Below are 72,089 nucleotides of genomic sequence, written 5' to 3'. Positions count from 1 at the left end.
AACATCACATTTTTCAATAAAAATGAAACAGTTTCTCTGGAATTCCAAGAAACTCTGGGAACAAAATCATTTCAGCTCTTTAAGAGTGCCATCTTTTTGTTTCAATGTGCTGCTAATCTGATGATTTTAAATTCCAGCAAAATAGGGATGATGTATTCTTTGTGGACACAAAGATTTCTAGGAAATTCCAGAAAAATCAGTATCTACAAATTTCTTCGTAAAAACATTCTTTCTAATATGACTATCACATATGAATTCTTCTATTTACTGGGACAGATGAGTAACTTAACTATGAGCGTTAGGTATGGTTGGGGATGTCTGTAGATACTGGTTCATGTAGTAAAATGGCTTTTTTATTATGACATCAAAAGTTTAAAACATGGCAAAGTTAGTGAGATAGAGGCGTTGTGAGTTTTCCTTCAATATCTAGAAACCAAAGTAGGAATACTGCATACAAAGTCCTTAATATATGGTATTATTTGCTTGCACATGTCTTTCCTACTGACTTCAATGTACTGTGATTTCCTCAGTGTCTTGTACTGAAAACAAGGGAACGTAAATGATGGAGTGTGTTTTGGGTTGCTGAGCTATTTAGGGTTACTCATTTCACTACGCTGGCCTCCGCAAGTGCCAATTTTATGATGATAGAGTTATACTCCACTTTATGCATCAGTAGTAGACTCCAAAATTGCATGTAAATCAAAACTCGATTTAAAAGTAGTCTGTTTTTAATAGACCTTATGATGAATACTTCATCCTATTATCATTTATGTTTACAAATTTTAATGTTGTCACTTGGATTTTTAAAAGACATGGTAAACCTTTTAATTAAAAATACATCCAGTGGTTTTCTAAGATGGAAGAAAAATCTGAAGAAGAGAGGGAAGGGTGAAGAGAAATACTGGTAGAAAGCTTGAAGTAAGGAATAAAATAAGCTGAAGGAATAAAACATACTTAGGCACACCCAACATACCCCAGTCTTTTTAATGCCTCCTTCTCTTCCTTTGCACATTCCTATTCTATTTCCAAGAGAATGCAATTTAAATCTTACTTCAATTAGTCCTTTTAATTTCAGATTTTAGTTCTTGTAAAGGAACAAAATCTTTTTGAAGATAGCATGTCCAGAAGTCAATGCTAACCTATAACTAGAAACAATTGCCTTTTTATGGTCCATATAAATGTGTACCAATGATTAAAGAAAGAGATATGTTAGAAATATTGTTTATAAAAAATGAGTTCAAATGATACAATCACATGGAACAGATTGTAGGGGTGGGTCATTACCACTGTGAAAACTCCCCACCATGCTATATTTACATATCATGTATTTTATTTGTCATAAACTCTATGGGGATAATTCCCATTTTAGAGAGAGGTACTTGCTAATCGTCACTTAGCAATTTTTTTTTAAACAACAAACAACATTTAATTACTTAAATTAAAACAAAGATACAATTTATGTTAGAATGGGATATAATAGCAAGTTCACTGAAGTCAGATTTGCATGAAATCAAAACATTCTTCTTCATTCCTGGCTCTCTGCCTCCCTGGCCAGCCTGTCTTCCCTCAAAGCCACAGCCAGTCTCTCTCTTGCTTTCCTCACTCTGAGATTCTGTCTCTGGATGTCTCCACGGGTGACCAGTTGCCTGCACAGAAGCTGTGGGTCCCAGAGACCTGCTCCTGGGATCATCTCTACCTCATGTAACAATTGTGCTGCGCTGGGCTGGGGACTGGTGTGTAAAGACTCAGGACCAGCACGGCCCAGAGTTTCACGCCCTCTTCCTGGTGCAGTTGTTCTCATCACATTTGTCACCTCCAAAGTATTTAGAAGTTCCCCTTCACTGCTGCAGGCCTGGAGCCCCTGCAGTCTCCTGTAGGCACTCATCTGCTGGGGCTTCTCCAAGGTCTCCTCCTGTTGCCTGCGCCTGACCACATTGTCAGAATGGGCGGTCACCTTGGTGACTGCACTTTTAAAAATGCAGCTGGTCAGCCTCATTGGATGTTCAGTCCGTTCCCGACGTCTCCGCTTGCTCATGGCTGAAACCAGTTGTCTCTTCTTCGCTAAAGTCTCTGGCATCATGTTTCTCTGAAGCTTTCCCAGAGAAGGCTGGTTTGTCTTCATGATTGATCCAGGCTCCCCCATGGCTGCTGAGCTGTGTTGCTGGCCCACTCCTGACACGCGCACAGCCTGTGGCTTGCTCAAAACTGCCCAGGTTCTATGTTTTACTGTCTTGTTACATCTGTATTTATACCAGTTAATTTTAATCCTGTCAATCTCTATTCCAAAGGTTAGGGCGTTTCTTATCTCCATTCCAGGGAGTAAAGATTATGTGGCTTAAGCATGTTTGTTCGTAGTTAAAGTGATTAATTACCTGCCTGGCACTTAGTTAAGGGGTTTTATTCCCTCCCTAACTTCAGGGAAAAATCCCTACCTGGGGAAACAATCTTTCTCAGAGAGGTGATCTTGGTTAAAACATATAGCGCCAGGAAGGGGAGCAAACTTATTAAGAACAGTATGCCATATATGCCAGGTCCCTTGAAACATATGCTGTGCAGATGTTTCTTTCCTGACTTAGCAATTTGAATTAATTGAGGTATGGAGTATATGCCAAAACATTTCTTTGTAAAAACATTCTTTCTAATATGACTATCACATATGAATAACCAATTCATCTATTTACTGGGACAGATGAGTAACTTAACTATGAGCGTTAGGTATGGTTGGGGATATATATGTATATGCTTGTTCATGTAGTAAAATAGCTTTTTTATTATGAAATCAGAAATTTAAAAGCATGGCAAAGTTAGTGAGATAGAGGAGTTGTGAGTTTTCCTTTAATTAATTTGAAAGGCAGCTGCACTGTTTCTCTCATCTGAGCAGGACATGTTTAGTCTACTGAGGTTAAGTAAGGGCCAATCATTTTGAAGGTTGTGAATTTTTCCAAATCCTTCATGATTTAGGTTAAGTCCATTTGTGCCATCTGCAAGTGTGCAAATTACTACATAAAATACCAGTAACAATAATAATTTGTATAGCATTTCATACTTTAAAAGTCTTTGTTCTGAAATACTGAACTGGATGGGACAAGGGCCAAGCCCAAGCTTACAAACAGTGCAGCTGGAATGAAGTATCTTTATTTCACAGAAATTATGATACCTTCATTGGAGACATCTATAATAATAAAAGCATAATATGCTAATTAGACCGGACAGGCAAATGACTTTTTGGATGAAGCCGGGACTGTAAGGGGTGAGCACCTTGCATGAATTTCGTGTATCGGGCCTCTGGTAGTATTAATAAAAATAAACAATATCTAAGAATAAGTCAGCCTCCTTTCCAGTTTAATGAAAGGGATGTTTGATTTTAATGCTTCATTGAATTTACTTTGTCCTAACCAAACATGCAATCATAATTAAATTAACTGTAGGCAATGTTGCAGATTCCAAATCCTTTCCTTCCCACGCTTTAGAAATGAATGCAGTACAGAACATTCTTATTTGTGTGCAAATATATAGGGCAAAACAATCATTTTTTTCATCAAAAAGTGATACATGATTAAAAATTACCATAGCAAAAAATTAAAATTGGAATTTCTTGTGAGAATAATTGCTTATACAACATAAAATGAGTTATATTAATTTTTTCATATCAAGCCAAGTCTGGTATATGAAACAGGACACCTGTTCTTTTAAGCTAATATGAGAGCAGTGATTTCATCAGAAGACATTTTTACTAATTAATTTTATTCGTGGTCCATTTCAGATCATGCAAGCAAGGTCATTTTTAAGGGCACTAAAAGGATTCTTTGTCTAGTGTGGTTCCTGTATACGGCTGAAAAACATACGGGAGAGTGCGTGGGAAGGAAGCTCAGACTCCAGAGCCCATCCTGGAACCACTGAAAGGGAATTTCCGGGAGGTGTGGCTGGGGGCTGGCTGGCAGACAGGTGGGGACAGATTCTGAATATTTGAAGACTCCTTCCTAGGATTTTCTGAAGATGTTCCAGACTTGGAGAGTTTCCTCTAATTTATTTCACTAACAACCTGCTCCCCATGGATATTTATTTTGCATGACATGGAGCTCTCTAGATATTAAGCAACCTTATCTTCAAATGGATAACATTGACTTAATATCCACCTCATATAGAATGACCAACTTATTCTAAGGAATTAAGAATTCGAGTGTACTGAAAGAAAAGTAAAGGGTGTTTTAAAAAACATTTTGTAAGTCAAAAAAAAAAAAAAAAAAAAAGGAGAGGTGTGTGTGTGTGTGTTTTTACTCTTTATCTTGGGTTCCTAGAACACTGCCTAGTGCCTGCCTTGCAGAGAAGGTGTTCAATAAATACTTTTAAATCTTAAATGAAAATCTGTAGATATGGCACAAATGTTATCTCAGAAAATAAAGGTAAGGAATGCGTTCACAATATAACCAACTATTTTAGGCTCCTCCTGAGCAATGACATAGCGATGCACCCATCCAAGTCTTCTTATGCTTTACCTTGAATTACATTAATTTGCGATCACATGTCTGTGTTAACCAGATTGTAAATTCCTTGAGAGTAGGGGAAGTCATGTCTAGAATTTAATTTTTTTTTTTTTAGAATTTAAATTTTAACTAAGTTTAAAGAAATGTAGTGTTTTGCCCAAAGTCTCAGCAGTACTCAGACAGGGGACTCATCATGTCTGTCCACTCTGCTTTTATACTTTTGACTCAAGCGATTTCCCCCAGTTCTTCACATCATCCCTCCAGCACCTGGTACAATCCTTTACACATGGTGGAAAAATACATGAATCATTTGTTTATTTATTGTTTCCTATGTAATCCTTTGGTTCAGAGAAACATATAACTTCCTTAGTTCTGCATTGAGTTGTTTGAGTAAAACAGCCAAAATCAATGTGTGTACACACAGTATCTGAAGACACTCAAGAAGAGTGAATCATTTTCCCTGCTGTGGCTGCCACCATGAGATTTTCACATGGCTTTCGCCTATTCTGACTACAAGAGACAGTGCTAGAGAGAGAGAAAAGGCTTCCAGGGCTTTACTTCTCTGCTACACACCCAGAAGGACACGAAGCATAAAAGAAGACACTAAAGAGAGAAACAATTGGGTTTGAATCTAATTTCCAAGAAATGCTGACATTAATCTAACACCAAAGTCATTTCATGCAGGATTATTTGGGTCACAATGTTGTAAAAATATACCATATGTTAGAAATATGGCCATTATTGACAAGTTATGTCATTATAAATTATTTTATTAAATACTTTTTAGCAGTTTAAAGATAGAATATTAACTGTACCTGGTCATAACTAGAAATATTCATGTTAAAAAGGAAATTTTCCTTTCTTCCCTCATATTCACCAATGGTGAGTAGGTATTTTGGAACAGGTTCATTAGCTTATGAAAAACTTTTAAATATAATGGAGAAAACTGTGAAACTTAATTTGTAATATGAAATTGTCTTATATATGGCTGCCGGGGTCCAACCCCAGCAGGTCCACGGGTTCCCAAAGGCGTAGACGGAGTCGGTGAAGAAGGAAGGACACGGAGACAGTGTTCAGTTGATCAGCAGCCTAGCCAGGATCTCTAGCCAGGATCTCCAGCCAAGTTCTGGTCTGGATCTCCAGAGAGGTTCTGCTTCGGATCTCCAGCGAGGTTCTGTAGCCATGTTCCCTCGCTAGGTTCTCCAGCCAGGTTCTGTCCAGGCTCTCCAGTCAGGTTCAGTGTCCAGGTTCCAGTCAGGTTCTCCTGCCAATCTCTGTAGTCAGGTTCAGTCCAGGATCCCTTGCCATGTTCTCCCGCTAGGCTCTGTCTCTAGGCTCCGAGGCCAGTCTCTCGCCAGGATCCTCCGGCATGCTCTCTCCAGCAAAGTTCTGTCTCTAGGCTCCGTGTAGGTTCTGTCTTCTTGATTCTGTTCTAAGTTCTGTGTTCTGAGTTCTCTCTCTGTCTCTAGATTCTGAGTTCTGTGTTCTAAGTTCTGAGTGTTTCTGTCTTGTTACAACTGTATTTATACCAGTTGATTCAATCCTATCAATCTCTATTACAAAGGTTAGGGCGTTTCTTATCTCCATTCCAGGGAGAAAAGATTATGTAGTTTAAGCATGATTGTTTGTAGTTAAAGGGATTAATTACCCGCCTGGCACTTAGTTGAGGGGTTTTATTCCCTCCCTAACTTCAGGGGAAAATCCCTACCTGGGGATTCAACCTTTCTCGGAGAGGTGACCTTGGTTAAAACACAGCACCAAGAAGGTGAGCAAACATATTAAGAACCGTATGCCATATATGCCAGGTCCCTTGAAACAGCAAGGATGGACCAGCTCCCAGCATATGGCCATATGTACATGCATACATATGATCACACATGCATGCATACATAGTAATTTGAGAGAACTAATTATTTGTTTTGCTAATGGAACATCTTTATTAACTTTGTAGTGTTTTGATATCTGTAGGTGAATTTTCAGCTTTCACAACCTTATCAAATGTGGAAAAGAGAGTAAATTCACTGTGGCAAGGAATTGATGTTCATATTAAGAAGAAATAAATGGCAAGTATGAGGACCTAAAGTATTTTAGTATCACTTTGATTTTTAGGTCTCTAATTAATATCTACTTTTAGTAATGCTAGTTTTGAGATCACACTTTACTATAACAGGGTAGCAATCTATAAGACATTTTCCTCTTGATCATTTACATATACAAGTTAATAAAATAAAGTTACAGATTTTTATAGAAGGAAATACAAACACTTTAAAATCATCATCTGAAATCATTTGAATACATATTGCATAGCAGTGATGAAACTCAATTAATGGAACACCCCCAAAATGATAATCAGTTGGGTTCTGGGAAGAAAACACTGGTAGGAGAAAGACTAGCAAGTCTAATAATAATAAATGAAACCAAAAGTGATTAATTTGCACAAAATAATACTCCTTTGGTAAAGCAAATATTCTAAATGTCAACATTTTTCAATTTTAGTGCCTCCATTTAATTTCTAAGGTTTCCAAAGATGAGTCAATGGGTAAACTATACATTTGCCCCTGCAAATAACTTCCTTGACAAAAAAAGACCCAACATCAATCCTTATTGTCCTTGTCTACATGATGAGTTTAATATAAATGTAAAAAGAGAATGGAACTGTGGAATAGTTTTGGAAGTCAAATAAACATCATATCAGTATTAGAATTGTATATTTCCAATTTATGAAATGTCTATCTGGGATTGCTTTTAAGGTTTGTCACTTGATAGGGGCTTTATTCTTTCTCTGACTCACTCAGGGATAAACTAGATCTCCAATGGCAGTCTAGGGAGAGAAAGGTGATATTTTCTTCTTGTTTATTGTTTGGTCTTTAAGTATAAAACATCAGCTTTTTAAAGAAAAAAAATCTTAAAAGCCCAATTACATAATTTCACTTGCTCAAAATGTGGCTTATTGTTAATGTAATCACAGAAAAATGTTCCCACAGTTTATGAAATTCAGAGTCAAGTAAATAAGGCAAATTGCTATTGAAGGGGAAGTATTGATTCTCTTATCACAATAGGTGCACTTCAGTTTTGATATATGGGATTTTCTTTCTATTGCAGCAATAATTTATATTTAAGTCTTGAGTTTTGAGTCACCTTCCATGGCCTCTGTTGTTTTAAATCAGATGTTGCAACTGTGTCTAAAATTCCCAGTCTTTTGTTCTCTTTTGAAAATACTAAGGGCTACATGCTATCAAATCTGGTCTTGAGAAATTATAGAGTTACCAGTAACTTGCTTGACGAACTTCTGCAAAAACCTTCATTTATTGTATTCTCATATTTCTTGTCTGAACATGTAGAAGACTGAACAAATGGATATGTAATTCCCTCTTAGTCCTAATGTCTCTGAAGGTATGAAGTTATTATTTTTTTAACTCTCTATAGAATAACCATGGGTGCATATTGAAATCTATAGATGCCTTTTACATCAAATGCTATGACCAAGGACTGAAATTATTTCCCAACTAGTTTAGTTGATTTACTATCACAAAAGTATTAAACAAAAAATGCTAAGCAAGTCAGAATCAATCTTCCTTTTTCTGTGCTAACACAGTACACCATGCTTCTGTTAAAAGTGTTTCTTTGGCGGGAGTGGGGTGCAGGGGGTGAGTGGGGGAAAGAGGGGGCATCTGTAATACTTTCAACAATAAAGATAAATTCAAAATTATTTTTAAAAGTGTTTGTGTATTATAGCTGGATTTGTGGTGCATCATTCTATCTCACAAGATTGGAAAATTTATGATGAGCACAGAATTAAGGAGTCCTTTTTTTATTGCTGTTGTATCTAGCTCCAACTCAGATTTAAATAATACCATCTTGCATTTCTTGAGTATTGCTCTTTGTATGTAATATCTTGACTCCCCCCAAAAAGAATGCACAAAGTAGATCTTATTATCTTATTTTGTGGTTGAGAAGGCAGGCTCAGAGATATTTGTTCACTTGCCAAAAAGGACACAGCTGGCAAGGGGTGGGGCTGGGCTGTTACTTAGATCTGTCTGATGCTAGAGATCAAGCCCCTTCTATGATAGGCTTTGAATTTTCAAGACAGATGCATAACACCTGTTGAATCAAATGCATTTTTTTTTCCTTCTAGAAACACTGCATACCTAAAAACTTTCCCAAATGTGATGATTTGATCTGAGAACTATAAAAAGAAATAAGCAAGAGCAATTAAATTACCCACTCTAAGCCTCAGCTTTATCTCCCAAATGGGGATCTCACATTGAGATGTGGTGAGAATTCATTAAGTGCAAGTATGTGATGTGAGATCACTATGAGTCCGGCACAGAGAAGCTCCCAATGACTTAGATAAAAGCATCATCATCATCTTCATCATCATCATCCTTCTTCAGTACTATCCTATCTAATAAAAGAGAAAAATGGTAATTGGCGTACGATGATACCCTTTTCATTGGCTAATCAGGGCTATATGCAAATTAACTGCCAACTAAGATTGGCAGTTAACTGCCAACAAGATGGCGGCTAATTTGCATATGTAGGCACAATGCAGGGAGGTGAAAGGGAAAGCAGGAAGAAGCCCCCTGCCACTGACAGTGATCAGAAACCCAGGGGGGAGCTAAGAGCTGGGGGGCAGGGCAAAGGCGGCCCTGGGGCCACCTTTGCCCTGCCCCCCAGCCATGATCGGAGAATCAGGTGCCTTTTCCACCCTGGCCAGTGATAGCAGGAAGTAGGGGTGGAGCCAGCGATGGGAGCTGGGCACGGTCGAAGCTGGCAGTCCCGGGGACTAGGGGTCCCTTGCCTGGGCCTAAAGCGAAGCTCACGATCACGGGGCCGCTGCAGCTGTGGGTCCCCGCTGCCCGGGCCGGACGCCTAGGCCAGAGGCGTTAGGCCTGGGCAGGGGTGGAGCCTGCAACCGCGGGAAGCTGGGGGTCACCTGCCCAGGCCTGACACCTCTGCCAGAGGCCTCAGGCCTGGTCAAGGGGCCGATCCGGTGATTGGTGATCGGAGGGTGATGAGGGTCAACTCCTCTGGCCGAGGCATCAGGCCTGGGCGGGGGGCTGAGCCGGGGACTGGGGGGATATGATGGTCCCCTTGCCCAGGCCTGAAGCCTGGGTCAGAGGCGTCAGGCTTGGGCGGGGGGTGGAGCAAGCAATCAGAGGGAGATGGGGGTCCCCTGCCCAGGCATGATTCCTGGGCCAGAGGCCTCAGGCCTGGGCGGGGGCCAGAGCCAGTGATCAGGGGGAGATGGGGGTCCCCTGTCCAAGCCTGACACCTCTGGCGGAGGCATCAGGCCTGGGCAAGGGGCCGATCCTGTGATTGGAGGATGATGGGGGTCAACGCCTGAGGGCTCCCAGTATGTGAGAGGGGGCAGGCTGGGCTGAGGGACACTCCCCCCGACACACACACACCCAGTGCACGAATTTCGTGCACCGGGCCCCTAGTTTGTACATAAAACTCAGACATATGATGCAGAGGCAGTTCTTAATTTTAAATTGGCTCTTCCAGAAATTGATAAAAATCAGAAAATACTTCTTTGTAAGTTGTTTTAAAAGTGACTTGTGACAGTTTCCTGTATCTTTTACTTTTTAAAAATTGTTTAAAGTGTTACAAATAGTAGTACATGTGTCTCTTTTCCTCCCCCCCATTGACCTTCCCCTGTCTCCCCCACTACCCCCCCCGCACATGCCCTCACCCCCCGCCCCACCCCCAGTGTCTTGCGTTCATTGGTTATGCTTATATTCATGCATATCTTTTACTTTTAATAAATGCTGTTTTTTTAAAAAAATTATAGTGAATTCATTGTGCTAGCAGTGGTTCTTAACCTTCTGGCCCTTTAAGTATAGTTCCTCATGTTGTGGCCCAACCATAAAATTATTTCCGTTGCTACTTCATAACTGTAATGTTGCTACTGTTATGAATCGTAATGTAAATATCTGATATGCAGGATGGTCTTAGGTGACCCCTGTGAAAGGGTCGTTCGACCACCAAAGGGGTCGCGACCCACAGATTGAGAACCGCTGAAGGGAAGATGATATCTTCATTTGTGTGGGAGGGAAAGGTTAAGATCCAAAGCTTTAAAGATATATTTCTAAGCTTCCTTTTTACAAGCTTTGTATCATGAGTTATCACTGAGTTTATGCTACATATTTTAATATAGAACTAGAATTTTAACATAGACCTATATAAACAGATCTAACTTTTAATGAGCATTATTAAATATTTGCTGGGGAAAAATGAGGCTCTTTCATGTTTAATGCTACCAATCTAGGCTGAAGTTACTTCTAGTTCTCATATATTCAATATCATATTTGGTTATTAGAGCTAGAGGAGGGATTCTATAAGAGCAAAATACAGTAATGACATTTAGCTTTATTAAGTAATCTTTACTAAGTTAGTTGTTGAACATATAGCCAGTGATATGAACCAGAAGAGGCACCCACGGATCTCAAATCCAAATTTGGTGCTCCTCTATTTTACAAGAGTATGCTGGCAGACTATGAGTTTTTGGTGAATTATCCTAAATTTAGGGGTATGCATATGTGATAATCCAGATGAATTCCTATAAAAAGAATATAAAATAATATAAAACAATGAAAAGGATGAATTTGTAGCATCCTATTACTGTCATTGTCTTACGATTCTTTATTTGTTAAAGAAATGGTGGGGATACCTGATAGAATTGTATGCATATCTCCTGCTTTTCTTATGAAGAGGATAAATTTTTTTAAAAGAAAAGATTTATTACACTCATGAGAACCAAAATCAATGAACAGTTTGTAATATTGAAGAACATGTCTCGACTATTAGTAAAACCAAGAAGTTTTTTAATAGGAGTTCAGTCACTGCGTAATAATATCTTTGGAAAAAAGGCCTCTTTTTCAGTTTCACAAAATGTAACTTAATGCATTGTTGTATCCTGATAGATAACACCTCATCTTATTTTCTCTTGTGTTGTTAAATGCTCAGTACAAGTGTACACAGCACACGTTCATACCCCCACTACGAACCTATAGAGCATGTCATTGCAGTTGTTATCCAAACTTTGCTGTTGTTTGCACTACTGAGCTTTTGAATCTAGAAGATGCTCAGATATGTTTCAAAGGTTGAGTATGTCATTCTTCAATACTTCTCTGATTCTGTTACCCAGAAGATATGCCCCTCTCTCCCTCTACTTTTCTCTCTCCCCTCCCTCTTCTCTTCCTCACTCCTTTCTCTTCCCCTCCTTTCAGGTAAAGTCTATGAGATCCCCAGGCAGGGCAGAATCTAGGTTCCTGAATGACTTCATGTAACAGAGCACCACTGAAACTTGCCCTGGCCGTAACTGGTTTGGCTCAGTGGATACAGCGTTGACCTGTGGACTGAAAGGTCCCAGGTTCGATTCTGGTCAAGGGCATGTACCTTGGTTGCGGGCATATCCCCAGTGGGAAGTGTGCAGGAGGCAGCTGATCGATGTTTCTCTCTCATCGATGTTTCTAACTCTCTATCCCTCTCTCTTCCTCTCTGTAAAAAATCAATAAAAAAATATATATATTTTTTTAAAAAAGAAACTTGCCCTGGACTATAACATGTGTAATGTTAATCCAATAAATTTGGGGCTCATTTGTTACACAGTTAGCTTCCTCTGATTTGCTTTAGAATTTAAGTAACCTCTTTTATGCATAACCTCATCAGCACTGGAAATAATGAGCAACAAAGCTAGTTTATTATTTTTCTACTGTATTAAGATGTGATTCCACATTTTGGATAAAATTCAATACACTCTGTGTTTTCACTTAGTCACTGTGTTTAGTGGTTTAGGGACCAAATCTCTTCCTACTTTGACAATATGGAGAAGTGCACACAATCAAGAGTGAAGAAGCACTTTATAATGTGTGTGTGTGTGTGTGTGTGTGTGTGTGTGTGTATGTTATATACTATAGCTTAGTATATGTGGTTTTGGGGAAAGTATAATTATTTAGCCTGAAATACCTGCATCTGGTTGAAGGTGGACCATGGGTGTCATGACAGTTGATGATTCACAGCTGCTCTTCTCATGTCTTTCTCCTAGGGAGCAATGCTAGTTTCCTTGGTAATGCCTGCAAAGCATGTGGTTTGATTGCTGCACATACACATCCATACTTATAGTGATCATCAGTGGCAGCTCTATTAGGAAAGTAAAATGGGGTGATGAGACTGAGTGATTCAATGTTCCAGCTTCTTCACTGTGCATGTGGGGACCACCTGCAGATCCACAGAACAAGTGTGGGCTTTGGACAGGTGCTATCTGAACGCAGGCTCATTACAGTTTAAATAACACAACAGCAAAGCTCAAGGAGCCCTCGAAGAGCAGCACAGCAGGTGTCCTGGCGCCACCTCCAGAGAACTCTGATATCCCCATCCTTAGGGACTCAAAGTCAGGACTGATAGCATGACTGGCCTACGGGACAAGACAGCTGGGTCAATGGGCAATGAGTTATAATTTCTTTAGTTATGAATTTCAAAGTTTCATTCTTAAAAATAGGTTTTCTTTATAACTCCTTGAACTTGGTACCCTTACTGAAGCTATGATGGGTATATGGTTGTCATCAGCGACTTCAAAATGCATATACTCTTCTTGCTATGAAATCAGGGTTTTAAATGTTTGCCTAAGTTAGCGGGGACGTTTCTGCACTGGTAGTCTCTTAACTGACCATGGCGCTTTAACATTTTCTAGTAATGTCCACTGAACATTTAGCTAGTAAGCTTAACCAAAGATGCTTTAGCTTCTATAGACTGCTTGATATCATAAGGAACTGCAAAATTTCTCTGAAGTTTCACAGCAGCAGACAAACAAGAGGATTCAGAATTTCTGACTTCTGTGATTGAACTCTATTTCTCTGGTGGTTAAAATTTTCAAAGTCTTTTTGCATATCATACTTGTCCTACATGTATTTGCTCCTTTAAGTTTACCCCTTCCCTTCTGCACCCTGCTCTCACCCTGGGAGAATGTCTGAGAAGGGCCATACTGTTGGGCTTTCTGGCCTCTGTCCTCCTGTTTAGTTCAGCCATTGGAGAGCTCTGGCCGAAGCAAAGAAAGGGGTGCTCGCTAGGGAAAGTTTGAGCACCTTGCAATTTGCTCTCTCCACTTGGCTCTTTTTGTCTCTGGGCTCCAGCACCCACTTCCTCCCCTCACACCTGCAGGTGGTCACACTTCACTACCCCTTGGTCCCTAACCCTCTCAACTTTACAAATAGTCCCTTTATCAAATCCCCCTAAAATCCTAATTGGATCCTGCCATTTGCCTCTGTGATGCTGCCCGATCAACCATCTCAGTTGATGTTTATGTCAATTTTATAAAATATCTGCCCCATTTTCTAATAGAATATTTTGATTCATAGAAAAAGAAAATGATTTGCCCAAGGTCACAAAGCTAGTCAGTAGTTGGAATTCAGCAATTTTGACTCTTATTACAATGTTTCTTCTACGCCCTACACTGCCTCCATTAACTGTAATTATTTAATCATGCTAACCACATCATACTGAATAAATGTTGAACTAGTTATCACCGTCTATTATATTTTCCAAGTAAAGATCAGACATTGAAAGAGAGCCCTTTTAAGTGAAAATCAGTGAAGCAAATCTTTCATGGTAATGTGGATGTTAATCACAGTAATTTTTAAAATTGTGAGTGATTTATGGCATAATTAACAATCGCAGGAGATCATCACAACAAGGCTGTCTTCAAGTACCTTTATTATTGAAAGTTTGGTACACCAGGCATCCACAAACCTTGTATGTGATGCAAAAATAATTTGCTCAATAATTTGGTAGTGAGTTTATTTTTCTAATAATTTTTAATCATTTTTTAAAATTTCTTGTTGAAAGTATTACAGATGTCCCCTTTGTTTTTTTCCCCACTGACCCCTTCCACTTGCCCCTCCCAGGCCTTCACCACACTATTGTCTGTGTGAGTTTTTGAAAAATTTGTTTTTATTGATTTTTAGAGTGAGATGAAGGGTGAGGGATAGAGAGATAGAAACATTGATGAGATCACCCTAGCCAGTTTGGCTCAGTGGACAGAGTGTAGGCTCTCAGACTGAAGGGTCCTGGGTTTAATTCCAGTTGCAGGCTTGATCCCCTGCCCTGGTCAGGGTGCCTGGGAGTCAAACAATGGATGTGACGCTCTCACATCAATTGATGTTTCTCTCGGTCTCTCTCCCTCTCTTCCACTCTCTCGAAAAATCAATGGAAAAATATATCCTCCTCCAGTGAGGATTAACAAAAAAGAAAAAGAAAAAAAAGAAACACTGATGAGAGAGAAGCATCATCGATTGACTGCCTCCTGCATGCCCCCAACTGGGGATCGAGCCCACAACCCAGGCATGTACCCTAACCTGGAATCAAACTGGTGACCTCTTGGTTCCTGCATTGATATTCAACACTGAGCCACACCAGAGGGCTGGTAGTGATTTTGATACTTCCAGTCCCTGTGAAAAGTCATTAGGGTTCTAACAGTAACATGTTCAGTTATAAAAAATACTTGGCTAGTTGTACCAAGTGATCCGAAATAAACTAAACTGAATTTATTGCATGTAATATCAGATTTTGTGAGGTTTTCTCATCTGATCATTTATCAAGAGGTGTTAAGAATGTTCCCCCCCCCCCCCCCCCCTTCTAGGAGCAGATGTTCTATGTATGGAGCTAAATGACACACTTTCTCAGGTCAACTTTGTCTTTATGATAGTGATGCCTCTGCAACGCAGCCAACTGTCTAATAAATAAATGTAGGGAGTATTCCCTTTCCTTTCTCACAGAGCCTTCTAATGTGTCAGCATTAAAACACATGTTAAATAAAGCGAAGCCTGAGCAAAGGGAACATCCCACCCCGACAGCTTTGCATTCGCTAGTTCTGCTCTGTGACAACAGAGTTGATATGCGATCTCGTGTGATTTACAAAGCCAAGCATTCCACCTTGTAACGGCTGCAATGGTGTTGAGCTGCCTTGAGATGATTTACTGCAATTTGTCACTGTTTGAAACTGTTCCAAAATAGTCTGCTGACATGTATTAAAGAGCTTTCAATGAAATCCGAACTGGTTCATTTGTTATGTCAACTAGAAACATTAAGTGATATCTGGAAATCACTTTAAGATTTATTGAAGTGATTTGAAATATCCTTTCATGGCAATTTGGTATATCAAAAAAGCAGTATTGTCATAAACATAAGAACATCTTTTCATCACATCTTAAAAGTATTCATATCATGTTACGATTAGAATAGCATCACTTTGGCCCTTGAAAATTCTATCACTTTAAAGATATTCTGAAAATTTCACAAGCAACGTTTTAACAAATATTTGTAAGTGGAAGGGGAATATTGTGATTTGCATGATTTAATATCATTGAAAATCATAGGTCTTATAGCTTAAATTCCAGATACATTATTATAATAGTTTAAAGATATAGTTCATATTGTTTTTCCTTAAGAATCTAAGCATGTATGGTTATGCATCATATCTATGTGGACTACTGGGAATCACTTTCCAATTTAGTGAATGCACAACTTAGGTAAACCAGATAATTTATGTGTCCTATCAAATATGGGTAGAAGTTTCTTAAAGTTTTCTTTGAGACCAGTGTCTTTAGAAGAGTGAGTAAAAGACAATAGGTGGCAAGCTGTGTACATACAGAGAACATCCTATGATTATTGCTTATGATAACGTTCCTTGGGTAAAAAGAAAGGTACACTGAATTTCTTGAGGTTTAGATATTAAGTATGCTTTTAAATTATCTTACCTAATAATAGACAAACATGCAAATTGACCATACCTTTGCTACACCTTAAGTCACGCCCACCAGCCAATCAGAGCGACTGTATGCAAATTAACCCAACCATGGCGGCCAGCAGCCACGGAGCTGGAGTAAGCAGGAGGCTTGGTTGCCCCAATGATGGAGGAAGCCAAGCTTCCCAGCTGGCTCTGAGCTCCACTCAAGGCAACAAAGTTTCAATTATAGAAGGTAAATAAACCCCAGATACCTGCTTCTAGTCGCCATGGCCACAGAGCTGGAGCGAATTAAAAAAAAAAAAAAAAGGAAAGGCTGGGAGCTTCGGTCGCTGGGGGATTTGGGCAGCCTGAAAACGGCCCTCAGTCCCTCACCCAGGCTGGCAAGGCACCCCAGAGGGGACCCCTACCCTGAAGTGGCTGTGGCCATCCTGAAAACAGCCATCAGCCCCTCACCCAGGCTGGCCAAACCCCCATTGGGTGAGGGTGCCCACTGGAGGGCTTGACCAACCTCCAAACAGCCATCAGCCCCTCACCCAGGCTGGCCAGGCACCCCAGCAGGACCCCCACCCTGATCCAGGACACCCTTCAGGGCAAACCAGTCGGCCCCCACCCATGCACCAGGCCTCTATTCTATATAATAAAAGGGTAATATGCAAACTGACCCTAACAGCAGAACGACTGGGAATGACTGGTCACTATGACACACACTGACCACCAGGGGGCAGATGCTCAATGCAGGAGCTTCCCCCTGGTGGTCAGTGCATTCCCACAGGGGTTGCTCTGCTCAGCCACAAGCCAGGCTGATGGCTGCCAGCACAGCGGTGGTGGTGGGAGCCTTTCCTGCCTCCTCAGCAGCACTAAGGATGTCCAACTGCAGCTTAGGTCTGCTCCCTGCTGGCAAGTGGACATCCCCCGAGGGCTACCGGGCTGCCAGAGGGATGTCTGACTGCCAGCTTGGGCCCGATTCCCCAGGGAGCAGACCTAAGCCAGCAGGTGGAGATCCTCAGAGGGGTCCCATGCTGCAAGAGGGCATAGGCTGAGCTGAGGGACCCCCCGAGTGCACAAATTTTTGTGCACCGGGCCTCTAGTAGTATATAATAATTATGGATCTCTTTGAATTAGTCAACAATACTTGGTCATCAAAATGCTTTAATTTTTAAGCTAAATATAAATGTTATAAAGTATGAATTAAGTTCTAAACCCCTCTCCTAAATATGAAAAAAGTTAGTGGGCCAATGTTAATAGGATTTCTTAGAGAGAATCCTAGAAGGAAATAGAGATATGTCTTCATATCTACGCTAGCCTATGGGGAGCTGGCTGCTTTTGCTTGATGCAGAAGCAGAGAGTGAGTACAATATAGCAGAACTGAATCTTAGTCCAAGATTGGGACTGTGGCCATCTACTTCTTCCTTGTTTAAGTTCATAGGATGCTGTGGTACCCGTGATTTCTCTCAGGGAATAGGTACCTCCAATAGAACCCAATAAAAACCAAATCACATCTAAGGCATGGTAACAAACATAGTCATATATTGCCAACCAATGCAACCCATGGGGAAATCACCCCGATTGAGCACGTCCTGCTCTCGGAGCAGTATGAGAACAGGGTGACAAGGGCTGGATGCCACTGCCATGTAACTTCTTGGTTCACTACATCCATTAATAGACTCTCCTCTTAAAAAAAACCAACCACACACCAAACACCCACTTTTATGGGTCCTGGGGTTTCGGTAAGCAATTTCCGCTAGTACTTCCTCATGCTGAACAGAAGTGATCCAAAACAGCATGTCTGTTGAATTCTCTGAATGAGATTATTACCTTATTCTCCACTAGCTCCATTAGACCACTGCTATGCATGGCCCAAAACAAATTTGTTAATTTTTCTTTTATCTAATTTTAGCTCAATTGTATATTTGCCTGTAGTAAGTCGGTGTTTCTCAAAGAGTGATTTATGAACCAGCTGGGTGAGAATTACCCAGGGTGCCATTTCAAATGCAAAAGTTAGGGCCTTAGAGCTCTTGAATTAGAATCTCTAAGGTTGCCTTACCTGGTTTGGCTCAGTGGTTTCAAGTTCAATTCCTGTCAAGGGCACATGCCAGGGTTGCAGGCTCAATCCCTAGTAGGGGGAGTGCAGGAGGCAGCCAATCAATGATTCTCTCATTTCTCTCATCATTGATGCTTCTCTCTCTCTCTCTCTCTCTCTCTCTCTCTCTCTCTCTCTCTCTCTCTCTCTTCCTCTCCCTACCCCTCTGAAATCAATAAAAATATATTTTTTTTAAAAAAGAGAGAGAGTATCTCTAGGGTCAGGCTCAGGAACCTAAATTTTTAATAAGAACTCCAGGTGATTCTTATGCACACTGAAATTTGAGCACCCTTACAAGAAGACATTTTCCTTTGATTAGGGCTTATAGCCACCACAAATGGATCTTCACAACTAATTTATTTTGGAGATCACTTCATTCAGCACCCACATGTTTAAATGAAGCGGTGGTTGTATTCCAAAAATATTTGATTATTTCAATGAGAAGCCAGCCTTCCAGTCTATTTCTGACATAGTAATAATTATCATTTATAAGGGATTGAAAATATGCTTGGTGAGTAATATGCCATTTTCACTAATAAAGATAATCCTAGACCTAGGCAGGGTAACTTAAAAAGCATAATTTATAATATACTAATACTATGGTCACTTGGTTCAGGCAGTATTTAGAATAATAATAACTAAATATGCAACTAAATATGGCTATCACCATAATAACAACTATATATGGCTATCGCGATTATAAGGTAATTCAAAAATATTTTGGTAAAATTATTCTTTGGAGTAATCAGTGACTGGAAGTTCAAACTTGTTTCTTGTATAGTAGAAATGAGCCTCCTTGGGGGCATTGATATTGTTATCAAACCCTTCTGTTAGGTTCTTATTTGCCACTTCCATGAATTTTGATACTGAATGTTCTACTCATGCTCTTCTTCTTAGGTCAGTATTGGCAAACTACGGCCTGTCAATAAAATTCAGCCTATGGCCAGCCTTTGCACTGCCCACAAGCTAAGAATGTTGTTTCCTACATGGTTTATGTGGTGAAAAAAAATTAAAAAGATGATGTTGTATCATGTAAAAATTATGTGAAATTCAAATTTAAGTGCCTATAAATGAAGTTCTATTAGAACACTGTCAGGTTGATTTGTTTATCTACTGTCTGTGGGTACTTTCATGTGACACACACAGACTTGGGCAGTTAGTTGCTTGCTACAGAGATCATATATCCCACAAAGTCTAAAATACTATACGGCTCTTTCCAGAAAAATTTTGTGGACTCCTCTTCTAGAATGGGGGTTTTCTAAGTGTATTCTTTGGACCAGCAGCATCAGTGTCACAGAGAATTTGTGGTTAGAAATTCAGGCCTCATCTAGACGTGCTGAATCAGAAATTATGGAGGTAAAGTGGGTATGGGAGTTGGTCTCACATTCTGTGCATTATAAGCTTTCTTGTTGATTCTGCTTCATGCTACAGATTAAGAACCACTACCACCTGGGTTTGGGCCTTGTTTTATGGGTGCAATAAGCCAAAATTATTTGAAAAGGTAAGTTAGAATGTATATGAAAGAGTTATGATTTATTCATTTTTTAATATTGCATTTACAAGAAAGACATACAAACATGTAGAAGAAAATGAGCATTGGTAAACATTCTTTGCTGTCAGAGAAATAGCTTTTGGTAGAGAAAAAAATGCAGCCTTGCTTTAGGGGTTACTTTAATTTAACAGGCTTTATAAAATTACCTCGGAGTAGCTTTGATAAATCAGGAAAATGAGATGGCAATCTTTCTAGGAGCTGAATCTCAGCGGTACTTAAAAGGCTTACCGTTTGGTTTATAAAAAAGAAAATACAACATAATTCAATTACTTATATATGAAGTTAAAGAATCCAACCTGAAATTATACGTGGAAATCAAATTGACTTCAACAGAAGGGAGAGAAAATAAATTCAGCTTCTTTTTGAAGAAGAACCTGACCCTGATGTCCTATCATTTGACTCATACGTGTCATGAACACCAAGTGCTCACCCCCATATGGCTGACATTTCTGCATCGACTATTGAAGAAGAGGCTGCTTAGTCCCAATCTGAATAAAACTGTGGGGACAGATGAGGATGAAAGGAGGCGTGGAGACAAATCATTTAAAAATAAAATATAATGAAACAACCCAGTCTAAGCGAGGTTGCTGTTTTGAACAGCACGCTCAAGAAAACGCTTGGATGGCTCTTAACATTCCACTCTAATTAAATGAATGGCTCAATGTACCATTCCATCCTCATTCGTGATATTTATTTCAGGATATTAATAAATATTTAATTTCAGTTCTATTTACTAGTACAATAAAACCCGAGGTGATAAAAAGAAGAAAATGATATGGTTACTAAAGCCAGAATGAAATGTTGCTGATAAAAACGGAGATAGTAATTGAGCGGTATGGTCTTAGGAGGCTGGCTGGCACTGCCCATGGGGAGCCAATAAGCAGATTAGGCAACAGGTTTAGTTTTCCAAAGAGCACTGTAAATGGATATAAGAGGCTTCGTTTTCAATTATAGAAGGATGGCTCCGCTGGAGTACTTAAAAGCTCAGCTTTTGCAGTCTGGCTGTTTAGGTTGGAGTCCCAGCATTGCCTGTTACCATGTGGGTAACCTTTGGCATGGTACAAAATCAATTCCCCCCCCCCCCATCTCTGTTTTCTATCAAAAGAAGAGAATGATGACATTATCTACTTCAGAGAGTTGCTGTGAAAATGATATGAGAGCCATACAAAGCCCCTACCCACGGCTGGGCACACAGTGAACATTCAGAAGTGTGAGCTAGTGTAACTGTCACTGGTAATTGTGAATCACTTATCGGCAAGGTGGTGATGATAATAAGGGAGGAGAGAATGCTGTAAAAGATGATTCAGTTTGCCAACAAGTCAGAGCTCCCTCATAAATCAGGTCCTATTGCTCACTAAAATCTCTCTCTGGATCAGCTTTGGAACTATTTAGTAGTCCTCTTCCATAAAAGCTGTTTTGACAGCCCAGGTGGCATGGCTCAGTGGTTGAGTGTCGATATAGGAACCAGGAGGTCACAGTTCCATGCTTGGTTGGGATGCACGCCTGGGTTGAGGATCCCCAGTGGGGCCTATGCAGGAGGAAGACAATCAATGATACTCGCTCATCATTGATGTTTTTATCTGTCTCTCTCTCTCCTTTTCTCACTGAAATCAATAAAAAAATATACATAAGAAAAAAAAAGAAGCTGTTTTGACAACCTGTGCATGGGTTCTCCAAAGAGAAAGCTCATAGCTATACCTGGCAATCATTTCATTGAACACTGAAGTTACCCAGCTTAAAAAAATAAAATCCAGGCTCTATTCTAATCCAAGTGGGTGATAAAGACTTTCACTTAGGAGATTTTTCTTTTAGATTCTTTGCTAAAATATGCAAATGGAATGTAGTCAATAAAGCATGCTTGTCCTTATGCCTTGACCTGTAAATTCCAAATGTTTCCACCTGGTGGTGAGACATCTGGATGCTGCCCCTGCCCTGCTGTGCTCTTCTGTCCTTAGGGTGTGTTGCTGACGCAGCTCTAACACCTGACTTCAGTCCGCATGCGTGATAGACTATTTCTGGTTAAGAGTCCAAGGACATAGGCTTAGTATAAAGAGTAAAAAAAAACACCCCTCCATCTACAAGTAGGGGCGCTATCTATACAGACGCATTTTACAAACACAAGTGCTAACACCTTGCTCTGGGACAAGTGTTGCTGCCCATCACCAGGACAGTTGACCCTTGATCCCTAATTCAAGGCACTATTGAAATGACAGAGCCAGACAGCACCTTGTTTTTGGAGAACATAAAGGTGGCCTTCTATCATGTCTAACCAGAAGAAGTTATTGTGGCCACAGATATGTCATCTGCTTCTTCTTGTCAGTGGTTACAATTGGTGTTGCAGGGAGTATGGGTGAGAAATTGCAGTGTGATCAATCTGCTTCTTCCTAGAGTCTCAGCATACAGGCAGCAAATAGTTCCTAAGGGTATATATATTATGCTACGGTAGGTCTGGGGGACATTATGGTAAACATGATAAGCTCATGTCAAGGAACGTAGCCATCTAATTAAAAATATATTTTTATATTATAACAAAGACTAGTAGATATGCGATGGCATAGAATGGACATTTTCAATGTATGTTTATAATAAAACAAGGAAATCCAACTAAATTCTCCCTGATGGACTTGTTCATGTCCTTCTACCATAGGATTACATTAATGGAAAAAACTGAAAAGCAGAAGTTTGCCTTTGTTTTTTAATTTTTATTGACTTTAGTGGGGAAGGGAAAGAGGTAGGAACATCAAAGATGAGAGAAAATCATTGATCAGCTGCCTCCTGTACTCCCCCTACTAGGGATCAAGCCCACAACCTGGGCCTGTGCCCTGACCAGGAATCAAACCATGACCTCCTGGTTCATAGGTCAACACTCAACCACTTCTGCTTTTGCTCAACAGAAGTTTTTACTCATGTGAAAGTACCTGCTGATGACACTTTGAAAACAAGATAATCTGTAACCACAGTTTAAATCAATTACCCTCTTTTAGGCACAGAAATGACTCCATTCCCATCATTCTCTTCAAATGTTTTCACTCTCTCTTCTGTACTTATCTGGGATCTCAGAGAACTCTAGTCCTTCAGAGTCATGGTTTTGGAGAGTCTGGGGCTTTTGTTTGAATTTCCTATACTATTTATGCTTTCCCTTCTTCACCAAGAATTAGCATCTCAAAAGAAGATGATAATTCACACCCACTAGCCTCCAGGGTTTCCAAATCCCAGGACCTAGCCTGGCAGAGGTATTGAAACCTATGTTTCTGGGTGGGAGTGGTCACCTATTTACTGCCAACACCTTCAGGCAGCCATCTGGGGACAGGTACAAAATGTCTCACCAATCATTTGGACTTGAACTTCATTCTGAATGAAGAACTTGACATGAAAGGGTCAAAAATTGTATTTTGTTTACCTGAGTTGGCCTTGACTTGAGAGTCAAGTATCAACTAGCAAAATCTCTAAAAATATTCTCTATTTTCATTTGAAGAAACCGTCTTGAAAGATTACTTTTGGAGGCTACGGGAGAATATATTTTAATGTAAAATGCTTTGGTTGTTGATGAGATGGTTTGTTTTTTGGTTCATCAGCAAGATGGCACTTTGATAAATCACAGATTGCTCAGTGCCTAAAGAGGCACATTATGACAGTTTTCATCACAAGGTGATATAAAGGGGCACATGAAGAGGTGCTTCAGATCACACTAGGGCTGGTGGGTGATGGTGCCCATGGTGTCACTAAGAACCAGGGCGAGCTTTTATTTATTAACATGTGCTCACAGTTTTCTGATCCACCTGAACTTTTTCTTCAATCACTTCAGAACTGAATTTGATCTGAATCTTACTGCTTATAAATAAATGGGTAAATGGAAGGTAACCCAGCCAACCAGAAGACCTCTTTGAAAGGAAATGGACTGTGCAAATTTTTTTCTGCCTTGATTTTTTTTCTGCCTTGAGTCCTTCTGTGTGATAGCATTGGATATGAATGAACAGCTGCTCACTGATTCATTCTCACTTATTTTCATGCACCAGTTAATACTCTCTCCATGTCAAATCCTTTCACCAAGCCTTTTGGAAATCAGAGCCATTGCATAGTCCACAGGTATCTGATTTGGACACATATGTAAAGACATCACCTCTGGCCCTAGCCAGTTTGGCTCAGTGGATAGAGTGTCAGCCTTCACACTGAAGGGTCCCAGGTTCGATTCCAGTCAAGGGCACATGCCTGGGTGGTGGGTTTGATCTCCAGTAGGGGGTGTGCAGGAGACAGCCAATCAATGATTCTCTCTCATCATTGATGTTTCTATCTCTCTCCCTCTCCCTTCCTCTCTGAAATCAATAAAAATATATTTAAAAAAAGACATCACCTCTGACTTCAAATTTCTCTTTTGATGTGATTTTTTTTTTCATTTTAATATTCATAACACAATATTCTGTCCTATGTATCTAGGTAAAATATTACCTCATTTCATCACTGAAAGTAAATATCAAGTCCTTTCACTCCTTGATTTGCTTTTAAGTCTTAAGGGGAGAATTATGATATTCATATACTGGTTCAGACAGATTCTAGGATCCTAATGGGAGTGACTGTATGAGATTAATGCTAAAGACAAATATGCAAACATATAATACAGCAAGAAAGAAAAGAGTTATCAAATCACATTATCACTGGGTGGTGGTGGTAGGGATATAAATAGTGCCAAATGAATGGCATAACTATAATTTTCATCTTTCAAATATTGCTGTGGCACTATGGAGACTAGTCTGAGAAGCTGATCTTATTTGCTTCCTCCTGTTTTTTTTTTTTTTTTTGTTAATTCTCACTTAAGGATACTTTTCAATTGATTTTTAGAGAGAATGGAAGGGAGAGAAACACAGAGAGAAACATTGATGTGAGAGAGACACAATAGATTGATAGCCTCCCACACATGCCCATACCAGGGCTGGAGATAGAGCTTGCAACTGACGCATGTGCCCTTGACCAGAATCAAACTTGGGACCTTTCAGTCCTTGGACTGATGCTCTATCCACTGAGCCAAACTGGCCAGGGTTCATCCTGGCTTCTTTTGGGCATTGGGCAAATGGGCCAATACTTATTTTCAAGGCTGATCTCATCTTTTCTGGCTGTTGAGTAGACTTTGCACTTCAGTTGATGAGGGCATATGAGAAATGAACCAGATAAATTGCTTGATTAGGATCTTCATGAACCAGAACTGATGAGAGGGGCACACATTTACTTGTGAATTAAGAACCAAATACATCTTCCTGGGGCTTGATGATGACATATATATTTACGTTCTCCCCACTATGTGCCATTTACTAATTATAAACCTTGGGTCATTCCACATTACAGCATTTGGTGGAATTTTTGCACCAGCATATGGTGTTTGAATAGTGACCCTGCTTCTTTTGCAAGTCTTATCTCAGTCTATTAATGGCATTCTGGTTAGACAAACTCTCACCTTCTTCCTATGTTTTTGGGAATATGAAGAAGGAAACCCAACTGATGATTCAGCCCTTTTTGAAGTCAGTTTGATTATTATTTCTTCAATAGTATGAGCTTCTATTACCACAATAAACAAACAAATATAAATCCTCCTGAATGAATAGATGGTATGAACAAAAACAGACAGAATTTACAATTTTTATAAAGATGAAGTTATATGAGGCCAGAATGGAATAAGCTTACATTCTTGGCACTGTATACAACATGTAGTCCTGGCTTACAGATAGCTATCTTCTTTCTGTATTCTTAAATGGTGCGTGTGTGTGAGAGCTCTCAAGTGTCTCTTCGTATAAGGACGATAATCCTATTAGATCAATGCTCTTCCTTCCTACCTCATTTAACTTTAGTTACCTCTATAGAGGGCCTATTTCCAAATACAGGCATATTGGGGGTTGGGGCTTCAATATATGACTCCGGGGGAAATATGTCATTCAGTCCATACCAGTTACACAGTATTATTATAGTATAAACTTATATTAATATGTTATTAAAGACCATTCCAGCTCTTTGCATCAGCTTTCTCTTAAAACAGCACCAAATAAATCAGAAAAATAAAGAAGAAAGAATGTATTCTGGTGTGAGCATTCACTATAATGAAACTATTCTTGCTTATATGACCATTTTTATTTTTACACCATTTTCTATATTTATGTCAATATAAACACTTCTTTCCAGCAGAAAATATTTTTATTAGGTAAAATAATCAAATTCACTGTATTTGAATGCATGTAATTTTTTACTGTTGAAAAAACAAACTTATCTAATTTGCTGTCTTTTGTGTTTATGTGCATTTGTTTGCCATAGGAGATTGCATAGATTTCTTTTTTAAAATCTCCTCTGTTGAGTAGAGTCTGATGAATACAGAAATGCAACAGGTAATATTCACAATCAAATAATGGGATCAAGAAACACAGAAACGATGTCAGTTATTATACAGTCTGAGATGATTATTGTCTTAGTATACATGCCTACTCGAAGGCATGCCAAGGGGCCTTTCTTTTGAATTTTGGACTGGATAATGTATTGACTTTTTATTTACTTTTATTAGTTTTAAATCCTCACCCAAAGATATGTTTCTTATTAATTTTTAGAGAGAGAAAGGGAAGGGGGGAGAGAGAGAGAGAAAAAGAGAGAGAGAGAGAGAGAAATTGATGTGAGAGAGAAACATCGATGGGTTGCCTCCCCTACATGCCCTGACCTGGGATTGAACCCATAACCTCAGTATGTGCCCTGATAGGGAATCAAACCCGCAACCTTTTGGTGTACAGGACAATGCTGCAACCAACGAGCCACCTGGCCACAGCAGACCTTTTCATTTTTTAAATGTTAATATCTAGTAACGAGAGAGTGCTTTTTTAAAAATTAAAATGGTCTGTTCCCATCACAGATTGTCTTCTTTGTACCAGAATTGGATCTCAATACAACGAAGCACATCATGCAGACATGCCATCAATTAGGAGCAGTAACCCTGGAATACAACCGGTGAGGGAGCACTTACACTTGTCAAGGGAGAGGCCAGTGAAGGCAAAAGGGGGGCCACTGCATGTTAATGTTCTCAGAAGTCATTCTGTGGGCTGCCAACGTGGCACACATTAGTAGCCCGGATCTGGAGACCGATTGATTTGACTAAGAAACCGACCCGGAGTCACGGTGAAGGTTGCTTCTCAACGTAGAACCTCTCAGTATGATCGTGCTTTTCTAGCCCAACACTCCAAGCAAGACAGTACTCTTAGCGCTGCATTTATCCTAAAAAGAAACCAGTTTTTGTTTGTTTCATATAAAGGTGCTGAGCAGGCTAGTGGTGGCTCTGAATCCATGGATAACCCCGGACCTGCCTGAAGAGCCTGCTGTAAAGATGAGAAGTTACACTGCAGTCCTGGGGATACTGCTTGGGCATAGTTTGAAAACAACTAATTTATTTAAACAAGTATGATGACCTGCTTCATTCAGACCCTCTAAAATGTGGACATTCCCTTCTTGCACAAGCAGAAGCTCAGTGCCCTGGCCCGTGCCTACCCCTTGTCTACTGCTTCAGCTTCCTCGAGTAGTGGCTTCAGGATTAGCTCCCACCATAGACATTGTAAGTTGGCCATTTTTACTAAAAGAAATTCTCAAACAACTTCCCTACACACGATGAGGGATGCCATTCCAGCCTTAGACTTCTGTTTCTGAACTGGACAATATTTATTCACAGTTCTTGTGCATTTGCTTGAGAAATAGGTATCCCTTTTACCTGAGGCATTGTAAGAATCAAATACTTCATTTTGAAAGGGCTCCGAGGAAAGCAATCTTTCTGTCAGATATGTATGTGTCTTAAACTAGTTTTGACAAACTATTATAGCTATATTCTCAAGCTTTTAGACTTATTTCCAAATAAAAATACCTTCAAGTCCATTTTAGAATGCAGGAAAAGTAATTTTTTTATTTTTTTGCGCCAAGATTTCCATTCTCTATCTCGAAATATTTATATTTATCTAAATGCTTTTATTATGTTAAAGGCCCTGAAATGGCTTTAAAGTGAGTAGATTTATGTCTGCCATTAAGAAAACATTTTCATAGAGGTATTAATTAAGAAGTATCAAGAACTGCCTGGCTGGCATGGCTCAATGGTTGAGCATCAACCTATGGACCAGAAGGTCATGGTTTGATTCCTAATCAGGGCACATGCCCGGGTTGCCGCCTCAACGCCCAGTAGGGGGCGTGCAGGAGGCAGCCAATCAGTGATTCTCTCTCATCATTGATGTTTCTATCTCTCCTTCTCCTTTCCTCTCTGAAATCAATAATATATATATATATTTTTAAAAAGAAGCATCCAGAACTTAGAAATAAATTTAGCATTACAAATGGTTGTAACCAACATAGATCTGATTAGTCTAACTGTAGGAATAACCAAGAGATTATCAGGAAATGCATGGCTCAGGAGATTTGGGGCATCCATTTTAATGATTCCCAGTGGCTTGTCATTTTTTTTCTTACGTGAAAATCCACAGCAGGCGTTCCAGACAGGTTCAGCTTTTACTGGGACCCAGGCTCCTTCCATCTTGTGGCATTATCTTGTCAGGAATCTTAGTTTTCTCCAGCTAATAGATCAGAAAGGAAACCACAGGGAAAGCATCCCCGATTCTTAATCATTTCCCATAGGAAGTGTCACTCATCCCTTCTGTTCATGTTCCATTGGTGCAAATACTGTGGTGTCACCCGCCAGCAAAGGAGTTGGGAAATACACATTCCCTCCTAGGCAGCTGCTTCTCAGGAACAGCTCCACACTTACTCCGCCGAGGGGTGGCCCACCTGAGCCTGTCCGCATATTTCCTAACTTTTGGAGGAGGATAAGTCGCAATGATATTCATCCATTAACCTCTCTCTGGGAGAGCATAAAGAATAAGCATATGGTCATAAGCCATAATTGGAGCGCTCACTCTTCCTTTTCATTTGTAGGGTGCTTTTCCTTCTATTTCTATTTAATTTGCTAAAGTGATCAGGAGATGAAGATAAGAGAATGGGGGGTTCGCATTTGGGCTCCAAGCCAGGCAGCTTAGCCATAGAGATTTCATTTTTAAATTTAATTTTAATGAAAGTGGACAGCTAGAGATGGAACAAAATTCAAGAAATGGAAATTAAAGAATAAAATCAAATCCTGGGGGAGCACCCACTTAAAGATTTATACAGGCTTCTGAATGAGAATAACAGTATTTCACATCATTCTCATGTCTATTGGTGATAAAGACACAGCTGTACATTGATATCTGTGACAAAATTATAGATACATTTAAAATATGTTTTCGATAAATACATATACACTTGTGTATCATACTGCACTTCACTTCTAAATGGCAAACTATGTAATGCATTATATAATGGTAATAGCAATACTACTGCATAAGCTACACACATATATCATAATTAGCTAATTTTTTTCCATTTTCTTATACCTTTATGAAATGGCATTCAGCTTATTAATTTATAGTAGAGTCTTAAAAGGCATTTCATTTTGAGATTCTGCATCTTCAATCCTAAAAGAACAGCAGGATCACATAAAAAGAGACCCAACATTTGTCAAAGGAGAAATATGAAGACCTGGCCTTTAGAAGACCTTCAACTATTTTCTTGCCAATATCTGAGCATCCCGTGCCCTATTGTTCTTGATAATTTTGTGCAGAAAATTATCTACAGTAACATTTTCCCCCCTATGCATGCACCAAGTCTGCCAAATTCTGCTGAACACTGCTAAAGAATGTCACACTAAAGGGTAGATTGGTGCCAAAACGCACTCATGTTGGCCAATCTTACCCAGGCTCTCAATAGTGTCTGTGAATCCCATTAGCTTTCCATTATACCACTTAATTTTCACTTCTCACAGATACTGTCAAACCTTCCCAAGTCTCCTCAAATTTTCAGCTCATCCATCTTTTCCCCAAGTCCAGGAACTTACTTAAAATCACTGGAGAAAACTCTTAGACTTTTTGCTGTCCAGGCTACAAGCTGCCTCCATCTTTCTCTTTTTCCTGTTGGGTGAGGAAGACTTGAATTTCCATCTAATAACTGATCTACCATATATTTGAATTCTGGAACCTTTCCCCTCTGGATCTCTTAGACACACAGCAAACCCCCCAGCCTTCAACTGCTTGCATCTTGAATTCTCCTTCACTTCTGGATGTGTTACACCAGAATTCCATGATGGATGGCTTTCCAGCAACGAAAAAGAGAAAAAAAAAGTAAAGAACTTTCCTTCTATCTAAACTACCTCTGCAAATTCTATTCTCTCTTGTCTCCCCTTCACAGTCAAAATTCTTGAAGGTGTTATCCATATTTTTTGTCTCAATTTCCTGAACTCATCCACTGTTATTTTTCTCTTGCTATATACCCCTGACCTTGCTCACGCATGCTGTCAGTTCCTACATGCTGCAAATAGGACCGCTTTTCAGAGATCTTGCTTGACTTCTTGGAAGCATTTGACGCTGTTGAAATCTTTTCTTCATGAAAATACTACTCTCTTGCCTCACTTGGCACAACTTTCTCTTGGTTTGCCTCCTTTCCTCTGGCTTCTCCTTATTTTCCTTTGAGTGCTCCTTTTGCTATACTTCCACTTTACATATGGATGACCTTCATGGCTCAGTTCTAGTTTTTTTAGCCACCCCACTGTTATTGGGCTAATACAGGAACCGGGTAAACTCATCTACTCCCAAAGCTTCAAAAACCATTAGTGAATTGATGACTCACAAATCGACTTTTCCATCACTGACTTCTTTTCTAGGCTCCAGTGCTATTTATCCAACTGCTACTGAACATTTCCACATGCATATTTCATAGACACCTTAAGCCTAATATGTTGAGAAGTGCACTGATGTTCTTAACTCTCTTTTACACTTAATTCTCCTCGTGTTTTCTTTCTTCTTCTTCTTCTTTTTTTTAAATCTGAGCTCAGATCAAGTGTAGAAACCTTCATAATTACAAAGGTCAGTAGTCAAACCTTTTCATCATTGCTCAGAAATGATCAGCCTTACCAATACACGTCCCCACCTCCCCACCCTCAATCTCATTTATCCATCAGCAAATCCTCAGTTCTTCACTGTCATCTTTATAAACATAAGTTCTCTCTCTCTCTCTCTCTCTTTCTTTCGTTTATTGTTTTAAATTACTTTACACTTTTGCTTCTCAGAACTAGCGAGATCATGCTTCAGGTGGACCGGTCGGTCTTCTGATGCGCAGATTTGGCTATTTTCATCACTGACCCACCTCAGTAGGAGCAGATCTCAGAGAATTCTTCTTGTGTTTTCTACCCCTGAAATGCTATTGCCTTCCTACTTAGGACACCTTTCACATCTACTAAATCACCATATCATTCAGCTTCTATTGTCAAATTGCTTTCTGGGTACTACTCTTCATTCCTACAGCTACTACCCAGGTCCAAGCAAAAGTCATTCCTTTCTCAAAGGTTGCCACATTTTCTTAAATGGCCTTTCCTTTTTCAATCTCTCTCCCCTAATACACTCTCCACAGTGCACACATGAGAATATGATTATGACATTCACCTGCTTAAAATCCTTGAGAACTTGCACATTGCTCTTATGATAAAGTTCAAGCATTGGGACAGGTCATAACTGATTAGGTCCTTCATGGTCTGACCTCAGTCTTATCATGCATCCTCCATCTCAAATTCTACTGTCCAGACATATTGAACTTCTAACAATTCCTTGAAATATAACTTGCCCTTGCCCATCTCTAAACCTTCATGTCTCATTTCCCTTCTCTGGAACATTCTTTAGCTCTCCTCTTTTCTGGTTGATTTTGTTCACCCTTCTAGTCTTACGATATACATTACTTCCTCAAGTAGCCCTTCTTGGATTCTTGGATTAGCTTAATAAATACCACTGAAATATGATTTAACATTTATGCATTTCCCTTATCATAATTCAATACTTTACTATTGTTGCCTGTATATTAGTTTCCTCTTACTGTTGTAATTACCAAAAACTTTGTGGCTTAACACAGCCACAGTTTTATGATATTATAGTTTTGGAGGTCAGAAGACTAAAATGGGTCAGCAATTCTGTGTTGGTTCTGGAGGCCTGGGAAAGATTTCATTTGCTTAAGGGTTTTATTTTCACAAGATTGACTACAGTCCTTGGCTCATGACCCCTTCTTCCACCTTCAGGGACAGCAGGGTCGGCTCTTCAAATCTCCCTCTCTGCACTCTGTCATTGCATCTCCTTCTCTGACTCTGTCCCTCCTGCCTCCTTCTTTCCCTCATACGGACCCTTATGATTACAATGGGCCACCTGGATAATCAGGATAATCTCTCCACCTTAATATCCTTAATTTAATCACATCTGCAAAGCCCCCCATTTAATATATTTTGTATTGATTTCAGAAAGGAAGGAAAAGGTAGAGACAGAAACATCAATAACGAGAGAGAATCATTGATTGGCTGTCTCCTGCACGCCCAATACTGGGGATCGAGCCAGTAACCCAGGCATGTGCCCTTGACTGGAATCAAACCCAGGACCCTTCAGTCTGCAGGCCAATGCTCTATCCACGGAGCCAATCCAGCCAGAGCCAAAGTTCCCTTTGCCATGCAAGCTCACATGTGCCAGGTTCTGGAGATTAGAAGAAGACATCCTAATGGGAGTGATAGTCTGCCTCCCAAATATATGTTTAAATGTCTATTTTTCTTAGTAGGTTTATGAAATATCCTTTGTTCCCCTCATGATGCCTAAGGCCTAGCACAGTGCCTGGCCCAGGAGAGGTGTTCAGTACTTGCTATAAAGAGTTCTAGTTGTAATTTCAATTTATTGATATATATATGTAGATATAACAAATGTATGTACCTTTAACAAGTATAAATTATGAACTGCCACCATACATCAACCAAATGAAATTGGAAATAGTATTTTTCTTGTTCTGCTTTGTTGCCCCTTTCATTTTTTTGTCGGAACTAGTTTTCATCCTGTCATGGAGTAAGAACTCAGGCCCTATTGCTTCTCTGTCCACTTATAGGTGATGAAACAATCTACTAAATTACAAAACACAGTTTTAATTTCATAATTAAAATGCCCCATCTTATGAATATGTCACAAATCTGGGTTTCCTCTAGGGTTGCATCACTTTTCCTCCTCTCCACTATATCTTCTCTATGGTGGTTCCTGCCCCCTTCACTGTAGCAATAGAATGGAGGGAGGAGAGTTAAGTGGGACAGAAGGCATTACTTGGCTGAATCTGTGCAAGTGATGTAATTGCAGTTCTCTCTGGTTGAAAGCTGACTCTAGTGTTCATTCATGGAATATTGGAGGATACCTCTCTCACTCTATCCCTGAGGAGCTCTCTCCTACACCCCCTCGGTTCTTAAAAGTCATCCTTAGCCTCTACCTGCTGTAGAAGTTCCTTCAGCTGAACTGCTTGGGAAGGTTAAGTGAACCCCACTGCAGCTTCCTCTCCTGTGTGTTTCAAAAGCGGTCCCAGGGGAAATGCTCATGAATCCATTGTCCCTATAAAGTGGGGGTGCCATTAGCGTCTTCACACCAGCCCTCTCTTCTGCTGCAAGAGACGACTTTACACAGCTTCCTGCTCATGAACTTAAGCTTAGCTAAGACGCTCGTCCACTATGCTCTCTAAGTTGAGTACTCTTTTTAAAGACCCTTTGGTGTGTGTGTGTGTGTGTGTGTGTGTGTGTGTGTGTGTTGGGGGGAAGCATTCACAAGACACCTCTTTCCAAATAAAACCTCGACAAAAATCCTTAGAGAACCAAACCGAAACCAAAAAACAAAATCTGTCTAGGGATGTGAGAGGTTAAACTCATGCAGCTGGATCATCAACAGCTATTGTTGAAACTTCTACCTCACTTTTGAATATACCTGGCACATCCTACCTGAGTTAAATAATGAGTATTAAGTATGTGCCTCTGTACTAAGTCTTGTCTTATCAACCCTTTCAACTCAGTGAGAAAGGCATTGACGTCGTCTTCGTTCTAGAGATGAAGAAACCAAGGCTCGGAGACATTAAGGCATACGCTAAAGATCACATTGTTGATAAACAGTGGACCCGAAACTCACCACCAGGGTACAAAGCCAGAACTATGCCTTTTCATATGACAACATTCACCACACTTTCTTTGTTTAAATGCCCGTCTCCCATATCAGATTGTAACTTCTTTCCTAGTCCCTTCACCATTCTTAGAGTAATGCACATGTATGTTGGAACGCTAATATAATTCTCAGTTTTTAAAATGCATTGCAAGATAGTGTATTGTTTCACATGCTAGGGATGAAGGAGTGACTTTTCTATTGAATAATAAGGACAAACAAAAAAGCAAAATAAGTTTAAGAAGAAAAAAGACCCCAAAGTATAAAATGCCTTTATTATAATATCCAATTAAAAAATAAACAGTATGGTCATTTGTTTTTGTCTACAAAAGACCCAAAATTAACCTTATGCTGAATTTCACACTCATTTTATAGATGTGCAAGAGGCTGTGACCAGCTGCTGCAGGAAAGGAGCTATTTGTATGATTGTAGAGATGTAACGCACATTGGCCACTGCCAAGCTTCCCTTATCGAGCTTCAGCATCAAAACAAACAAACAAACAAACAAACACAAAACACTATGCTTCTTTGGAGTAGACTTTAATCTTAAAATTAGGTAACTGACTCTATCTTTGCTTTAGTTTCGAAAAGAGGATTGCGCGAATTCCAGCCCGTGGGTAAATCTGGTCCACTGCCTATTTTTATAAATAATTTCATTGTTACACAGTCATGTCCAGCCATTTACGTTTTACATATGACTGTTTTCAGATAAAATGATAGAGTTGCTGCAGAGTCTTTATGACTCACAAGGTCTAATACAGGTGCAACGTAAACCTTTGTAGAAAAGGCTACTGACCCTTGCCCTAGAAAGCTTAGATTGGCATTTGCCTTTGTATAAGACGCTGCAAAATGAGGCTGCATACCGTGTTGCCCCAACTGTTTATCAAATGTGCAAAAGTGACTTTTTAACTTTTGTCTGTCATTTTTTTATCTTTAGATTTTACCTTAGTTTCTTGTCTTTATTATATTTTCTGTATATCTTTCGCAACTTTAAATTTATTTTATTTTACTGTATTTCATGACTTTCAAAAGCTTCCTTAAGTTCCTTTGAAATAACATGTCATAAAAATAAAATATATTTTGCAAGTTGGCTCAAAATGTTTTAGTTAAAATAAAGTTGAAAATAAAGAAATGTATGTATAAGTAAACAAGAAACTTTAAAACAAACACAGGTCAGTTTGTACTGCCTTGAGTATTTCATTGTTTTATTTTTATTAGATATTTCCATATGTTTCTTTTTCAACTTTGTAAGCTTTAGAAGAATTATTTGATTTTTTTTGTTTTTGGCAGAAAAAGGCCAACAAGCAATAAATATAATTGTTCATTTTGAACTTTATGCTCTGTTTTCTGAAAGATAAGAGTGTATTTACTACAGGGTAAAGTTGAATAAGATACAAAATAATTTCTTTATTAAAGGTACGCCCTTTTAAAATTAAAATTTATTTTGATTTCATTATTGACTTTGTTTAAGCATGTAGAATGAAATTAATGCCTTCCTGTGTCTCTCTATAATAAAAAATGATGTATTAAATTGGACATGTGCTCTCTTTTATAAAATGCCATTTACTTAGAATATAGTTTCTACTATTGAAACACCCACTGGATTCCATAAAGCATATATATTCATCTCAGTGGAAACCACTATGGGTAAAATTACATTAACCTTCTAACTGAATAATACCATTTTGTCTAATGCACTGTTTTCTTAGCAAATCTTAGCTACTTCTGTTTTCTTTAACTTCTTTCATTCAAATGTTTTATGATATTTCAAAAATTATATTTTATTTTCTAGGATCTAAAATAACACTACAGAAAATTTAAATCCCAAAGTACTTTTCTTTAGTTTGTCATAATAAAATTAAGAGAACAAAGTGAAACAAGTTTATACTGAATTTTTCAATTAAAAATCAGTGACTTATTGTGGTGATCATTTCACAATATATACAAATACCAAATCATTATGTTGTATACCTGAAGCAAATATAATATTATATGTCAATTATATCTCAACTAAAAAATGGAGATCTGTCTTTATTATAGAGACTGTCTCCATGAATTTTTTTATGTTCCTGGTCAAAGCACGTCTCTCAGATATATGTTGATATAAACGTACAGCTACATTCCTTCCTGTTTTCTGCCAGATTACAGGAGATTCTTTTTATTGCTGTTAATCTTCACCCAAGGATATTTTTCCCATTGCTTTTCAGAGTGAAAGAAAGGAGGGAGCGGGGAGAGAGAGAGAAGCATCGATGTTGGACACATTGATTGGTTGCCTCCTGCATGTGCCCTGGCCAGGACAGGGGATTGGACCTGCAACCCAGGTAGTGCCCTTGACCAGGAATCAAGCTGGTGATTCTTGGATATGTGAGCCAACGCTCTCACCACTGAGTACACCAGCCAGGGCTATAGAAGACTCTTTTGTATTTTGTTTTTTAGTTCAAAAACAAAAGTCTATGACCATGTTTAACTACCCTGAGCTGGCTTTTGAGATTTCAGGTTAGACACATTATAACAGTTATCTATAGTCTGAGGCCTCAGAGCCTATATATGCCCAATTCAAAGAAACAGCAACAGCAACAAAAAAGGCACAGACTTCCTGGTTAGCTTAATGACACATCATGATAAATACGCAGCCAATGGCTTTAGGGCAGTGGTTCTCAACCTTCCTAATGCCACGACCCTTTAATACAGTTCCTCATGTTGTGGTGACCCCCAACCATAAAATTATTTTCGTTGCTACTTCATAACTGTAATTTTGCTACTGTTATGAATCGTAATGTAAATATCTGATATGCAGGATGTATTTTCATTGTTACAAATTGAACATAATTAAAGCATAGTGATTAATCACAAAAACAATACGTAATTATATATGTGTTTTGTGATGGTCTTAGGCGATCCCTGTGAAAGGGTTGTTCGACCCCAAAAGGGGTCGTGACCCACAGGTTGAGAACTACTGCTTTAGGGGAACATTGTCTTGTTAATAAGATCTGCAAGACTTGATGGCTCTGCCAGACAGGCCTGGGAGGAGTTAATATTGGTTGTTTTTTGCAAGTGCCACAGGTCTGTGTATTTTTATATTTGTATTTGTTCTATAGTGTGATTAAAACAGAGAGAGCCATATGATGTTTTTTCTTTTTAATTTTAAAGTTTTTCAGTTTAAAAGATGGTTATTTATTTATCTAAATAACAAATACACCAATATTTCATTATATAAGATTGGATCAAGTAATGCCCAAATAACATCAGAAAAGTCATTTTAGGTCATGCTTTTAGATTTCTCAGAAGATTCTAACACTGAATTGAAATATTTTTCTGAAATCCATACTTTGAAGATTCATTAAATTTCTTGTTCAAAATCACAGTAGTGGGTAAGAGTCTTTGTCCTTCAAATTCTCACTTACATTAGACTTCACTAAACAAGAAATAAATAACAAAACAGGGTGGGTAGTTTGATTTTAGGGGGAAAGTCTTTAAATGAATTTTTGGTTTGCCTGCTCTTGCTACCTCATTAATCCTAAATGGTGTCAGTCAGTTGAGTCTAATAGCTGTGAGTGTTACTACCATGGTCAGTTCCAAATTACAGTATTGATTAATTGATTGTCTTCTTCCAGTTGTGAATTATATTAGTGCTGGCTCAGGCAGCTTGGCTTAGGGCCAAAGCCTAATTTTCAATAGAAGGCAACAAGCAGCTTCACTGTTTCACTGCTGTGGTTAAGTGGATGCTTAGAAAACAAAAAGCCTTAGAAAGACAGTTTAACCAAAAGGAATGCACTAGGTATAATGAATATGCACTTCCTGATGGTCTCTCTCCAACGTAGGAAAATTGGAAGGACGAGAGTATCAAGAATTCATCATTTCTCAACCTCTAACTTCCCAAGCAATCTTAAAACAATGGACTGCAGGATGAGAGCAGGAGGGGAGACACGTGACCCAGAATGACAATAAGCCAGCACTTGGATCTGGGGAATTAAGTTCATCGGGGGAAGAGTGGTGTCAGTGGCACTTTCAAGTCAAGTAGAAGTTGAAGTGGAGCATGGATTCCCCTACATCATAACAGGTGCAGCCAGCTATCCAGGGAAGTCTGACAAGCAGCTGCCAACTGTGCATGACGGAGCCGTGGCACCATCTTCTTAGAATAATATAAACTTACAGAGTTTAAAGACAAAACATTAGCAAGTTGAAAGAGGCACAAGATTTCACGTTAACTCTCTGCTTTAATGATCAACATAAAATGGATGGGTGTGTTTATCATTGATTCTTGTGGAATGGGAAAAGCTAAATGGGGCATTAAGAGGTTAATAACTTTCATAGATCCATACCTTGGTGCTTGTATGCTGCCAGATCAATTCCTTTTCTCTAGAAAATCTGAAGGGAAAATTGGTGTGGGATGGAGTAATTCTGATTATAATATTATATTCACATTAAAATGTATTTAAAATCATTATTGTTCTTTTTTATTCAGCATGAACAAAATAATACTTGATTTCACAGGGAATTAGCCAGAGGAACCTCTCTCCCTCATGTAAAGGGAGTGATCATGAAAAAGAAAGAGAGAAAGAAATGGTTCTAGTGGTCCTAAATCTGAGAGCTTTGAAATCAATGCTTGCACAGGAGTGGAAAATGGAAGTTTATAAATGGGAAAACAATTGTGAATATATGAAAAGCATACATCACAATGTCAAATATGGGAATTATAATTTTGTAAAGGTATTGATACAAGAAAGGAGAGAAAGATTTCAAGTGAATGTGTCAAGGAGGAGAAAGTTACTTTTCTGTAAGTGGTACTAAGATCAGGATTATTAAACACACACACACACATGTGTATGTGTTTATATATTTATGAAATCCTTAATAGAATCTGTGATGTAATTCTCTTGTCATAGATCCTATCAGGAATGTTCACAGACTAAATTTCTATAAAATACAAAGGTGTATTAATTCTTCATGGCTGTCTTACTGATCTGTAGCAAAAATAAGGTTAGAAGTAGAAATGCCATGTATTTGTCACTTAAAAATATTACAGGTTATGTGACTGGACAAGTGCTAAGGATACTTTGGAGGGGGTGAGGGATAGAACCAAGCTGCATGCTTTAGGGTGATCTTTTGAGTAGTTACTAATGTTGTCACTAACTCAGGTAACTCACATGTATAATATAATAAATCCAGTGTACTAGCAACTTGAAGAAAGATATGCATGTAGTGGACTTAACTAAATAGTTGGGTGTTAATATGGAGGATAAAACCATGCTCTAAGCCCCTTCGGACTAGATTAAGCAACTTTATTACAAACTCCTGTGCTTCCCATATTTTGCAAATACTTGCACTCTCCTATAATTGTTTATTTAACTGGCTATCTGTCTCAGTGGTTCTCAACCTTCCTAATGCCGCGACCCTTTAATACAGTTCCTCATGTTGTGGTGACCCCCAACCATAAATTATTTTCGTTGCTACTTCATAACTGTAATTTTGCTACTGTTATGAATCATAATGTAAATATCTGATATGCAGGATGTATTTTCATTGTTCGCGACCCACAGGTTGAGAACTGCTGATAGACTAGCAAAGGGTTTGGCACATAGACAGCTACTCGGTTCTTTCAATCAGTGTCGTTCTTTCTTAAAATATATATTTTTATTGATTTTAGAGAGGAGAGAAGGTATCATTTATTATTTTCATCTTTGCTTTGCATCCCCATCATCTAAGGTAGTGACTAGCTAATTCAATAAGCAGATGAATGAAAAAAGGACTTTGTGTATACCTACAATTACTTATTTAAGATATACCAATTATCACACATACGTCTTTATTTTACTTAATTTTAATCAAGATAAAATTATTTATACAAACTTGTATTGGTGCAAGTATAACTTTAGAAATTACATATTTCTAATGTGTGCATTTATCTCCCTCAAGGGTTTTCAGAAACACAATCCTTGTGATTGATAACAAAATATTATACACATACAGTCCTCTCTTGGCGTTACTATGCTTTTAAATTGCAGCTGTATTAAGATCTCAGGTAAATTGAAGGCAGCTGTTTCCAAAAAAAGAGTACATATTTCATAATTTCATTCAATAACTATCGATGATTTATGATCTTTTAAAAGATGATTTAAAAAATAAAATTCTGCATAAGAAAACCTGGAATCAGATTCAGAAGTTGTTTTTGTTTTGTTTTTAAGATTTTAACCATTTCATGTGCTCAAGATATTTTTAAAATGAGATTTTTATAAAATATTATCTTTATGTCTACACCCTATACCACAAGCATAAGTAACTCCTAAAATATGTGATAATAAACTATGTAATATCACACAAGGCATATTTGTAAAAAGTACAAAAGATAGTCTTAATAATTCTTATAAACTTAGGACTCAAAACTGCCTGTTTCGTTAAAAAAAAAGATATTTTTATTGACTTCAGTGAGGAAGGGAGAGGGAAAGAGAGATAGAAACATCAATGATGAGAGAGAATCATTAATTGGCTGCCCCCTGCATGCCCCTCGAGCCTGCAACTGAGCCCACAACCTGGGCATGTGCCCTGACTGGGAATTGAACCTCCTGGTTCATAGGTCAACACTCAACCACAGAGCCATGCTGGCTGGGCCTCACTGCCTGTTTTAAGGAACACTACCCATCTTATGTGCTCTTGTTTTGTTACTACCCATCTCATATATTGCCCTTGACCCAGGCAACTCTCCCATGTTCAACATAGTCCATCCTAGGTACCCCTCTTCATTCCATTGAATATTTAAGAAATAGGTCAGAGACTAGCAAAACTCACATTTAAAAATACAGAACCAAATACCATGGGTACAGTTTAGTTCCCAAATTCTGGAGATCTCCAAAAAAAAGACACCACTTTTAAGATAACATTTTAAATTAAATTCTGGGTGGTCTTTTATAGTTGAGTCTCTAAGCCCCTCCCTTTGAACAGCAGGTGCGTTATGGTGTAGATAGCCTAACTACTTTAAAAATATTTTTATTGATTTCAGAGAGGAAGGAAGAGGGATAGAGAGATAGAAACATCAATGATGAGAGAGAATCATTGATTGGCTGCCTCCTGCATGCCCCCCACTGGAGATCACAACCCGGGCATGTGCCATTATCTGTAATCAAACCTGGGACCCTTAAGTCTGTAGGCTGACACTCTATTCACTGAGCCAAACCAGCTAGGGCTAACATAACTACTTTACGATTTACTTTATACTACTTGTTTTATTTTTGTGTCATTATGAACTCCAATAAGACTTTTTTTTTATCATGGCTTTTTTGAGCAACTCAAATATTCCAAACTGATAGACTTTTTGATAAATACAATGATGATGACAGCAAAAAGTCATGTTTAGTCCTGTCAATCTCGACTTAGAAATGATAAAAGTAAACAAACTCATTAGCATGTAAGTATATGAGCTCCCTACTTATAGTCCCCCATGTGAAAACACCTTTAGGCTTTAGTTGATACATAAGCACAACTATACAAAGCACAATTAATTTAAAAACCAACAGTGGTTAGACCAAGAGATACTAGTAGCTTTTCCACATACTTATGGCAGTCTCCAGATACCATGTGTCACACTGGGTTCAATTCTAGGCGTCAACCTGTAACGTTTTGCTGATGTGCTAGGAGGAGGCATCAGAAGGTGCAACATCTGAACCTCATGTCATAAAGGAATGGTTGAAGGAGGCATGGATATTTTACATAGATGACAAAAGATTAAGGAAGAAATCAAGGCAGTTAGATTTTCTATTGATGTAAGACATTTCATGCAATTATAACTACCCAATAATAAAAGTGAGGCTCATGTTTAATTTTAATCGGAGACTGCCTGACTGTCACGATGAAGCTTCCAATAGAGGAGACTGAACTATGTGACCTTCCCCAGATTTTATGTCTTAATTTTTCTTTTATTTTTTTCTGTTCTCTCTCTCTCTCCCTTCTTCCCTCTCTCCCTTCTTCCCTCTCTTCCTTCCTTCCTTCCTTCCTTCCTTCCTTCCTTCCTTCCTTCCTTCCTTCCTTCCTTCCTTCCTTCCTTCCTTCCTTCTTTTCTTCTTTCCATTGAAGGACAATGTGTTTTAAATACAGAGTAAAAAATACCTCAGTCACAGATATACTACCAAATATCTATTTGATCTCAGCAGGTCGTTTATTTTTTCTGGGTCTAAATTTGTCATGTACAATACATGGCCTGGAGTCTCGAAGGTATATTTTAATTCTAATGTTCTCTGACCATACAAATGTGGACATATTGAGTCAACCTCTAATTCTACTCATGGTGAAGAACTTTTGAAACTGGAAAGCATTTAGTCAACCCCCCTAGAAGTCATTCGATTATACCTATTATCTTTCCTACACTATCGTCCTAGTAAATCATTTAAATACATCTTTTAAATGTTATTATATAATATGAGAGTCCTGGTTGCCACTCCTAAATGAAAAAAAAAAATGTACATCTCTCAAGCAGAAATGTTCAGAGAATGTCCTGCTGAGTTTTCTTCTTCTTACCACAGAGTCTGCATGAACAATTAGCCTTCCTTTAATTAGATTAACTTGTTACCTGAAATTTTTGTCACATTAATGCTGTAATAAAAAATCGCTAGTAGAGATCTGGATATGTCCCTTCTATGTGCACTGTTAATTATGAAAAATAAATGAAATCAGGCTCACTTCATAGGTGCCTTAGTAAGCAACTCTGGTTAATTTATCCAAAATAGTGCTAGTCAAAACTTTATAAACACTTCTTAAAATTAGGTAAAGAAAACTTAGTAGTTTTTTTTTTCTTTACCAAAACTACCATGTCTGACTTTCTTAATTGATGAGATTCCAAACATTAATTAAAATTCCAGAAGTTTACACTTAATGTGAACTATTTATAGGCATTAGCACTGGTCCATATTAAAACATGATACTGCAGAGCATATACTCAAATGTCATCATACACAAGAAACTAAACTGCACTTGCCAAAATAAGCCAAGCAGTTGGCCAGGAAACCCACAATAATATTATGTTCACCCCACATGTTTTTGCATTTCTAAATTCAGATATTTTAGCAGTTTCTGGCTAGGATTAGCTTGATCCAATCATGAAATGTGACAATGACAATATATGAAAGAGACAGCTTATTTAACCAAATTAACTGAGCTTGGTCAATAGTCCCAAGGCAAAAGATTTGAGCCTTTAATTATAGATTAGTATATTCATCACTGACAGTATCTTAGATATCCCATAATGTTCTCATTTATTCATTTATTAATTGTACACAATGTCTAGGCATTTTTTTAGATATTGTGAGAAATACAAAGACGTAAGAAGACAGACACTCCTTTCAAAAAGTTTACAATCTAGACCAGGGGTAGGAAACCTTTTTGTGAGTGCGTTCCAAAAGCAGCAAAATCTCTGACTCAAAATTCTTCTGCGTGCCAACCCTAATTTTTTGAGAACATGTTATGCCTACTTGATATTTCTTAAGGTGTACATATGTGAAGAACCTTGAAGAAATAATAAAATTCACTCGAGCAACAAAAACACAGTATATGATGATGAAAAATACATTTTTAATGTATACATGTTATGTAAAATTATTTATTTACCTAAGATGCACCTACACTGAATTTATCTGAAAAATTAAAAAGTTGATATTAAGAAAAAAATTGTAAATGGAAGATTCTAAGAGAGGGTTTCGTGTGCCAGCAAAAGTTACTGGCGTGCCATGTTTGGCACGTGTGCCAGGGGTTGCCCACCCCCGATCTAGACACTTAAGGAGGAACTGTCAGGGGCATGGAAGCCTTATGCATTTGCCCTCTAGTGAGATGCCTTGCGTTCTCTGAACTGAAAGTAATCAGGGGTCGTTGCAGAACAGTGGCAACTGTTATATTTGACGTTTCACTTGTGTTCAAACCCTGATACTACTACTAGTCGAGTAAATTTGACGAGATATTTGATTTTTCTAGCTCTCAGAGAGCATTAAAGTACAGTGGGGCCTTGACTTACGAGTTTAATTCGTTCCGTGACAGAGCTCACAACTCATATTACTCGTATGTCAAATCAAAAAGTGAACGAGTGAGACACGTGATGCTGGGCTGATGTGGCGTTCACTGTGACGTTCGCTGCGCCAACTAGCGGTGGGGTATCTGAAGCTGGCTCGTAACCCGAATTTTAGCTCGCAACTCAAAGCAAAAAATCGGCCGAGGGACGGCTCGTATCTAGAAAAACTCGTTAGTCCGGACACTCGTAAGTCAAGGCCTCACTGTATAGGCCTCAGAGGTTTACTGTGAAGAGCCAGTGACATGTGCGCTGTGTGCATTGCACATAATATACATATCAAAAATAAAGGTTAAGTATATTGAAGGGATAAAAGGTACATTACATAAGAACGCTATCTTTTCTTTTGCAAGATAAAAAAGCTCAATGTTTTGTCATATGTTAGAGTTAGATGACTGCATTCATGACTGATGATACAATATTCATGAATGGGAAAAGAGAGTTTCTAATGCAGTGTCTTAAAGCAACACTGCTAAGAGTGCTGATAATCTCAATGGAGGACAAGATGCTTTGGGGAAGCCTGGCCATGGTGGCTCAGTGGTTGAGCGTTGACCTGTGAACCAAGAGGTTTGATTCCTAGTCAGGGCACATTCTCAGGTTGTTAGCTCAATCCCTGATGTGCAGGAGACAGCCAATCAATGATTCTCTCTCACCACTGATATTTCTATTTCTCTCTCCCTCTCCCTTCCTCTCTGAAATAAAAAAAAATATATTTAAAAAAGACATTTGGGGGAATACTGATCAAACAGAATGCAATAAATAAAGTGTGTTAGTAAAAAAATAAAGTGTACTAGGCTTTCCCCAATTGTTTGACAATATGTCTTATGATATTTTTATAGACAACATGTAGAAGACAGGATTAGAAAGAACTAGGTAGATTTCTTAAGTGGCAGAAGAACCCCTAAAAAGACACTTGAATATGTAAATATTAATTTGAAAAATACTAGTACTTTTGGACCTGGTTCAGAGCATTGCATGTGGTAGGGTGGAAATCAGACGAGATTTAAAAGTCAGAAAGTTGAATTTGGGATTCTTGTTCTAACTCTCATTAGCTGTGACCTTTGCCTCCTTGACTATCAGGTTCTTCCTCTGTAATGGGAGGACATGAGGACTGCATGTAGAGTCCTTCACCTTATGCTTGGCACATCCTAAGGCAGTGGTTCTCAACCTGTGGATCGCGACCATCGGAAAACACATATATAATTACATATTGTTTTTGTGATTAATCACTATGCTTTAATTATGTTCAATTTGTAACAGTGAAAATACATCCTGCATATCAGATATTTACATTACGATTCATAACAGCAGCAAAATTACTGTTATGAAGTAGCAACGAAAATCATTTTATGGTTGGGGGTCACCACAACATGAGGAACTGTATTAAAGGGTCGCGGCATTTGGAAGGTTGAGAACCACTGTAAGGGCTCAATAAATAATATCAATAATAATAGCTGCTAGTTTTACTTTCATTTTTGAGATGAGATGAATATGGTTACATATTCTATTTCTATTTTTATTCATCTTGGAAATACAAGTAGACAAAAAAAGCATTTGATTTGTATTTTACAAAAGGGTAGTTAGTTATGTTCTTTCTTAGTTCTGTTCTTTCTGATCATGAGATACTGTGTTCTGTGATTGAAGTATCTATCCTGTTTTTAGAGTGTGAACTTCTAAAATATATGAACTATTTCTACACTTAAACATGCTTCTATGTGGGCATTTAAGTTCCTGATACTCCAAGTTTCAATGAAAGTAATAATGATAGTATATATATACACCTACTATGTGTCAGGGACTGTTCTAAAGCACATTCATATGTCAATGAATTTAGTCTTCACAACAGACATAGGAAGTAGGCAGTATGATGTTCTCCATTTTAAAGAGGAGAAATATCAGATAAACATATTTGAATACTTTGCCTAACAGCTAGTAAGTAGCATGGAATTCAGACAAGTCTAGGTTTAGAATCTATGTGATTTGCCCCTTACAATAGATATAATGTATTTTGAAGAAGCAATGCCATCAGTAGAGGTATATTTGAAATATTTCTATAGGCACTAGCTCAGAGAGCACTAGAACCTAAAAAGAAAATAGAAGCATTATTTGTATTATTAGTACTATGGAAACAAGTACTTTGGATTCCAAAGAAATAAAAACTGCTTTTTAAATTAACTCTGGAATATAATGTGCTCAGAAAATGGGAACTGATTCTATACAAATTGCTGAACCATAAAGCAGAATGATTAAAATCTTCAGGGAGTACGAGCAAAGACACCCAGGAGTTCAGAAGAAGACATCATTTTGACTGGGGTATCCAAGAAAGCTTTGTGGTGCTGAGCTGAATCACAACCTATAAAAAAGCAACAACGAGAAGCCAAGGGGGAACCTGCCTGAATGCCTAAAATAACGTTCCTGCAATCCTGTATCTCTCATGTTTAATTCTTATCTAATTTGACTTCAAAAGCATTCGGGTTTCTGAAGGATTTTGTGTACCATTTCTATACACAGATATGTATTTATTTTTCCTTAGAGTTATAAGAAGCATCAACCCAAAATTGAAGTTCACAGGGAATATGGAAGATGGTATTTTTTCCTTAAACTGAAGATGCAACATTTTTAGCAGATAAGAGTATTCTAGTATGCTAGGAACTTTTTGTAAACTTTATTTACAAATTGTGTATTTAGAACCATCAATAAAAAGTGATTTGAATTTGTTTTATAGTTCTTCATAGGTTTTTACCAGATAATAGTTTAAAATAGTTAGGAAGTAGATCAAATATCTTAGAGAGAAAGCATCGGAGTTATTTATGTCAAAGAATCATCATTTTAAGATTAGAAGCACACTATTAAGCTGCAACAAGCAAGAAAAATACACTTGGTAAGTAATTGCATCAAAAAGTGCTATTATGATAAGATAAAATGTTTATAACAAGGTTGTGTAAGGTAAACAAAGCTGTCTTATTAGCAAAACATTTCTTGCAAAGTAGTGAGAACTGAATGCATAACATAACTATTTAACAGAGATTAAATATTTTAAAATTTGTTAATCTGTTTGAAAATCTGCTTTTTCACTTTATTCCCCCATTAACAATAAATAGCTTCATAGCTTCCAGAAGAACCAAAATAGACTCTGTAGGCAAGACCATCACTGAGGGCCAACAGTTTCATAGCAGCAGCAGATAAATTCAATCAATGTTTAATCTACAGACATCTGCTACTCCAGTTCAAACTTTAACTCATTGTTAGATTTCCCACACATTCATGAATCAGAACTGAAAAATAAATCCCATTGACATATCATTTCCTACTTATTCCACTAGTTTGAGTATGTGGTAACTCTATTTATAAAAGAAAAACTAATCATCCACAGTTAAGAATTCATTCTTAGCATATTTTATGAGGAATACCAGGTGAAAAGAATATATTGTTTGGATATTCTGCCCATCCATCCAACAGCATTTGTTGAGTGCCAACTACATACATATCAAGGCACTACACTGAGTGTTAGGACCCAAAGAAAGAAGGGTTTGAGATGTGTTGTGGACTTACCTTGTGCTAGCCACTGTAGATGCTTCCAGACAGTCCCTGGCCTCAGGAAGTTCAAAGCCTAATTAGAAAGAAATAAAAAAAATTGTTTTTAAAAGTATTTCAAACCCATAGTGGTCTTCAAGATGTTATATTTCTGCTATTCCTCTTTTTAGGAGGGAATGAGACAGAGAGGGACAAAAGCAAAAAGGTTAATGAGAAACTGCTATAAATTTTATGTGATAAATGTTTAATTGAAAGAGTGAAATGTCAAATCAACATGGACATTTCTTTTCTTCACATGCTACAAAGCTGTAGATTTTGACTGTTCATTAAAATTTTGAATTCAGGCTTTCTTATTTAACATGAAGTGGCTAAACTGCCTTTTTACTACATCTATTTCATCAAGTCTACTGAATGTCTTAGTTTGTTGCTTCCTGAAATTACCCAATACATTTCAAATTTCTCACTTTGGGGTCTTTATGGAACTGGATGTCAAGGAAATCACTTAAACACTGGCAGCCAAGCTAAAGCAAATCCTTGTCTGTCCTACTCCTCCTGGGACTAGCTAGCACAGAAGAATTGTAAATCTTATAAGAACTAAATTTATATAAAAACCCCCACTCATTAATTTTTAAAAAGTCTACACCTCTGAAACATATAAAAAGGCGCTATGTCTGAATTCCTCCATAGAATCATTTTATAAGGATTAAAGCTTACCCTAATGATTGTTGTTTTCAGAATTATTTTCTTCTGTCTAGACCACTTTTTGTCAACTCTTTCCCACATGTCCAATGCATTTCTGTCAGTTTCCAGAGAAAGTATCATCTCATGTAGAAAGCTTTCCTTATACCTTGTCCCCTCCATACTTCACTTAGATGTAGCTTTTAGATGCTGCAACATCTCTGTGTACTTCCGTATCACATTATCACATATTATCACATTACTTCGTATCACAGAAACTGGCCAGGTATTCCCCAAACTATTTCCTTTTACTTCCTGTTACTGAGCTGGACTATATTTTGTAGATAATGTGTATGTATGTGATTGAATTCTTCCCAATGTGATATAGCTAGATACAAATCTTGGCACTAGCAGGCCTCGCTTCATCTCATACATGTTCCTTCATTTGATGTTCACTGTCTATAGGAAGAATCCCTGAGGACCTGGAGGAGAAAAGGTCTATAAGGGTAGCCAAAGCCTGGCCCTTCAGCTACAGCTCTTAGGATAACCCCCTTCCCCATCCCCACTAATATTCATACTAGAATGTTAATAACATGGCCATCCATCACCCTGTCCTGATTAGGGACGTCTATTGGCACTGGAGATGCATGTAAATGAGAATTAAATTTCAGTTCTTTACACCATTAAAAATGTTGGGTATTTGTTATAGCACTTAACCTACCTAAACTGTGATAGTTTGATCTCTTCCATTAGATTGTGAGCGATAGTATCCTCGCAACAACTGGTTTTCTCTTGTTCCAGGTTGTAGCTGAACCCCTGGCACAGTATATGGCACATAATGACCATATCTCTATTTAATAATTTGAATTTTATAGAATGAAATGCATGCAGCATGAGGTTTTCATCGGAAGTACTCTTCTAAATTCTGTATTGCTTTGTGGCAAAATCCAAGGCTTCATCTAGCGCAGGCTTCAAAATTCCTTTTGATAAAAACCTTAAAGGCAAGAAACTGAGTTTTCTTAGGAGTTCAAAGCAAGTGGAAACATCCCAGCATTTTCGCAAAAACTGTTTTTGTAGACTTCTAGTTGCAGTTTTTGGTAGATGGTGAGAACATTGCAAAACCTTAGTCAGAAGTAACAGACTTAAAAGTTCCTTGATGCAGTTGCTGTGATTTGAAATGTCCTCTGAACCTCCACTGGGGACTTAATGCCAAGGAGAGAAAATGAAAGGTAATTTTCTTTCCTTTTCGAAACAATAACCAATCACCGAACTCAAGACCTTCTGCTCTTCTCACAGAACAATGAAATAGTTTCTGAAGTTTAGACAAAAGTAGAGACATCCAACAAACAATATCAAATTTCAGTCAGCATGCCTCAATGTACTTATTGCAAACATGCCTTTTTCTCCTGTTACTCCTGCAGACAATCCACAGCATGAAACAGGGCGATCACCTGTTTGTTCCAGGTCATTCCAAAAGGTGTCTTCATATATCTCACCTACATGTCTCCTTACTATCATCCATGTGTTGGTTAAATTTAACCCTGTTGGGAAGAGTCTAACTTTCAAACACATACTTCTTTTACCTTGAGCTCTATGTAAGAGAAAAATAGAGGAGGTGGTCATATCTTTTTGCTTCCTCTTTTTAAAAATTTCTTTATTTATTAAGGTATTACATATGTGTCCTTATCCCCCCATCACTCCCCCAACCCCTCCCCCCCACTCATGCCCTCACCCCCTTGGTGTCTATGTCCATTGGTTAGGCTTATATGCATGCAAACAAGTCCTTTGGTTGATCTCTCCCCCTCATCCCCACCCTCCCCTACCTTCCCTCTGAGATTTGACGGTCTGATCAATGCTTGCTTCTTCTTAATCAAAGGAAGACTCTTTTGTTGGGCATGTAGATGCCTTTAACTAAAATAAAAATCCTCAAGCTTAGTTCCATGTCTCAGTTAGGTTATTGCTGAATGAAACCTTTAGGCTAGATTTTATGGTTGTAATAAATTTGTATTTCACTCACAATGTTAATATATCATTTTCCTTGGCAAAGCACTTGTATCTTTAGTGTCACACAAATGCACGGTGGATCGTTGAAGCCATTTCATAAAATTTTCAAGACATTAAGAGAAACTATTTTGCTTCTCAGTCTATCAAAAAGCTATCTTTCCTTTCTGAATACTAACATCAACCTAATGACCTGCTGATCCAGGAGAGGAGACAACAGAAAGTATTTATACCAACCAGCACTATTTTTAAAAATTTTATCTCAATCATGTTTACTGCTTAGGTCAACTGAGCTTTCTGCTGTGGTCCAAATACAAATTATTAAAAAGTTTAGATTTTGTTTTCTTTTCTGAAGATTAGGAAAAACTAATAATAAATTCCCATAAGCAGGAGGAAATGGAATTTTGGAAATTGATTTAGCCAGGTGAGCACACCCCAGCTCATGGAGCATGCCTGATGTGGGTGAGAGAATGAAACAGACAATAAGGGCTGTTGTAACAGTATGGGCTCTTTCATTTCCATGATTTATTCCAAAGTTTTGACTACTTGTTGTGGCTGAGAAAACTATAAGAGCTAAAGTCAGTAACTTTCAAGAGCAGAGCTGTCCATACTGATGTATAATCTGGCTATGATACATAGTATAGTACAGACATACCTAGGAGATATTGACAATTTGGTTCTAGATCATTGCAATAAAGTAAATGTCACAATAAAGTGAGTCAAATAAATGTTTTAGTTTCCCAGTGAAGATAAAGGTTATTTTTACACTATTACATAGTCTATTAAGTGTGTAATAGCATTATGCCTATAAGAATGTAAATAACTTAATTAATAATGCTTTATTGCTAAAAAAAATGTTAATCATCATCTGAGTCTTCAGCGAGTCATAATCTTTTTGCTGCTGATTGATCAGGTTGGTGTTTGGTGAAGATTGGGGAGGCTGTGGCATTTCTTAAAATCAGACAACAGTGAAATTTGCCATGTCAATGGACTCTTCCTTTCGTGAATGATGTCTCTGGAGCATGCAGTGCTGTTTGATGGCATTTCACTCCCAGTAGAAGCTCTTTCAAAACCAAAGGCAATTCTCTCACTCCCTGCTGCTGCTTCATCAGTTCAGTTTATGTAATATTCAAAATATTTTCTTGTCATTTCAACAATCTTCACAGCATCTTCACCAGGAATAGATTCCATCTCAAGAAACCACTTTCTTTTTTTTCTTTTTTGCCGGGCCCACATTTCACATTTTATTGCACTTTTTCCACAATCACTGAATCCTGCTGGGCTGTGCCCAGGGCTCCAGAGCCAGGACCTGGAAGGTGAAGCTGTGCAGCAAGCCATTCCCGTGGAGGGGCTGCCCCAGGGACGCCGAGAGGGTGACCTAGTGGCCATGGTTGGGAGACCCGTCGATGACTGAACCCCACACCCAGCGCCCACTTACGTGGCCCTCATGACTCCCATCCCCGTCTCCACAACGCCTCCGGGATGTTGCCCCCAAACAGGGAGAAACCACTTTCTTTGCTCATGCATAAGAAGCAAATCCTCATTCGTTAATATTTCATCATGAGATTGCAGCAATTCAGTCACACCTTCAGGCTCCATTTTTCATTTCAGTTCTCTTGCTATTTCTATCACATCTGTAGCAACTTCCTTCATTAAAGTCTTGAACCCCTCGTGAGGGTTGGGATCACCTTCTTCCAAACTCCTGTTAATGCTGATATGTTGATCTCTTCCTGTGAATCATGAATGCTTTGAATGGCATCTAAAGTGAGGAATCTTTTCTGGAAGGTTTTCAATTCACTTTGCCCAGATCCATCAGAGGAATCTATTTATGACAGCTTTAACTTTACAAAATGTATCTCTTAAATAAGACTTGAATGTGGAAATTACTCCTTGGTCCATGGGCTGCAGAATGAATGTTGTGTTAGCAGGTAAGAAAACAACATTCATCTCATTGTACATCACCATCAGAGCTCTTGGGTGGCCAGAGGTATTGTCAATGTGCAGTAATATTTTGAAATGAATCTCTTTTGTCTTCTTTTTTGAGCAGTAGTTCTCAACAGTGGGTAAATATACAGAAAACCATGTTGTAAACAGATGTGCTCTCATTCAGACTTTGTTTTTCCATAGAGCAAAGGAAGAGTAGATTCAGCATAATTATTTAAAAAAACGTTTTTATTGATTTCAGAGAGGAAGGGAGAAGGAAAGAGATAGAAACATCAATGATGAGAGAGACTCTTTGATCAGTTGCCTCCTACACTTCCCACACTTGGGATCGAGCCTGCAACCCGGGCATGTGCCCTGACCAGGAATTGAACTGTGACTTCCTGGTTCATAGGTTGAAGCTCAATCACTGAGTCATGCCGGCCAGGCCAGCATAATTCTTCAAGATCCTTAGGCTTTTCAGAATGGGAAATGAGCATTGCCTTCAACTTAAAGTCACCAGTCCCTAACAAGAGAGCCAGCCTGCCCTTTGAAGATTTAAATTAAGGGTTCCACTTCTCCTTTCTAGCTATGAAAGTCCTAGATGGTATCTTCTTTCAATATAAGGCCATTTCATCTACATTGAAAATCTGTTGATGCCAAAACCGGTTTGGCTCAGTGGATAGAGCGTCAGCCTGCGGACTGAAGGGTCCCAGGTTCGATTCCGGTCAAGGGCATGTACCTGGGTTGCGGGCACATCCCCAGTAGGAGATGTGCAGGAGGCAGCTGATCGATGTTTCTCACTCATCGATGTTTCTAACTCTCTATCTCTCTCCCTTCCTCTCTGTAAAAAATCAATAAAATATATTAAAAAAAAAAAAAAAAGAAAATCTGTTGTTTAGTGTAGACACTTTCATTAAGTATCTTAGCTAAATCTTCTGAATAATATGCTGCAGCTTCTATACAACAGCTACTTAAAAAAGTGTAAGTAGTCCTTGCACTTTTGTTATGGACACAGACCATAGTGTGGTGAGGGACTGGGGTGGGGGAATGGGGTGGGCTAGAAGGGGTCAATGGGGGGAAAAAGAGGGCATATGTAATACTTTCAACACTAAAGATATAATTTAAAAAGCAAATCCTGATTATCAAAATAGCATGTCATTTTAAAACATGTTCTACATTAGTATAAGCAACTGTGACCATTCAAAGTAGGTTAATTACATATTAAATAATTACCATATTATTAATAATTACATGTTATTTCATTAGGAGGTTTTCAGTCCTCTTTATTTCAATTTTCTTTGCATTGTTGTACTTTAGTCATTGTTCTTAAATTTTTATACATTCATGTTTATACTAAACTAGAGGCCCAATACACAAAGATTCCTGCAAGAATAGACCTTCCTTCCCCTGGCTGCCAGCACTGCCTTCACTCCGACCAGAGCTGCCTTTCCACCTTTGCACACTGCCCAGAGGCCTGGAGCAGCTGGGGCAGGGCAGAACACCTGCATCATCACCATGGCGACAACACAAGCATCCCGGCCCAGCCACAGCCATCCTTGTTGTGTCAATTTGCATATTCCCCCCTTATTGGCTGTGGGCACCTCCATCTTTGTTGTGAAGTGATGGTCAATTTGCATATTCCATCTTTATTAGATAGGATAAGCAACACTAAGTAATCACCAAGGAAAATATGAAGTTTGAAATACTTAAAAGTACCTACCTTGCAAAATTGTCAAGTCCCTATTTCTCATGTAACCACATATGGAAGAGAGTATGTTTTTATGCTTTGTTTTGGCAGACACACTAGACCCCTAAGTAACATATTATTAATATTTTTCTCTTTCCTATTTTTCTTTCTTTCTCCCCTCTCCCACCTCCCTCCTTCTGCTATTTTTCTAATGTCATACCTTATATAGTGTGTGTTTGTTTGTTTGTTTAAATAGACTGAGTGGTTTGGAGCTTTGTTAGCTACATAACAACATATCCTAGTTTAAAGCTGCTGCAACTGGTGCAGAAACTTAAGAACAATATTATACAATGAGGAAGTTACTAGAGTATAAGGTTTTCCTAATACGGATGGCAGGATATAAAAGCTGGAAAATCATATAAAAACTGAAAATCCATTGTGCCTCTCATCACTAAAAATATTAGAAGTTTCTTTTTTAGATTTGTGTGTGTTTCCACATGGTCCCATTAAAAAAAAATGAACAGGACCTCCAGGAAGACCAGGTTCTTTTCATTTATATATTTTTAAATCAAAGTACAGTGATTTATAGAAAAGTTAATAAACTATGAATACAAAAGCAAATGTCAGGGATTCTTCCACACTGCACAAAATATGGAATATTTCTAGTACTTTGGAATTCCCATGCTCCCTCCCAATCCCATTTCTCTCCTTCATCAATAGTAAACAAACATTATCTTGATTTCTAACCCTATAGTTTTAGAACTGCCTGTATGTTATATAAATACAGGGGTGGGAAAAGGTAAGTTAATAATAATAATAATAATAATAATAATAATAATAATAAATACAATAATTAATAAATAATAAATAATACAAAAATAAACTCTGTTTCACATATACTCACAACTATAAACCTACTTTTGCCAAACCCTGTATAATCATGTATTACATTATTTTGTGTCTGGCTTCTTACTTAACAATATACTTATTGGCTTTATTAATGCTGCAGTTTGTAAAATATTTTCTGAATATACCACATTTTATATATCCATTCTATTGCTGATGGACATTGGGTCATATCCAGTTTAGAACAATTACAATTAAGGCTGCAATAAACATCCTTGTAGATATTTTTTGGTACACATGTTGTATATAATGAGAAGTGAAATTGTTGAGTATCTGGTACACATATGTTTAACTTCAGTAGATAAAGCCAAACTGTTTCCCAAATTGGTTGTAGCAATTATACTCCCCTGAAATATATAAGCATTCCTGTTCTATCACATCTACCAATACTTGGTAGGAATATTTGTTTTGAAAGTCTAGGTTAGACCAGTGAAAGAGGAGATTAGGACTGAAGGTTTGATGTGGAAAAGGGAAGAATCCTGAGGCCGGACTCAGTTGACTGGTAGAAGAATGAAGGTGGTGCTGTGAGTGGTGATGACTTGAATATTACTGCTGAAGATTATCCCTGAAAGTAGGAATATCCATGAAGATTGAGGAGTCTAATAAAGAGCATGGCATTCAGTAAAATTAGGAGGCTGAAAATCAACCTGGCAATAGTTTTAGTGCAAAAGAAATTTTGTGTGTGTGTGCTGCAGTGGAGTGGTGGGGAGGGAGACTATTGGAGTCTTTTTATAAGCAAAGCAACAAAACGAACATCTATATATATAAAAGCCTAAGTGACCATTACAACCCGTCGACTGAACAACCGGTCGACTGGTCGCTATGATGACATACTGACCAACAGGGGGCAGACGTTCAATACAGCCAACCTCCTGCGGTCCTTCCTCCCGGCTGGCCCTGATAGGGACTGGATGAGACACCCCCGATTGGCCTGATAACCAGCCAGGTCAAGGAACACCACCTGTGCACAGATTCATGCACTGGGCCACTAGTATAGAATATAAATAGTGTCTCATATATGAAAATTATTACAAATATCTAGGTTAGTAGATTAAAGCTGAAACATGTCACAAGAGTAGATGTTTGCCCTGAAGAACTACTTCATTACAGTCTATTCTAAACTATGTCTCAATTCTTCTTTTTTTGTGATCAATTTAAACATGTTGTATATATCTCAGAAGAGACGGAAATACGATCCCACTATTTTCAAATAGGAAAATTTCCCATGGGTGTTTACTGAACTTTTTTAGTAAGTGAAAGCATTATAAGGTAATTAGTTGATAATTATCCCATAGAAGGTGATTTTGAAAAAAATATCCTCTAGAGCCAGAAATAACCACAGCACTTTATAGTTGGAAGACATCTTAGACAACATCTAATTAAACCTTCTCATTTCACAGATGAGGAAGTCTTGGTGCACAGTTGCCCAGTTACTTGATTAGGTAAGGCAGTAGTTAACCATAGATGCAGAAGAATCAGGTCTTTAACCGAGAAGATAATCATCATACATCCATCTTACTAAAAAAAATGAAAAATATATCTTGACTTTCTTACCTGGCCTATTTCTATACATCAGAGTTCATCTACTCCAAGATGTCCTCTCTGGTCTTCTCTCTCTCTCTCTCTCTCTCTCTCTCTCTCTCTCTCTCTCTCTCTCTCTCTCTTCTCTCTCTCTCTCTCTCTCTCTCTCTCTCTCTCTCTCTCTCTCTCTCTCTCTCTTTATTGATTTCAGAAGAGGAAGGGAGAGGGAAAGAGAGATAGAAACATCAATGATGAGAGAGAATCATTGCTTGGCTGCCTCCTGCACGCCCCACACTGGGAATAGAGCCTGCAACCCTGTATGTGCCCTGACCGGGAATCAAATCGTGACCTCCTGGTTCATAGGTTGATGCTCAACAACTGAGTCACACCAGCTGGCCTGTTCTCCTCTCCAAGTCTGTGTTAGATGCCTCTAGAATATCTTAAGCAACATTTTATAATAATTTCTACTTTGAAATATCTATATACTTACCAGTTTTCCCACCATATTGAGAAACCAGAACAGAAGGAGGAACTGCTTTGTTCTCTGCTCCTAGTTCTTAGAATTTTGCATAAGCCTCATATATAACAGTATTTGGTAAATATTTGTGTAATGAATTAAATATCAAAAGTTGGTTTATAATCATTTTGGCATGTACTTTAGTTGGGTAAAGCTGAATTATATAACTTTATCCATTTTGTTAGTGTTTTGGGCTGTTCACTGATATTTCTGTTCCTGTTCTTTTCAGGCACATGGTAGAAATGTACTTCCTTGTTCCTTTAAAATTAGTGTGGCCCTGCTGTTTGAGGCGCAGTAACACATGTCACTGTCGTGTAGAAGATTTTAACAGCCAGTGATCAATTCACTCTTCCCTCCATCCAGCCCCCTGATCTTGGAGACTTCTTGAGTGATGACAACGTAAAAAGAATCCTTAGCCAATTCATGATGGACATGCAGTATGACTGAGAAACAAAAGTATGTTGTTTTGCATCACCAAATTTTTGAGTTGTTATGGCAACAACATAACCTAGCATGTCCTGCCTTAATGCAATGGAATGAGACTTTGGGGACTAGATGGAGAAGGGACTTGGACCATTTGGGTATAAAGGGTGAACTGTGGTAGACAGCTTCTGAAGTGGATCTCAAAGATCCCTGTCACCTGGCATTCATGTACTGTGTAATTCCCTCTCCTTGAAGGCGGCTTAGACCTAGTGACTTGCTTCTAATAAAAAGGATGCTGAAAAAGTGATGAGAGGTTGCTTATGAAATTAGATTTTTAAAAGCTTGTGGCGACCTAGCTGGTTTGGTTCAGTGCATAGAGCATTGGCCTGCGGACTGAAGGGTCCCGGGTTTGATTCTGGCCAAGGCCACATGCTGGGTGGGGGCTTGACCCCAGTAGGGGTCGTGCAGAAGGCAGCTGATCGATGGTTCTCTATTATCATTGATGTTCCTCTCTCTCTCTGCTTCTCCCTTCCTCTCTGAAATCAATAAAAACATATTTTAAATAAATAAATAAATAAATAAATAAATAAATAAATAAATAAATAAATAGCTTGTGGCTTCCTTTTTGCTCCTGTCTCACTCATTCTTTCTTAGAGCACTTGGTCTAGGGAAAGTGAACAGCCATGCAGTAAGCAGACCCATGGAAAGACCTATGTGGCAAGGGATTAATGTCTCTGGCTTATGTAAGAGAGTACCTGAGGCTTGTCAGTGAATGAGCTTGAAAGTGGATCTTCCGAGTCCTGCCAAAGCCATGTTGGTACATTTGGAAGTGCACCCTCTTCCATTTAGGCCTTGAAATAACCCCAGTCCTGGCTGACAACTTGATTTCAGTCGTGTGAGAGAGTCTGTGCAAGAGGCACATAGCTACACCACCATGATTCATAACCCATAGGGACTATGAGATAATAAAAATCAGTTGTTTCAGGCTGCTATGTTTTGTGATAATTTGTTACAGAGCAATAGATAATGAACATGTTTTGTATTTCCCTATATAAGTATAATGTAGCGATAGGGCAAACACATTTCACATTGTGCTAGAAATGCCTGATGATAACCGTATCTGAAGTTGAAGGAAATAGATTAGTTTCTTCTTTATTGCAGCACTGCTACTAGTATATCGTTGTACCTTATGAATGGATATATGAACCCAAAGTCATATTAGAATCAAATTCATACTTTAGTTGTTTGAATCAATTTCTTACGTCAAAGATATATAGATGTGGGTAAGGGTTTCTACATGTAAATAAGACTTAATTAAACATATAATAGTGGTCAGTATTTAGGATCCTAGGAAGTTAGGTATTTTGTATCTCTAATTTTTATAGATAAGAATAAACTTGATTTGTACAATAAGGAGAAACATGGGTTATACTAGACCATTTTTATGTTGCTCCAATAGAAGCTGACTTCTACTTAAATAGCTAACCCAATTCTTGTACTGCTTCTGGAAAAAAACAACTTATCAAAATATGATCAAAGGAATGCAGGCACCGGGTAAGACAAGGACTTGCAGGCTATTTTGAATCATCTGAATCTAAAAATGAGGGCATGACACCTGTTCTTTTCCAATAGCTGTTCAATATCAGGAATCCAGGACAATGTCTGTCCAGTAAACCAGAGAGTTAATGTTAAATACTATGTAGTGAAGATGAAAAAAAAAAGCTGCAAGAAAAAAATTAAAAAGTATTTGGAAGAAAGCAAGAGTGCAGTTCTCACGTGAAAAAATAAACCCATATGCTGAAAAAATTGTAGAACAACCTTAGGGTAATACGGTAAAGCTTGAGACCCAAAAGGGCACTGCTCAGGTATTAGCCTAACAAGAAGCTTGAAAGACAGGTGCACAAGTTATGAAAAGGTTTTACATAGTGAGTGAATACAATTGCTCTCACATGTTTAAAGTCTACCCTGTTGGAATCTCACCAGGAAATCCCGATGTTTTCTGTGGGAGCAACAATTCATAATTTCCCCTTATTCCTGTTTGTTACTGCAGAAGACTCAGTCTCAGGGGGCCTTAATTAAGAGGATGAGACAAGGAATCAAACAAATAGGGAGTCTGTTAAATGCTGCCTGAAACCAGAGCTGCACCACTTAATGCAAAAGCCTCTTCAAAACCAATAATGAAATAATCATCCTTTGGCAAGACTGATAAGAACATGAAGGCTAGATGTCGATTTGGGGAAACTAATTTACACTGGGGGAGGGAGGAAGGGAAAGAACGACTACAGAAAATCAACTGTTAATAAATATCGGAGACTGCAGAGAAGTCACAGATAAGCGACATGAGTTCCTCCCGCTGAGACATGGCAATCATTTCTCTGAGAAGAGAAGCTGATAAGGCCCCTCCTCTCCAACAGGCAATCATTTCGCATTTTATATTATTTGAAAAGAGCTTGATTATTTTTTTTTGAATGAAACTATATTGATGCACATTTACCTGTCAACAGAATGTTCTATTCCTCTCTTCCGCCTGTCTATTTAAAGGCATGTGACCTGACTGTGAAATTCCATAGACAATCCTTTCATTAGATATAAATAAATGATCAAGAGTGACCAGCTCATTTTTAATATATTTTGTGTGTTTGTGTGTGCATGCCAAATTATGCTAAATTAAAATCCACAGCCTGATAAATATGACTGATATTTGCAGTAACGGATTAAGATAATGAATATTGCTTTATTCAAGGTCAGATACAATCTTTAAAAATCATATCCGCAGGGAAAATCCACACCTGGAAATAATAATTACGTTATTTGAAGTCTCGTTTAAAAGGAGAACGACATAACATATGATTTTTTCTGTTTTTGGAAACTTGCATAGATATTTAAATATTGTTCTATCAAGTAGGGACAAATAAGAGGAATGTGGAAAGACAAACAAGCAGTGAGCAGATCATCAATTGACTTATATGGGTTTGATTTCACCTATAGAAGTAAGGGGCTAGGCGCCAGAGCCATAGTGAGACAGTGGTTCTACAAGCATTTGCACTGTGTTTCCCAATAGCATGGAGATATTGTATATTATTAAAGGGGGTGGGGAAACAAAAGCTTCAGTGGGCATCTAAAGACTTGGGTCATAGTTTGGAGTATGGTCCATTGGACTGGAAGGTGGGAGGACAAGAGTCAAGCCCATGTTTGGCCATTTGCTAGTCATATAGTCTTGGGTGAGGACTTAATATACCTGAACTTATGCAAACTAAAATAATAATCCACCTTTAAGAACATATATGTGAAAATTGTTGTAAAACTCACATGCGATTGAAAAGCTGAATAAATGCTATTACTTTATTACATTTTAAGATTTCTTCCTACTTTATGGGACACAGTAAGATTATCCTATATAATAAAGAGGGAATATGCAAATTAACCCTCATGCCCTCACAAGATGGCTGCCTACCACCAGGTTGGCAGGGGAGTTAGTGAGGGATGACCAAATGACTGAACAGTAGGCTGTGTGGGGTGACCAGGCTGGCAGGTGTGGGGTGAGGGGTGACCAGGCCAGCGGGGGGGTGCAGTTAGGGGCAACCAGGCAGCAGGGGGGGGCATTAGGGGTGACCAGGCAGACAGGTAAGCAGGTGAGCGATTAGGAGCCAGGGGTCCAGGATTGTGAGATGGATGTCTGACTGCAGTCGAACATCCCCCAAGGGGGTCCCGGATTGGAGAGGGTGCAGGTTGGGCTGAGGTGCCCCCACCCCACCTCATGCACAAATTTTGTGCACTGGGCCTCTAGTATTAAATAGTCATAACCCTGATCAAGTGTGAACTTTTGATTCCATCCATCAATTCATCCACCACCCATTTCACTGATCTTTCCATATTTATTAAGCACCACTGTAAGCAAGTTATTGATCTGGTTGGTCTGGAAAAATCAGAAACAAAGAATGCAGTATCTCTGCCCTCATGTACCTTATAGTTTGACAGAGAAGCTTCTCTCTTAACATACCAATGTTGTGTGCATACCCACTTTCTTTTATGATGTAGTAATTAAGCACATTGGCTCTTAAGTCAGACAGGCCTAGGATTAAAATCCCAACATTTTACAGGTTGAGCCACCGTAAGCAAGTGACTTTTATTTCTTTAAGCCTTATTTTCCTCATCAGTAACCTGTATACTAAGATAGTATTTTCCTCATAGAATTCTTATAAATATTCAATCATGCCCAAAAAGCATTTAGCCTAGTGTCTGTCATGCAATATGTGTTAAATAAATAAATATTCGCTGTTTTTCTTTGCACTTTCTCTTCCCCTGATTTTACTGTGCCTCCTGCTAAGAAAGAGAAAAGCAACACCTGATGGCCTGCTACTGTCATTCAGACCTTGGTGCTGCTACCAGCTGGCCTGGTCCTCACAGCTAAGTCTTATTGGATGTAAACAATTTCACAGGACATCAACACCAGACAAGGCCACTCTCTGACCATGACAGATCTAGTCAAAACAAGACCACTCCATAATTATGTTTGAAAATTGAAAAATAATCAAACATCCCCATGCTGGCTAATATAAATGATTGGACTTCTGCTTCTTTACTAGTGAGTTTTAGCCTTGTTTGATTTATCTCCTTATAGGTAAGATTAAGATAACCAGTTGTAGAATTACCCCCACTTTCTGGCAGCATATAATCTGGGCACAGCCCCGTATCCTCATACTCTCCCCCAAAGCACTTAACACAACCCCCGATCCTGTAATAAATCCTAACACCCTCTTACCAAATCCCCCATAATTCCCTATGGTATGTGTGCTCCCATGCTGCAGGAACCAATAAACTCAACTTTTCAACTACAGGTGTATTCCTGGAGATCGTTGGCTGGAGTGTGATGATACACCTAACCACACGATGCCTCTCTTGTCTCTACACATTATTATTTTTCTTTTCTGCTTAATTAATCTTATGTTCTACTTTGACTTCCTTTTTCTGCCACCACTCCTTTTTTTTTTTTTTTATTGCTTAAAGTATTACAAAGGGTATTACATATGTATCCATTTTATCCCCCCGCCCTAGACAGTCCCCTAGCCTCCCCTATCACCCAGTGTCTTATGTCCATTGGTTATGCTTATATGCATGCATACAAGTCCCTTAGTTGATCTCTTACCCCCCAACCTCCTGCCCCCCAACCCTCCCCGGCCTTCCCGCTGCAGCTCGACAATCTGTTTGAGGCAGCTCTGCCTCTGTATCTATTATTGTTCAAAAGTTTATAATGGTCTCTATTGTCCACGAATGAGTGAGATCATGTGGTATTTTTCCTTTATTGACTGGCTTATTTCACTTAGCATAATGCTCTCCAGTTCCATCCATGACGTTGCAAATGGTAAGAGTTCCTTCCTTTTTATAGCAGCATAGTATTCCATCGTGTAGATGTACCACAGTTTTCTAATCCATTCATCTACTGATGGGCACTTAGGCTGTTTCCAGATCTTAGCTATGGTGAATTGTGCTGCTATGAACATAGGGGTGCATATATCCTTTCTGATTGGTGTTTCTGGTTTCTTGGGATATATTCCTAGAAGTGGGATCACAGGGTCAAATGGGAGTTCCATTTTCAGTTTTTTAAGGAAACTCCATACTGTCTTCCATAGTGGCTGCACCAGTCTGCATTCCCACCAGCAGTGCACAAGTGTTCCTTTTTCTCCACATCCTCTCCAGCACTTGTCGTTTGTTGATTTGTTGATGATAGCCAGTCTGACAGGTGTGAGATGGTACCTCATTGCTGTTTTGATTTGCATCTCTCGGATGATTAGTGACTTTGAGCATGTTTTCATATGTCTCTTGGCTTTCTGAATGTCCTCTTTTGAAAGGTTGCCACCACTCCTTTCATGGATTACATAAATGAATGTTCCCTTTCTATATGTATACTTGTTATTATTCTTTCTTCTTCTTTTTTATGTATAGCCTTAGCAGAGACAAGCTTATGGAAAAAAATATCTATTAGGCAGAGAGGAGGGAATTGCATGGCATCATGATCCCTTAAACATTTCAACTATGCACTGAACTGTAAAAGAGCACAGGAAAACAACTAGAAATGTCTGACTTTGTACAGGGAGTAAAAGTATGCATTTATATCTGTTTATATTTTAGTTATAAATCTTGTTTTCCTTATATCTGGTTGAGTTTACTTATTATTTTAATTTTACTTAGACATGAGGCTTTGTATTTCTTCACTCTTTCATAGCTTCCACTGGGTAATTTTCTAGGTCATAAATATACACATGCAATTAACTAGTTTGAAATATACACCATAAAATCACAGCAAACTTGAAATATAAAAATATACATTTTGTTAATTCCTCTACCCTACCATGAGTAGTTATATAAAATTTCACTAGAAATTAGCTTTCATGTGGGGAGTTTTGTAGCACTTTGTCAAAGAAAATCAAATTATTTTTTAAAATTTGTCTTATTTTTATTCATCTAGTAAACAAACATGAAACCACTTAGAAGTTAAAGATCTTTTACAATAGGCAAAGCTGCTGGTAGACATGTGAGATGAGAAAGCATGCTGTTTTAGTTTTCTCTTATTCTAAATAAGGTCGGTCTTGAGAATTTTAGTTAATTTCTTCTCCATAAATATTTTTGGTGACTCAACTTGGAATGCCTAAGTTTTGGAATTCAATGGGATACAGTTACTGAGTGAAATGAACCCAAATGCAAACATATGGGGTTTGTTTTAACCTAGTCTCAAATTTCTGCATGTTATAAAATAAAAATAAACTGATAGAAACCTTATGATATTATTGGGCTGCGGGTGTCCATAATCAGTCTCATCTTAATGGAAAGTATCTGATTTCCCCTCTGGTTTCTAATTGGTTTCTATGTGCATTCTATTATGGGAAGTCTGCCTTTGATTCTAAGGTCAGGCCTCTGGCTTCCAGACTCATCATAGCTTAGGTGCATTTTAGAGAACTTCTCAGTCATGGAGGGAGGATACAACTTATGATTATTTATGCAGCACCAAAGGTATGTGTTAGGCAGCGGCAGGTCAAGTGTTATCTAGAAGGTGTAGACTGAAAGTTGGCTAAACCTGAAGGGCTTCTCTGATGATTGTAGAAGAAGACATAACTTCAGGTAAGAAGAGAAAGAACAGGTGTTAATTGTAGTATGTATTTCACAATATATTTAAAACTAAGTTGGTTCCTCAAGGAAGGGCTCTGTGTGCTGTGCTGTTATTACTGCTGGGATAGGGGTTGATTTTAGAAAAAGTAAAAGACCTTTAAGCACATTCCCTTATTTTATAAAATTCCATTCAGAAAAATACCTATTAGTTACCTTAAATAAAATCACTAATTCAATTGTCATTCCTGTATCCCCATGGCATGTACCTGGGTTCCCATCCAGAAAACTCAGAGATGGTAAAATACATTCATGCTAGTGGAATTCATCTGCAGTGTTTTGTATTAATGAGAGGAATGAAGACAAGAAGACCAGAACCAAATACAAATGGTGAGAACTGACAAGAGTATCATACACAAGACTCAGATCAACTTAAACCTAGAGAAATATTTAGCCATAGATCACTTTGTTGAAAAGGTGATTATAAATGAGTTAAATAGCATTTGAAAAAGTATTTCAGAAACATGTCAAGACTAAAGAGTTGCAGAACATTTAAACTATACAGGTCATCTTTTTAAGAAAAGGTAAAGCAAATTAAATGTAACTTAAAGTCTCAAAAGTGATTTTATTACAACTTATGCTGAAGTAATTTATATACATACTAGAGGCCCAGTGCACACAATTCATGCACTGGATGGGGGGAGGGCGGGTCCCTCAGCCCGGATTGCAAGAGGGACCCCACCAGTGCACAATCAGGGCTGGGGAGGAGCACGGGAGGTTGGCCAGCTGGGGAGGGACCATGGGAGGGCTCCAGGGCATGTCTAACCCGTCTCACTCAGTCCCAATCAGGTGGATCCCAGCAGCATGCTAACCTACTGGTGGGAGCGTCTGCCCCTCTGGTGGTAAGTGCATGCCATAGTAAGCGGTTGAGCAGCCTTAGCATATCATTAGCATATTATGCTTTTGATTGGTTGTTCTGCCATTCGGTCTATTTGCATATTGCCCTTTTATTACATAGGCTACTAATCTATCTATCTATCTCTATAATCTGATTTATTATCCTAATGATAAAACTGAATGGCCCTCCTATGATCACTGGATTTGGCATCATAAAGCTTGCTTTCTGATCCCACTCCTCCCTTTTAGCAATGTGACCTAACAAGTCTTTGAACTTCAGTTTCTGGTTGTTAATTGGCAATACCTATTTCTCTACACAAGGTTGTTATTGGTCCAGTGGTGGCCATAGGATCTGATGTCCTAATCAGATCAAAGACTAATAAGCCTGTAACTCCCACTGTTAAGACTGGGGGGCAGGGGGGGGGGCGGGGGGGGGCGGTGTGTCCTTTCTTCTACATACAGCCATCTTGTGACACAGGATAGCAAAAAAAGCCAACATGAGGGAGACGCTAGGAAGAAAGAATAACAGAGAATTTGAGCAGAAGCCCTGATATCCAAAATTGGGAGTCTTCCTCTTCTCTAGACTTTTTGTTACACAAGATAAAGCATAGCCTTATCACGTAATCCAGCGTGAATGTGATCAACTTTATTGGTTGCATCTTCTTACATTTCCAAAATGAGCATTTTCCTCTTTATCTGGATCAAGCAGGTATTAACTCTCTAAGAATGAAGCCAATTTATATTTGTTAGGTCCATTTATGGGCAAGGCACTAGTTGATATTTACATATGTACTCATTTAACTTTATAACCTTCTCACTTTACAGATAAGGGAATCAAAAGCTCAGAGAGTGAAGCAATTTGCCCAGGGTAACACAGGATTCCAAACAAGACTGCCTGGTCACAGATTTCATACGTTTTTTTTTTTCATTATGCTACGGAGCAAAGCAACTGTAAACCTTTATGGGAGATATCCCTAGTGGTAGAGTTCTGCTAACAATGCATTCTTTAAAAGGTATCAAGAAATACCCTGGATAATTATCAATGCTTTTGCATTAAATGAAATAATGACTGGGTAGGGGTGGCAGTTCCTTTATCATTCTAACCAAAAACTGCAAAACCTTCAGAACAAAGAAATTATTAAAGCCTACACAAAACCATCATTGATTACATTTCCCCATGTGGATTTCCTATTGTATAAATTCTTTCCTAATTCAAAAGAAGCTATTATTAAAAAGCTAATCTCTTCTTATGTGAAGAACAGTGTATGCTGCAAATATCTCAAACTGTGTACTAAACACAGTTTCATTGCAGGGTTAGAATAGCAGGCTATTATCAAGTCATAAGGGAAAAGAATAGAAACTTCTGAATAAATATAAGAAAATTTCTATTATAAAAGTGGTTTAGCTCCAAACAGTGACATCTTCAAAAAAGCATTCTTCTCTTTTTTTTTGTAGGCAATATATAAAATTGTCAGATTCTACCATACACATGTCAGGAGCAAGAAGAAAACTAAAATAAATGTTGAAAATAGAGAGTATTATAATCCATGCTGAGCTGATGGGAAGGAAATAGGAAGATAGGATGGAAACAAACTATTGTGTGTATGTATTTTTGTGTCAAGATCCTTCTTATTTTTATCATATTAAAGAAAAGCATGGGATATGTTTTGTTAGAAAATGTATATGTGGGCCCGACCAGCATGGTTCAATGGTTGAGAATTGACCAGGAGATCACTGGTCAGGGCACATGTCCAGGTTGAGGGCTCAGTCCCCAGGGTGAGGTATGCAGGAAGCAGCCAATCAATGGTTCTCTCTCATCATTGATGTTTCTATCTCTCCCTCTACCTTCCTTTCTCAAATAAATAAAAATATAATTAAAAAAATAAAAGGTATATGTGGTAAATGGGTAGCAAAATTTAAAGCCAATAATTCTGTTGGTTCCAACTGAATTTTGATCAGTCTTTTAAAGAACAATGTAAATATTAATTAGTATATTTTCAAGTGATAAAGTAATAGAACTGAAAATCCAATGGTGAATAGAGTGCAATATCGGAGATTTTGTAATTAAAAAATAAAAAAGCATTGACTTGATATTATAGCATTACTAGAGGCTCAGTGCACAAAATTCGTGCACTGGGGAGAGTTGTTCCTCAGTCCAGCCTGCACCCTCTCCAATCTGGGACCCCTTGGGGGATGTCTGACTGCCAGACATCCCTCTCACAATCTGGGACTGCTGGTTCCTAACTGCTCACCTGCCTGCCTGCCTGCCAGCCTGATCACTCCCTAACCACTCATTTGCCAGCCTGATCGCCCCCAACTGCTCTCCCCTGCCAGCCCGATCACCCCTAACTGCCCTCTCCTGCCAGCCTGGTCACCCCCAACTGCCCTTCCCTGCTGGCCTGATCACCCACAACTGCCCTCCCCTGCCTGTCATCTTGTGGCTGTGGGTGCTGCCATCTTTGAGGGAATGGCAATCAATTAGCATATTCCCTCCTTATTGGCTGTGGGTGCCGCCATCTTTGCCACAGTGTGAGGGTCAATTAGCATATTACCTCTTTATTAGATAGGAGGATTGGGCCCCAAAATCAAACTTCTTCAAGAACTTAAAAAAAATATACATTTTTCTAATAAAAAGAATTAACAAAAGTCTTATGTTAGCAAAGTATATAAAAGGTAAAAATAGTGCTCTATTAATTGAAAAATACCTTACAAAATAATTCTGGTTAACTTAATATAAATAAACTGATTGTTTGAGACTAGAGGCCCGGTGCACCAAAATTTGTGCACTCGGGGGGGGGGGGATGGGGGGGGGTCCCTCAGCTCGGCCTGTGCCCTATTGCAGTCTGGGATGCCTCAGGGGATGACCACCTGCTGGCTTAGGCCTGCTCCCCAGGGGATTGGGCCTAAGATGGCAATCAGACATCCCTCTGGCAGCCCTCGGGGGATGTTCACTTGCCAGCGGGGAGCAGGCCTAAACTGCAGTTGGACATCCTTAGCACTGCTGAGGAGGCAGAAGGGGCTCCCACCACCACCACTGTACTGGCAGCCATCAGCCTGGCTTGTGGCTGAGCAGAGCTCCTCCCATGTGAGAGCACCCTGACCACCAGAGGACAGCTTCTGCATCGAGCATCTGCCCCCTGGTGGTCAGTGTGTGTCATAGTGACCAGTCATTGCCAATCCTTCTGCTGTTAGGGTCAGTTTCCATATTCCCCATTTACTATATAGGATAGAGGCCTGGTGCATGGGTGGGGGCCGGCTGGTTTGCCCTGAAGGGTGTCCCGGATCAGGGTGGGGGTCCTGCTTGGTTGCCTGGCCAGCCTGGATGATGGGATGATGGCTGTTTAGAGCTGGTCGCACCCCCTTCAGGGTGGGGGTCCCCACTGGGGTTCCTGGCCAGTCTGGATGAGGGGCTGAGGGCTGTTTTCAGGCTGGCGGGCGACTGAAGCTCCCAGCCTCTCCTTTTTTCTTTTTTTTTATTCTGGGATTAATTTACCTTCTATAGCTGTCACTGGAGCTGAGAGCAGGCTTCAGCTCTGAGGCCATTGCCGGCTGAAAGCAGGTACCTGCGTTTGTTTAGATTCTATAATTGAAACTCTGTTGCCATCACTGGCCGCTCTAAGCTCTGAGGCCATGCTGGCTGAAAGCAGGTTTCTGGGGTTTGTTTAGGTTCTATAATTGCAACATTGTTTCACTCGGAGCTCAGAGCTGAGCTGCGGCAGGTGGGGAACGTTGACTTCCTCCATTACTGGAGTAAGCAAGCTCATGTTCATGTTCGCTTCAGCTGTCTGGCTGCCGGCCTCCATCTTGGCTGGCAGTTAATTTGCATATCGCCCTGATTAGCCAATGGGAAGGGTAGTAGAGGTACGGCTAATTACCATGTTTCTCTTTTATTAGATAGGATAAGGCAATAATTTTGAGGTGGTAATCATAGTGGTCATTAAATCATTTTAATGATAGTCACTAAATATTTCCTCATAATTGACTGTGTGGAAAACATAGAACCAGGAGCTGTGGTGAACAGTAAAAAGACCAGAGTCAGGCATGGTCTTTACTCTCAAGTAATTTTTTGACTATGAAACCCTTATAATTATGAAAAATAGCATAATGTACTGACTGTATTAAGAGATGTACACAATTTTTTGGTGGATTCTGGCACAAGAGGCGCTAATTTTCCCCTAGAAGATCAGAAAGGCTTCATGTAAGAGATGCCATCTGGATGACTTTGAATAGTATCTTGGGTAAGACACACAGATATAAAAGAACCTGTTTGTGAAGACACCAGGGTTAGAAAATCCTAGACAATTTTCTAGCAACAGTAATTTATATGGGAGGAATCTCTTCACTCTTTGTACTCTACTGCAACGTGAATCTTATTGTCAGATCTGTTTCTCTCTTATCTTTCTACAGATTAATCAAAAGTCTCCATGCAAGCTGGTTAGAAATTAACTATATTCTTCCCTTTAATAGCCCTATATATTTTAAGTTTTCCATTTTCTTCTGGACACCTTCCATATTAAGTAGGAGACATTAAAGCTGTGCCTGACAGCTGCTTTTCAGTCTCCTCCTAGGTCATTGCAATGTAGAAACAGCAATCACACTAGTAGCTATGATTTACTGAGCATATACCAAGTATAGTAAAGTATACTTTAGATCAGTGATGGCGAACCTATGACACCCGTGTCAGAGGTGACACACGAACTCATTTTTTTGGTTGATTTTTCTTTGTTAAATGGCATTTAAATATATAAAATAAATATCAAAAATATAAGTCTTTGTTTTACTATGGTTGCAAATATCAAAAAATTTCTATCTGTGACACGGCACCAGAGTTAAGTTAGGGTTTTTCAAAATGCTGACATGCCGAGCTCAAAAGGTTTGCCATCACTGCTTTAGATACTTTATCCAGTTTAAACTTCAAATCACATTCTGAAAAGTCATGTATATTTTCCCCTTTTATCTGAAACTCAGAAAGGCTAGGTCATGCCTTCACAGTCCCACAGCTGGTATATAGTAAACCTTGGATTTGATCCCACTCTGAAGTCTGACCCATTGAAAGCCATGCACTTTCCATTATGCTTTACCATGTATCCCACAGGAATCACAATATTTCTGTTTTTCACATCATTATCTATCAACTCTCTCAAATTAGAAAGCTTGAGAATATTTCTTCCTATCCTTCTACAAGTCATTATTTCAGTCTATTAAATATCATTTTAATCACCCTCTCCATCTGACTGTTACATTCTCATTACATCTTTCCTGGGCTGCTGCAAAAGCCTTCTAAGCATTTTCCTTTCCTTTAATCCATTCTTTCCATCTCAACCAATTATAGTCCCCTCAAAATACACATTGCATTAAAAAAAAATTCTTCTTTGCAGTTTCTAATGCATCCAGCAGGTGCTTTTTTATGGCCTTGGACAAATAATACGTGATTTAAAACAGAGGAAGGTCTTTGGAAATATTGAATATTTTTTAATCCTCACCTGAGGATATTTTTCCATTGATTTTTAGAGAGAGTGGAAGGGAGAGGGAGAGACAGAGAAAAACATGGGAGAGAAACACATTGATTGATTGCCTCCTGCATGCACCCCAACCGGGGCTGGGGAACCTGCAACCAAGGTTTGCGTCCTTGGCCAGAATCGAACCTGGGACTCTTCAACCGGAGGGCTGATGTTCTAACCACTGAGAAAAACTGGCTAGGGCAAAGTATCGAATACTTATGAAGAAAAAATGGCTTTTTCAGAGTAGTGCTTTAGAAATATTAATTTGGCAGTAGAATATAAGAAGGATTAGAAAAAAAAAAATGAAGGGATAGAACCTGGCATTCTCTGCTCACTAAACTCTTAGTATTTACATGTGGATAAAGACAGGGACGATATGGCTCTGATTTAGGGATCAGATTAAATTGAGAACACTGAGGCCGTGGCCCTGAGCAATCCAGCGCCTTTCTGGGTCAGCTCAGACTAATACTGGTGGCATTACTGCTAAAATTAATGCTGTGCACTAGGGAACCGATGTGAGTTCAAGAAGAGGGACTGTTGATTTCTAATCCAGCCTGATACCCTGTTTAGCTTTGCGGAATTGAGTTGGTAAATCTGCTTTGCAGAAATGTGGTTAGTAAATATGCATAGGCCCTGTTTCATTACTAATATGACTAATGCTTCCAGTGAGCACACTTTCACTGCAATCGTGTCTCTCTCTGTAGAGTGATGGAGTTTTTCTTCCTTCTTTGGAGTTCTCTTCGTTATCACCACAACATCAAGTCCATAAATGTATTGATAATGTTAATCCGCTATTAGAAGACTGACTCAGCTAGTTTAATCCTTTTATTTTTGACAAAGCCTAGTTCAGACATTCTTAGTAGTTTCCTCTTCTTACTATGGTTTCAAGTTCCATGGGTAACACTCACAAGCCCTTTGCTTCCAACTACAGAGTAGGGGAGACCAACAGAGTTTTGGCTCAATTTTGATAAGATTCACAGATGCAACATTATGTTGTGTATGCTTATGTAAGATATTTCAAACCAAATATTAAATCAGTCAGTTAGAAAGTGGTTTTACACTGATGGCTAGTCAATAAAGTTTTTGTTTAGTGAAAACATTTGGATATGGATTACTTGAAAACTGCACTAAAGTATAAAGCAACCAAAAGAAACCTTCAACAGCCATTTCTAAAGTATTATTGCTATTGCAAAACAACATATAGAACTGGGGCTTTCAGAGTTCATAAGATGACATTGTTCCTGGAAGAGCATGTCAGGATATGCATCCTAAAGTATCGGTGGCATTTAAGAAAAGGTGAAGTGTGTGTCTGTTGAAGAATGCAAATTAATTCAGAGTAGCTTTGTAGCTCTCTGGGGGTGGTAATTTAGTCTAATGGGAACTTAATAACTCATATTAAACACATTACTAATCTGATGCTTTGC

The 72,089-nt window shown here is 38.7% G+C and overlaps 1 protein-coding gene and 2 non-coding genes across 3 annotated transcripts; all 3 read right to left on the bottom strand.

Moving 5' to 3' along the window:
- Positions 1–1,525: 1,525 nt before the first annotated feature.
- Positions 1,526–2,122, bottom strand: LOC132212705 (putative methyl-CpG-binding domain protein 3-like 3). Its single transcript, XM_059658712.1, has one exon. It carries the CDS (start codon positions 2,120–2,122, stop codon positions 1,526–1,528), a length of 597 nt encoding a protein of 198 aa, XP_059514695.1.
- A 28,646-nt stretch (positions 2,123–30,768) lies between these two features.
- On the bottom strand, positions 30,769–30,838 carry LOC132212907 (small nucleolar RNA U2-30). The gene has a single exon (XR_009447846.1). It is a non-coding gene; the product is annotated as a small nucleolar RNA U2-30 (small nucleolar RNA).
- A 167-nt stretch (positions 30,839–31,005) lies between these two features.
- On the bottom strand, positions 31,006–31,085 carry LOC132212908 (small nucleolar RNA U2-19). Its single transcript, XR_009447847.1, has one exon. It is a non-coding gene; the product is annotated as a small nucleolar RNA U2-19 (small nucleolar RNA).
- Between the last annotated feature and the right edge of the window lie 41,004 nt (positions 31,086–72,089).

The sequence above is a fragment of the Myotis daubentonii genome, chromosome 11 (genome assembly GCF_963259705.1).
Source record: "Myotis daubentonii chromosome 11, mMyoDau2.1, whole genome shotgun sequence".
Taxonomy (NCBI): Eukaryota; Metazoa; Chordata; class Mammalia; order Chiroptera; family Vespertilionidae; genus Myotis; species Myotis daubentonii.
Note: the sequence above shows the minus strand (reverse complement) of the source record. Positions and strands in the feature narration are given on the sequence as shown.

Coding starts and splice junctions, on each gene's coding strand:
- LOC132212705 (XM_059658712.1), bottom strand. CDS start 2,122: ATGAAGACAAACCAGCCTTCTCTGGGAAAGCTTCAGAGAAACATGATG.